At 48.1% G+C, this 70,761-nt stretch overlaps 2 protein-coding genes and 1 long non-coding RNA gene across 4 annotated transcripts; 1 reads left to right on the top strand and 2 right to left on the bottom strand.

Moving 5' to 3' along the window:
- Positions 1-15,283: 15,283 nt before the first annotated feature.
- Positions 15,284-42,879, bottom strand: NSUN2 (NOP2/Sun RNA methyltransferase 2). Of its 2 annotated transcripts, XM_072807371.1 has the most exons (19): positions 42,729-42,879; positions 42,460-42,617; positions 41,742-41,846; positions 36,971-37,076; positions 34,602-34,673; positions 33,752-33,836; positions 32,023-32,215; positions 29,962-30,036; positions 28,499-28,629; positions 25,892-25,965; positions 25,164-25,294; positions 24,492-24,588; positions 21,777-21,961; positions 21,484-21,576; positions 20,596-20,731; positions 20,179-20,259; positions 19,784-19,922; positions 18,408-18,447; positions 15,284-16,251 (listed from the first exon to the last, which is right to left on the bottom strand). In XM_072807371.1, exons 1-19 carry the CDS (start codon positions 42,828-42,830, stop codon positions 15,912-15,914), a joined length of 2,343 nt encoding a protein of 780 aa, XP_072663472.1. In that variant the 5' UTR covers positions 42,831-42,879; the 3' UTR covers positions 15,284-15,911. The 2 variants fall into 2 exon arrangements, with proteins under 2 accessions (XP_072663472.1, XP_072663473.1); XM_072807372.1 differs by lacking the exons at positions 32,023-32,215; positions 33,752-33,836; positions 34,602-34,673; positions 36,971-37,076.
- A 509-nt stretch (positions 42,880-43,388) lies between these two features.
- On the top strand, positions 43,389-69,149 carry SRD5A1 (steroid 5 alpha-reductase 1). Its single transcript, XM_072807373.1, has 5 exons — positions 43,389-43,684; positions 55,861-56,027; positions 59,285-59,386; positions 61,401-61,551; positions 67,390-69,149. Exons 1-5 carry the CDS (start codon positions 43,404-43,406, stop codon positions 67,454-67,456), a joined length of 768 nt encoding a protein of 255 aa, XP_072663474.1. The 5' UTR covers positions 43,389-43,403; the 3' UTR covers positions 67,457-69,149.
- LOC140621943 (uncharacterized) lies at positions 46,359-49,822 on the bottom strand. The gene is made up of 4 exons (XR_012021686.1): positions 49,598-49,822; positions 49,329-49,483; positions 47,952-48,066; positions 46,359-46,610 (listed from the first exon to the last, which is right to left on the bottom strand). It is a non-coding gene; the product is annotated as an uncharacterized lncRNA (long non-coding RNA).
- Positions 69,150-70,761: the final 1,612 nt, after the last annotated feature.

The following is a 70,761-nucleotide window of genomic DNA, read 5'->3' as shown; positions in this document are numbered from 1 at the left end:
AGGGCCCGGGGACCCCACATGCCCACACAGCGAAGCAGGTGGACGGGCCCCACCCCGGCTGTGGGCAGAGGAGGTCTCAGAGCTCCTGGAAGCAAAGCTGTGCTGTCCCTCAAACGCGCTGGTCAAGGTGAAGAGCCCGACGGTGTTCCCAGACAGCGCTGGGTTTTCACAGATCTCAGGCATCCGACGTTAGGAAACAGCGTCTTCTCAAGCCAATCTCTTTCGCCCTGTTGGCCTTTCTCGAGGCTCCTGTGCCACCTTTCTCTCCAGTCTCTGTCCTCGGTGGGCTTCGGATTCACAGAACCATGAGGAGGAGCACAGTCCCCTCCCCGGGCGTCTCACCTCCTAAGTGATTCCAAAAAGCATCCGGAGGGGAAACACACAGCAGAAATACACACGCTGACCACGGGTTGCTAACGCGGTCTGCAGGCTCGTGGTCTGGGAGGGCTCTACAACCCGGTTCCGGCAGAGAAGCCGGGGAAGAAAACCAGCGGGAGACCCACAGAGGCGCAGAGGGAGGGGAGGCGGGCAGGAGAGAGACTTAAGCGACAGCTTCTGCGGTCGTGGGGCTGACACGCGTAGAACCCATAGGGCAGGCCAGCAGGGAGGGCAGGCCAGAGGGGCAGGGGCTGAGGTCGCCGTCTTGAGGCAGAAGCTCTTCTTTCTCAGGGAATCCTCAGTTTGGCTCCTAAGGCCTTCAACTGATTGGACGAGGCCCACCCACACCATGCCGGGTAACCCCCTTGACTACAAACAGCTGCACAGAATACTAGATGTTGGGGGGACAGCTCAAGCCAGGGCATCGCATGGGACTGACCGTTGCGAACACAATAGCGTTAACCTTCCCAGCAGAGCAGGCATTGGTCCCGCCTTCGTGAGCTGCCCGTCATCAGGAGCGCTGGTGTGCGAGCTGCCCCCAGGCCACAGGATACTCACAACGGCCCCTCAGCCATCCTTTGAATTGTGGGGACAAGAGCCCTGTCCTCCAGCCTCCCACCCATAGTGAGGGAGCACCAGGTAAGAACGCACGAGAAGCTTCCAGGTCTCAGCCCCTCTAGCCTCTTGCCAGCCCTGCTGTTACAGAGGAGAAACTGAGGCTGGGAGCAGCCCCTACCACTGCCCGAGGAATGCGGATGCAGGACTGGACAGCAGCCTACAGAATGAATAATGGGTATGGGACCTCACGTGCGACACGTTGTCACTTCCCCTTTACTCTGGATGATGTCCAAGAGACAGGGGCGCCCAGGTCACTCCCCGCCTCCCCCACACAGATCCCTCCTACACCGAGGGTAAGAAAGGACAGCCCCAAATAAAAACAAACACATGCCTGCATCGGGAATACAGGCCCGTCTTACTGTCAGCAACTGGGACCTCTCACTCTACGGTGGACACACGATGGGCTTCCCAACCAATGCCCGACTGGCTGCCGGTTTGCGATCCTTGCCTCCTCCTTCGCCAGGGGGTGAAACCCTACATAGACACCCTTGCACTCACCGACACAGCTGCTGGATGGGTTCCCAGAAGCAGAATTCCCAAGGCGAAGGGCACGGGGCATTTTAAATTCAGCAGCGACTGTCCAGCTGCCATGCAGAGCTCCAGTCGGCAGCGGGAGCCATGTGTGAGGGCGCCTGGCCAATACCGCGTTGCAGACAAAAAGGCAAAAACGCACCCCATCGCCTCAGTTTGCAGTCCCCCACGAGACTGAGCCTACTCCACGTGCTTATTGGCCATGACTATGTATATTTTTTGCCTATTTCTTTTTCTTTTTGACTTGAGGCCCTCTATTTATTAAAGAAATGGGTCCTCTGATTTGGAACACGCCTTTCTTTCCATTTGTCTTCCTGACTATCTTACACAGGGTTGTGTGCTTTTTGTTTTTGTTTTTTCCATAGAGGAGTTGGTTTTTTTTTAAGATTTTGTTTATTCATGAAAGACAGAGATGCAGAGGCACAGGCAGAGGGAGAAGCAGGCTCCCTCCGGGGAGCCTGAGGAAGGACTCGATCCCAGGACCCTGGGGTCACACCCTGAGCCAAAGGCAGATGCTCGACCACTGAGCCCATAGAGGAGTGTCCCATAAAGGAGTTTTTTTTTTTTTTTTCATAGAGGAGATTTTTATGTGGTTGAATTCATGAAGTTTTTTTCACGTTTCTAGGTTCAGAGTAATATTTTGAAAAGCCTCCCCCAGTCCAATGTTGCAAAACACAGCTGACCTGAAATTCCCATCTGCACATACACAAACTGCACTCGATGTAGTGTCTAGTGCACTTGCACTGCTCACCATCTATCCGTGGACTACCCATCTTCCAAGCCGGGACGGAGGTCAGAGATCAGTGTGTCCGGGCCCCTGTGTTCACAGCAACAGAACCGAGGGGACACTACTGTCACCTGCAGCCACACAGCCAGCTGGCCACATGGCCCAGTGAGCACAGCAAACCCATCTCAGGGCCCCCAATTCCACCCACGCCCAGCCTCACTGAGGAACCCAGCGGAAGTGCAGCAGAGTGGCTCCCACAGTCAGTTTCTGGGCAAAATTCGATGGAATGGACAATACTGCAAGGCCTTGGATTGTGGGCTTTGGCCGGAGTTCGGAGGCACAAATACAACAGCAGGGAGGAAAGAGGCGAAACGCTTTTCCCGCTGATCCTTTCAGGGGAATAGGAAGAGGCTCGTCCTGGCTGTGGCTCTGCCTAGAAGAACGACACTCGTGACAACACGGGATTGAGAGCTCGGGAAGGTGGGGGGCACTGTGCCCACCCAGTGACGCCCTTGGGGAAAACACAGAGGGGGACACCTGCGGGCCTGACAGCCGCAGCGGGCGGTGCGAAGGGACAGTGGCTGCGCAGAATGGCGACACTGCAGCTTTTTTTTGATCCTGAGGATAAATGATTGCTTGCTTGCAGCTCCGTGGAATCTGGCCACCCACCACCTACTTTACTTTGGTCTAAGAGAGGCTCCGGGACCAGGGGGTGGTTGTGGCTGATTTTCTGGCATGTTTCTCTTTCCTTGTCTATAAAATAGTCTTTTGTTATCCACCCCAAGAGACGATTCACTTCCCAGTGTCTCTAGGTCAGAGTACTGCTGTCTAACCACCTGGTACATGATCTCAAATAGATCCATGTGACCTTCGGCTCCCCCGTGACTCACAGGGGCCCAGGACTCCAACGGTGGGGCCCGGGCCCCGCTGTGGTTAAGGCAGGGCAAAACCACCCCCACATGCAGAGCTGGGTGCTATGAGCCAGGTCAGGGGACTTCAGGCCTCGGAGGGAAGCCTGTTCAGTGCTGGTCAGAGCTGAAACCGGGTTGGGAGGCTGGAGGTGAGCGAGTGGGGGTCCGTGGGGAAGGGAGATTGTCCAGAGGGCATCATAACCTCCTGTTGGTCTGACCTTTGCATTCATGTACATCAGGGGCCCCGTGGCCTGCAGCTTGTCCCCACCCGGCAGGCCTGAGCCCCACATGAAAACATTGGAAAGGCCCTTACCTGTGTGACCTCCTACCACCCCACCCATGCCCCGTGCCCAGGCCTTCCCCAGGGCGCCCCCACGAGCAGAAAGAGCTCACCTCCCCGGGCTCCAGAGGCTCACCCTCCCTGGTCATGGGGAAGAAGCCACAGCATACACCATACCCACCTTCCCAGCACGGACCCAGCTGGCTCCTGCCACCCCCTCTCCTGGGCCAGCTGGAGGCTGCTGGGCACACGGGGCCCTCCTCCAGAGCAGCCCACCTGGACTGAAGATCCGAGCTGCCCCGTCGTCCTCTCACTGACCCTCTGGGGACGGGCGAGGCCGCCTTAACCAGCAGGGCCTCAGCACAGGTCTCAGCACAGGGTTGGGGAGCACAGGGGCCACTGGCAGGCAGGTCTCCATGGTCTGAGGTCTGCACTTCCTCCTGCAGCTGTTGGTAGTCGTGGGTTTGTTCTGGAGACTGGGGACCCTGGTCCCTCTGCACCTGTGCCCTTACCCAAGGCAGCTCAGTTAGGGTGGCAGCTCCCACAGCGGGCCAGACAGCTCCACTCCAGAGCCCCTCCATACCCCTCCAGAGCCCGAAGTGTGTGATGGGTGTGGGCATGGGGCACCCGAGCCCACCCGAGCCCACCAGGCCTGCATGCTCACCAGCCCTGCTCCCCTTCTTGTTCCACAGCTCCGGGTGGCTCTGGACCCTCAGCATCCCTTTCGGATGAAGCCCTAGCCTGTGTCCCCTACCCCGGGCCCCAGGCTTTAGTCCCACTCCGTGCACAGGTGGGCTGCGGCCTGGGGAGGGGAGTCTTCTAACACAGCTCCATGGGCCAAGATGATTCTAATGAGCTTCACTTCCTGCAATTGTTTCTTTTAAATGTTTTTAGTGTCCTCTTCCATGTTCATAAGCTGAATGTGTTTTAAACCACATCCCCGCAAGGCTCCAAAAGGAGTGTCTGCTCCTAGTGCAGGGGACAACCCCCCCTCCACCCCCTGAGCATCCTCCTGCTTCCTTAGCCTAAACGGGCCAGGTGGTGAGCCCCACCTCGGAGCAGGTTTCTCTGCTGAAAAGAGGCGATGGGCGCTCAGCACTTGCTGGCCCAGGAGACAAGTGGGGGATGCAGGTGACCACCCACCAGGTAGGCGCTTCTCCAGCCCTGCTCAGGCAGGGCCAGCTCCTCCCAGTGAGCAGGGGCTGGTGGCCCTGGGGGGGCTTGTCTGAGGCCCCTCCCTGCATCCTGTGACCAGCTGCAGGCAAAGCAGTGACTCCTCCACTTGCTTCCTTCCCAACTGTAGCCCTGAGGCTGAGACACCTCACAAGGCCAGGACGGAAAATCCAGGGGCCCCCTCGAGAGGCTGCCATCACACAGGACACCTGCTGCTGGGGATATGCTCAGCAGCACCCACTCAACAGATGCTGGCAGGTGCCCACGGGGCACCGGGCATGGGTCACTTGCCAGGCCTCATGGAACTTGCCGTCCAGAGGGCGGGAGGCTGACAGGAAGCGAATGAAGCCAGCCGATGCAGAGCGTGCCAGAGGACAGGTCCCCACGCCGCTTCACGGGTTTATGGTGAGCTGACGTGAGCACGGGAGCCCTACCCAGAACTGGAGCCGGGGGAAGAGCCGGGGAACCCCTCAGCTCTCAGACTTTTGGGTGACACCTGAGAACATCATGACGGCCTCTGTGTGGATTCTCTGTGGATCTCACGCTAGTGAAGAGCTCCACGGCGATTGTCACCTCTAGAGGTGTCACAGCCAGCAGGACGGAAACTAGAGCCTCCCTACAGTCGGCTGCTGTTCAGCACCCCAAGAGGATGAGGCTGCTCAGAGGAAAGTCCTCATCCATCTAACCCCCGGCTATTTGCAGCTCCTGGGACCCAAGTCCCAGCGCAACCGTGACCCACGTGCTGACATTCACTTGACCCGAGGGCGCGACTGGTGGTGTCAGTGACACGGTCTCCCCTGAAATCAAACCAGAAGCACAGGGACGGCCCACCTTCCAAAGAGATAGCACTAAACAGAAAGTGCCCATTTCCCCACCATCATCATCACTGGATGTTATTACACCTCAAACTTTTGTCACTTGGATGAGTGAAAAATGGAATTTTTTGATACCATTATTCATTTTTTAGTAGGAGTGGGGCTATCTACTCTATGTCTTCTTCTGCAAATTATCTGTTTATATCCTTTGGCTACTTGTAAACTGCTCATCTGTTTTCTTATTGATTTGTGGGAGCTATTTACATATGGTATGGACACGATGTGGTACCTACTATATAGATATAAATATATGGTGAATATTCTCTCCCAATGTGCTGCTCTGTCAAAATCTTTATATCTTTCATCTTTATCAAATTACTGAACTATTATGAGTTTTTATATGTTCCCTATTTAGTCTTTTGGATTTTCATGCATGGATAGTTGTCCGACCTGCAAGTAATGGCCGGATTAGTCTCAACCTTCTTCCTATTAAACCTGATTTCTTCTCTTGGTCTCCTCACACTGAGGAGGATTTTCAGTGTGGACGAGCTGGTTCCTGTTTCTAGTATTTTACTGTCCAGTATAGGTTGTTTGACATAGGATTTCTGATAAATATCCTTTGTCAAGTTAAATATGTTCCCATCCATTCTTAGCTTGTTGCTATTTTTTAAAATAAGGAATGAGTCACGAATTTTAGTAAATCGAGATTTCAGTTCTTCTCCTTGACCTCTTACTACTCTTTATGATTCCTACGTAATTATATACAATATAGAAATTCATAGATCATGTATTTTGTAACGCAGGTATGTAATGAGTACTATCTACAACACATGGAATAGACTGTGCAGTTCTATAAAGTGTTTAATTCCTCTTACTCTATGAAAACATCACGCTGAACCTGTTCTGCCCATCTGTTCTGTTTCACGAATGCTCAGGTATTCTCACCTGAGCGGTGGTGACTGTTGGCAGACGGCCTTCCCTGCGTGGCATCCGTGTCCGTGCAGGGCCCTGGGTGTGCCCACCTGGAATAACGGGAGAAACGTTCTGTTTCTATCAAATGAATTTAACCCATGAAGACACCCATGTGCAGCAAAGCTGGCCTGAAGACTTCCTGGGCCCTGGGCCTGCTTTGGGGGGACAGGGGGCTGGAGGTGGGGACACCTCCAATGGACTGTGTCTCCCTCCCACCCAGGTTTTTCTCCTGCCCTTAAAAGAAGGCTGATAATGTATGCTCTCCCGGGGAATTTTCATTTCAGCTAGGTTTTCAAGTCGCTGGCATGAACGGCAATGCGGCATTCTCACAAGCATGGGTCCTTCGGTAGTTGGAGTGGCCTTCTCCCTCCCTGTCTTTGTCTTCCCTGATTGGTACCAAAGATCTATTTCATTGGTTTTTCCAGAAGCTTTTGTTTTTGTTTTTTTTAATTTATGATAGTCACACACACAGAGAGAGAGAGAGGCAGAGACACAGGCAGAGGGAGAAGCAGGCTCCATGCACCGGGAGCCCGACGCGGAACTCAATCCCGGGACTCCAGGATCGCGCCCTGGGCCAAAGGCAGGCGCTAAACCGCTGAGCCACCCAGGGATCCCGGTTTTTCCAGAAGCTTTTGAATTATTGATCACCCTGAAGATGTGTTGTTCTCTGACTCTGTGCTTACACGCACTTGCTCATTGACAACTTAGACCCTTTTATCCTATTTTGTCAATTTCTGATGGAAGCTGTTATTAAAATTTCTTGATATATGGGGATCCCTGGGTGGCGCAGTGGTTTGGCGCCTGCCTTTGGCCCAGGGCGCGATCCTGGAGACCCGGGATCGAATCCCACGTCAGGCTCCCGGTGCATGGAGCCTGCTTCTCCCTCTGCCTGTGTCTCTGCCTCTCTCTCTCTCTCTCTCTGTGACTATCCTAAATAAATAAATAAAATATTTTAAAAAAAAAAATAATAAAATTTCTTGATATAATTGTAGGTCTTTTCATTTCTTCTACTGATAATATTTTCTCCTTTTTCGATATTTTGTTGTAAAATGCTTTAAGGTTAAAAGTTGCATATTCTTTTTTTTTTTTTTTTAATTTTTTTTTAATTTTTATTTATTTATGATAGTCACACAGAGAGAGAGAGAGAGAGAGAGAGAGAGAGAGAGAGGCAGAGGGAGAAGCAGGTTCCATGCACCGGGAGCCTGATGTGGGATTCGATCCCGGGTCTCCAGGATCACGCCCTGGGCCAAAGGCAGGCGCCAAACCACTGCGCCACCCAGGGATCCCAAAAGTTGCATATTCTTACAAAACATGTTCTACATGTTAGAACTATAAAATCTATAAAGTATATTTTTCCCACTTAATGTGTCTTATCATGAATTTCATTTTATTTGCTGTTAATACGGACACACCTAATACCATAATTTAAGATGCACATATTCCTTGACCAGAAAGTAGTACTTCTAGGAATTCATTAATTTTTTTTATTTAAATTCAATTTGCCAACATATAGTATAACACCCAGTGCTCATCCCATCAAGTGCTCCCCTCAGTGCCCGTCATCCAGTCACCCCATCCCCCCGCCCACCTCCCCTTCCACAGCCCTTTGTTCGTTTCCGAGTTAGGAGTCTCTCATGGTTTGTCTCCCTCTCTAATTTATTCTCATCCACGTGCCTGGGCAATACTTGAAATGAAAGGCACAGTTTATTCACTACAGGCTTTGGGTAGCAGGAAAAGCCTGGAATCGAGCCCAGCACCCATTCCCGGGGTCTGGCTTAAGGGCTCCTCTGCATCTCATGGAAGAAGGCAGCTCTGGATGTAGTGATGGGAAGTGGTCTCTAAGCTGTCGTATCACATGAAAACAACCGCTGGAAGCTGAACGTTCAGCATACACGTCAGCATTTGTGTGATAGGGGAGCTAACAGTTCCTGTACCTGCGTGGGATACCTGGAAGGACAGACAAACTGCTCGCTGGCGGCCTGGTGGAGGAGGAGGAGGCCTGGAGGCAGCTCGCCGACTGGAACCTCAAATACTGAACTCTCTGCATATTGAACTCTTCAAAACACAATTAAAATTTAAAACAACAACAAAAAGCAAAAACCCCACCTGCATCTCCCATGAGCATCATCAGTCCCGTTTCCATGTTTTTGAGCTATTTGTGTTTATTATGTTTCCTCATTTCTGTCTTTTCCCTTTCCTCCCTTTTCCTTAGTTGGACAGATATAATTTTGGGGATGCTTCCCCTGTAGCGGTTAGGAAGGCGTGGGGCCTCTGCCTTCCTGCCGTGCTGATAAGCATCTCACTGGCAGGCAGATGCCAGCGCTTGCCTCCGTGTGTGGACCCAACCCCAAAGGACTGAGCCAAATTTCCCACGTGCAAATCTCCAGCCTAGAGTCTGTCTCCAGGGGAACCTACAAAAAGAAACATTGCTTCACGGGCATCAGGAAAACTGTGGCCTCCCTCCCACACAGGCCAGTCCCTCACCCACCCGGACCTGATTCCTGCACTCCCCATGGGACAAGACCCTGCACTATTATGATTTACACTTTAGGTATCTGCTTCTACAAAGATTGGTTTGTTTAATAAGTTCAAAGAGCCCCACAAAAATGTTAAATGGGTCCAGTGCGATCAGTGAGAGATGATGGGTTATTAAGTGTATCCGGGGGCACCTGGGTGGCTCAGGGGTTGAGCGTCTCCCTTCGGTTCAGGTCGTGATCCTGGGGTCCTGGGATCGAGTCCCACATCGGCCTGCTTCTCCCTCTGCCTGTGTCTCTGCCTTTCTCTCTGTGTCTATAATGATAAATAAATAAAATCTTTAGGAAAAAAAAGATAAAGCGTATCCGCACGCCGGTACTGGACAGGTCCCTTTAGTATGGGCTCCCTTTAGTACTGCCTTGGTTGTCACTGTTTAAAACTGGTTGAGCTACTTAGAAATTCCGTTATTGGGAAATGCTATTTTTCGCAACTGAAGTCCACCTGGAAAATCAAACCATGGGTATTTATTTTTATTTTTAAGAAGTACAGTCCTCCTCCAGACACCGACAATGAATCTTATAAAAAAAAAAATCACATCAGAACACAAATTTGCACTACTTCCCAGGTGCTTGGATACTTTGAATGCTGGGCCAATGTGTTGCAGTTTTTATTAGGTTTTCATCCACTCATTGAAAATAATTGTTGATGCTAACATTTGGCGTTGAGGATGGGAGGCATGGTTGAAAGCCAGGAGTTGGGTGGGGTGCGTGATGCCCTATTTGCTGCTGCGGCCAGCGGCTGGGCTGTGTGCCCCTGACAGCTTAGGGAAAGCGTCCCGAATACCCTGCACCGATGCTTGGTTGTAAGGGCCTCACTTCGGCGACTGGCTGCACTGCCACGGTGAGGACCTCAGCAGCAGACATGCGAGCAAAACCCACAGCTTAAGCCGATACACACTTCACCCACATGATCTGTCTCCCCTCATCAAAAGGTTTTATCCAATTCCAGAAAGAACCGAGTGCCTTCTCTCCGCCTGAGCCTGAAAACCCCGCCTCTGCTTTGAAACCCGGGCTGCTAGGTGCTGTTCTGGGTGCCCCACACAGCCCCGGATTCAGTTCCTGGCAGCCCCCATTGTTGTGCCCATTTCACAGATGAGGAAATGGAGGCCCCAGTGATGTTAAAAACGTGCCCCGGGTCACACAGTCAGTATGACCATAAGCCTGTCCTCTATGGCCGCACCACAAATCACTGGAGAATTTAGCAGCTGACACATCTCTTGTCTCAGCTTCTGTGGGGACAGGAATCTAGGTGTGACTTAGGTGGGTCTTTGGCTGGCGTCTTGTTAAGACTCAACTACGGGCACAGATGGTGGCTACACGTGTGGTGAACACAGCACAACCTTTAACCTCATCCAGTCACACTGTTGCACACCTGATACTAGTGTAAAATTGTGTCAGCTCTTCTACAAAAACAATAACTAAAAAACCCCAACCTTACAAAAAACAAAGACTCCATTAGGGAAGGACCCACTTCTGAGCTCATGTACGCAGCTGCTGGTGGGGTTCTGAGGCACAGTAGTTGTGGGACCCAGGGGCCCCGCTAGCACAGCGCTCGCTTCACCAGTGCCTGGGCCAGGGTGACAGATACACCGGGAAAGGTTACTGCAGCCGAGCTGAGACCACCATCCGCGGGGAGGCACCCGAATGAGGCTGGTTGTCGGCTGGCATCTAGGAATTTGGATTTGGGGAGTGTCCCCCCCAGCTGATAAGGAGGGTTCACTGTGCCCTAACCGAACACCGGCTTCCCCTGTGGTCTAGACCTTTGGATGAACCTGTGTGGCCTGGGCGCAGAGTCTCCTGGGAGCCTCCCTGGCAGACGACGTGTCACTCATGCTGTCCCATCCTGCTGATGAAGCAGGTGCATGCTACACCACACCCCCCAGGAGAGGGCTCTTGCATCTTCGAGCCTGGTTCCCTCTGGACGTCACCCTGTGCACCCTTCCCTCTGTGAGTATGAGCTCCCTCCCTGTAATAATCAGGGCTGTGAGTCCAACTACAATCTCAATCCTCACAGGAACCATCGACTTAGGGATGGTCCTGGGACTCCCGACTCAGCGAGAGAAAGTTCTAGAGAGACAGAAGTCGCCATCTCTAGAAACATATCTTCAACTCTCTGCCTTGGGAGCCACCCCGTAGGTCCAGCCGCAGCCACAGAGAGACACCAGGGGAGGGATCAGTGGGGGGCAGTTCTGGAAGCTGCTACCATAGGGGGTGGGCAGCCGAGCCAGGATTCGATGTGATCGTTGCCTCCAGGGGCCAGGAGCCAGGAGCCTACCCTCCATGCCCAGCTGCTCACCATGTGCCAAGATGCCCTGAGCAGGAGGGCAGCTGGAGCTCTGTCTCCTGAGAAGACAGAGGATGGACTTGCATTTACTAACGTGAAGCATGAGCCGTGGGTCATGGACGCCTATCAAGGGATGGACGCCCATCAAGAATCCTGCCCTCTGGCCTCAGGTGTGCACACACACTTCCTGTATCACTTGCATTCATTTTTTGAATGGGTCCAACGTTCAGAAGCTCCATGTTAACCTTGGCCTTGGCCACCTAGATCCTGTCACCCTCTTCTGTGCCCTTCCCCGGTTAGTCTACACGCTTTCCAAAGTACAGGTGGACATACGTGTTTCTCTGTTTACACAAATGGCAGCGGGATAAACACGCTTCTCTGCACCCTGCCTCTGTCGCTGTTCTCAGTGGTCCCTAGACCCCGGGACACGGGAGGCTCCACCGGGGGGCTACGGCTCACTCGGCTCACCGCAGCTCCTCCAGGCGTGGACCAGGACCCTTCTGGTTTTCTGCCGTTGTACTGGGCCAAGGTGACACACATTTGCTATTCTTTTCAGGAAATTTATTTTATTCGTCTCAATAGGCGTTTCAAAGTTCAAAGGGCACAGAGGGTCTCAAGTGGGTCCACTCCAGAGGTGGCCCAGGCACATACGGGCTTGTGGCTCTATGGACGAGAACCTTCAGCAGCCAGATCTGCCATCGGCAGTGCCTGCTTTCTGGGGGAGCCCCTTCCCAAAATGTCAATTAAAATTGGAGGGAAAAAAAATTGGTTCATGTTAGCAGCACTCTTTTTTTGTTTTTAAACAGTCCCATCAGGCTTTGCCTAGCTCATTTTTCAGTAACGGGGACTTTTTAAAAACTTTGCGGCTCCCTTTGTAGTCTCTGCAGCTTCCTAGCTGCCTTTCCCTGTTTGCTTTGCTCTGTCCTCGAGGCCAGCAGCCGTTGTCAGATGTCGCGGATCCTGGTGGTGGTCTGCTTCTGGTCAGGTGCTGGGCTGCGCGGCATGCGGGATGGGAAGCAGCGTGCTGAACGTCTTGTTCTCTTGGAGAAGGATGCAACAGGCCCTACCTTGAGAGCTGCAAGAGGGAGGCCACGGTTTTGAAGTCTCTTCTCTAGAGCTGGGCAGGTTCCAGAAGAGCGTCTTCTAATGATCCCCGGCTGGGACACCGCGGTCTGGCTGCCCTGAGGATTCTGGGAGCAGAGGGAAGGGGGTGGGGGTGTGCAGATAGCCATGCAGATGAGGGACACCTGGAGCACTGCTTCGCGAGCCCCGCCAGTGAGAATTCTGTGGGGCACAGGACAGCGTCTCAGCTATTCTCATGGCAGATGGGGTTTTGCTCTCTTCCTTCTCCGTGATCCCCTTTCCTCCTGCTTGCCCGCTGTCTCCACTCCCCTTCTGTTGGTGTTAAAATCTCTTTACTGTAGTTTTATTCAAGTTTGGGAGGCAGTGAAATTATATGTGTGGATTCAATTCATACCTCAACTCAGACCCTAATTATTCCCTGCTTCGATAAAAGTTCAAGTTCACATTTGACAAAGAAGCTTAAGAGACTTTAAACAGCCTTAATAATAACTTAAAAAGACATATACTCAAATACAACCTCTGTTCCTCTGTAGCCATTGTGAGAAGCTGCTAAAATCTCGACTAGAGGATGAGGAAGTGGCTGCTGTCATGTACCCGCCCATTAAAGGGGGCGCATCCCGGGGCAGGGACCCCACATCCAACTGAACTGGCTCTGCTCCTGTTAGCCAAGACTTTTTTCAGAACTGGGACTCCTGGCTTTATCACCCTCTGTGACCATCATTGCTTTAATTTTCTTATCTGTAAGCAGGGTGAGGAATAGCAACCCCCTCCGCGGGTCAGGTTGCTGGAGCGAGTCACAGGTGAGTCTAAGCCTGACCACTAGAGGGTCTCAGGCCTCCACATGCACCACCAGTCATTACCCTCCATCTGCAGGGCTCTGTGCCCCTAAGCACTCCTGCCAGCTGGCGCTGTGTGGCCCTGTCTGTAGGGGCACCAGATACTCTGTAGGAAGCAGGCCTTTGTTGCTTGGCTGTGGTGCCCAGGGCCCCAGGCTACTCCACAGCACAGTGGCCAGCGGCACACCCCAGCCAGCACCCTTGTCTTTGTAGCACAGCGCCGCTGTGTGAAGGGATTCCCCCTGGCAGCCTTGAAGGGCACATTTCTAGCAAGGTCAGCTAATACAAATGGCAGCAACTGGTGTGCTATCCTGTGAGTGGCAGTCACAGCCCTCTCGACAGAGCCGGGGCGGGGGGGGGGGGGGGGCAGGCGCCTCTGGACGTGCTGTCTCCCTGGGGCTGTTCCGGTCACTCCTATATTCCTTAGCAGCTCTTCTTACTGGCCAGCCCCTCATCGCTCCAACCCCATTCAAGAACAATGCTATTAAACTTTCCCTGTGAAGTTACTGTGTGGCTTCTCTTGAAAACTAAATCACTTATGTTGCACCTGCGATGGCCAGGCACCATCCTGTCGGACGTCTGCTACTATTTAGGCCTCGGTTTTCTTACATGTCGAAATGGGAAGAGATCTGCCCAAATACACAGGGTGTTTATTGTCCCAATGAGGCCAAAGTAATTAGGATGCAGTGTGGACGGCCCTGGGGCATCTGGTCCCAGCCACCTAACCACGCCCGCGGATTACAATGGCACTAAATGTTTGTATAGCACCTGGACTACACAAACGTTGGCCATGTTCACTGCAGAGAAAACACCAATGGTGGTCACTTGCCGTAGGGCATCACACTGTTTTCTGGGCTAGTTATTTAAACCAGGTCCCTCGACCTGGCCGCACATTAGAACGGTGTGGGGCTGAGAGTCCACACCAACCGTACGCAGTCGAATCTCTGCAACGTAGGGCCAGAGATCCCTATTCTGAGGAGGCTCTGGAGGAGATCCTCCAGGAGAACTAAGGGTTTCCCTTCCCCTTTAGCCGGTGTGAAGGTCATACTGGCCTTGATCAGTGACGGTCCTCAGGAAGTGGGTAGAAGGAGGGTGATACAGACGGACAGGTGACAGAGGAACCCAGGGCGGTGCTGGAATCAGATGTATTGGTGGGACAGGTTTAAACCATTCACAGGTAACACGCACGTGTTTGCATGCACAATGTGTGTGTCCAGAGACACATTTGATTCCTAGTTCTGTCTGGTGAGACATGACTCCTCCACAGCAATGCACACCCCTAATTCCAGATCCTACTTTCTAACCCTCCGTGCTCCGTTCAAGGGAGCTGGGGCTCCAGGAGTGACTCTAGGACTGGCATGTCTCACTGCACCAGAATGTCGGCGATGGGTGCACATGGAAGGACACGAGGTCTGAGCAGAAGCAGCTGCCATCAGCTGTGTCTGGACAATGTGGGCAAGAGCATGGATAACAGACTGAAATGGGAGTCCTGGAGTCCACAGGACATGAACGAGCATGCAGAAAACAGAAGAGGGAGGAGCAGTAACATGGGGTACCATTTACCAAGGCGGCGGCGGCAGCGAGACATGAGTGCGGCTACCGTGGTGGAAACCAGTTCAAGGAAGAACCGCCAAGAGATGCTCACGCTGGTCAAGTGTGATAAGAACAGGTGTAGTGGAGTCCTGAAGAAACACTGACCTTTTCAGCAGAGAAACAAGGCAGGCAGACCCCGTGCTGATGACATGAAACTCACGCCGAGGAGGCAGAACACATGCACGGGGCCGTGGCCTACGTTCTAGCGACAGCAACGGAGTAGCACCTCTCACGTATTCTCATCACACCCGTGTCGATCACGAGGACACAAAGCAGTCCACAAAGTCACCAACCTGCACCCCCCAGAAGCGACATGATCTCAGAAGCCTGACTAAGGACCGTTCGTCACCCATCCGAGCAGACACAGAGGGCCTGGCTGCTGACCACACGCGCCGCTGCTTCAGGTCCTGTGGCCCCCAAACCACTACTTGACCACCCTCCGCGTCAAAGATTCTTTTTGCTAGCTGAGAATGCTGGAACTCCAACATGTCCCTTTACCCAAAACTAAGTTTGTTCCTTCCGCCTCACAAAGAGTAAAACAAGTCCTACACATTGTCATTAATAATTTATTTATCCGTTCCAGGGACCCCAACCTCATTTAAAAACCAGAATTGCAAAGCACTCCATCAGCAAAAGCACATAAAACCCCAATTAGTATCATAAGACAGCTCTTACTCTGAGAAAAAGTTTATTTCACCTTTTGTTACAAAGGCACAGAAGTCATCTGAGACCACAGTACCGTGCACTGTGAATGTGCAACTCCATAGTCCTCGCAGTCTACGAGACCCATGAGTTATAGATTCTTTCTATAAATAATAATTAAAAGAAACATGGGACCATAAAACCAACATAGCCATAATAAAAGGGACCTGAAACTTCCCGCCAGGGCAGCTGTGTGTCTTGACAGGAATAAGACTGTAACAGTGACGGTCTATCACCAGCCACAGGCACAAGGGACCCAGCTTTGCCAAAGAAACAGGAAAATGAGCAACTTCTAACAAGCTAAAAAATATATATAAAAGCAGTACTGATATCATTCTATCCTCTCCAGTCTTCAAAAATCTGTACTTCACACAGATGAGAAGTTCTGGGTCTGGCTTTGGACACTGAGGTGGAGGCCCCTGCAGCCTGTGTGCATAGGTGCTGCCGGGGCATCCTTGTCGGCGCAGGATGGCCTCACCGGGGCAGGGAGGTCTCCGTCGGGGCAGGGCCTGAGGAACCCGTGCTGGCGTCCAAAGGGGCGTCCGAGGGGGTGTCCACGGTGGCATCTGCGCTGGCGTCCACACTGGCTGCTGGGTCTGCTCCGGGTTCAGCACTCACCTCGTCCTCTGGCGGCCCAGAGCTGCCCGTACTCTCCTGTGCCAGAGAAGTCCCCTCCTTCTTCTTTTCTGCCAACACCTCCAGCCCCATCATCCTGAGATAATGAAGCCGTTCGTTCTTGGGCACAAAAGTCCGAATGGAGGCCTTTCCCCGCCATCCACATAGCACAATGGGGCACTGGAGGGTGTCTGGTTTCCTACAAATGAAGTGGCCGAGCGTGAGTATCAAGCATCCTCTTGACACACCAAAGCAGGTATTAACAGGCAACCTTTCCAAAAACAATATGCCCCGAGCCCTTGGAGCCATTCTAGCCTGCGATCCTGCGGAGGGTTTTCTCAAAGGAAGATCAGCCCCTGTTTCACATCCTAAACACTCTCAACATGTTCATGTTGGCCAGTTTTTCCTTCTCAAAGCTCTAAAGGAATAACCCCCAAATCCAGAATTCACACACACTTTCAACATCAGAATTTCCAAATACTTCCATCTCCACAGGAGACCAACCTGTGAGGCCTCATGTCTGCAGAGCCAGACGGGGAGCCAGACCGCCCCTGCTGTCGCCACTCAGTGCTTTCCCTCCTGCCAGCTGGGTGACCCCAACTCTTCTCAGTTAACCCCCCACCACATCACACATCACAGGACAGGCCCCAGGACCCCATGCCTCCCGTTTCCAGCGTGCAGTGTTCTCAGGGCCCAAAGCACCCCCGCCTCCATGAGCCTGCTCCATCCTGCCACAGATGTGCCCACCTGCTTGCCAGGCGGCAGCAAGCCCCCTTTCTTGGCTGAGATGGCCGGCAGTTACCATGTGACTCATGTGCCCCTTACCAAGGGCCTTGCAAATCATTGTTTCCTTCCAGGTCTGCCACTGGTCTATCATTTTGGCTCCGAGAGCCCTGTTCAATGAACCCTACATCCCACACTCCGTGATGTGTAGGAGCGTTCCAATTATACTTAAAAATGCACACACCAGGAAAGAGAAGGGGCTGAACCAGGGAGAGAAATAAGCCATGACAAGGAGAGGGAAAGTCCTCAGCACCCTTCCACTTTCCCTGCGGAAAGCCTGGACAGCACGCGGAGAAAACACGTTAAGGGGAAAAGATAAGAGTCCCGACTCCCACCTTCAGTCTCTACCTAAGGGCTCCGCAGCCACCTCTGCACCAGGTGCCGGCGTCAGTTTGTTCGTCAGTTTGTGGAAGAGCACGTGGTTCCATACCTCTCAAACCCGTTTCTGGGTCCTGGTCTTAACGGTTCTGACACTGCCCCTTGTTCCCGGCACACCCAGAGCCCGTTTTCCTTTTCTTGGGTTTTCCTCCACGAGTAGAGAAGTGGGCTGAAGCCTCCTTGACTTACACCTTCTCCAACCCAGCCACTTGCACTCGATGCCCCGTTCACTGTTGCGTGCCGCAGACACCTGGCAAGCACGGTCTACACCTTTACAGCGCGGCTCGCACGCAGGACATCTGTCTCTCCTACTCCTGCCCCCTCCCCTTGCTGCTCCCATCTCATGGACCTGGACCCCCCAATACTGCCAGGAGAGCCTGCAAGTCCTGGTTCCCTTCTACACTGCCCTTCGGAGCTCCAAACATTAAGCCCGTGGTGACGCACCAACGTCAGCCCAAAGAACCACACCTGGAACTGCCTTTCAACTCCTGAAACTTCTGCACGGCAGCCTGCCCAGGTCTCCTGCGGCCTATCCCAGCATTTCCAAATTCAGCATGTCTGTTCTCCCGTCCTTCCCCTTGACTGGATGACACCTACACAGCTCAAGCCCAGAAGCCATCCCCGAGCACTCCTGCGCCTTTGCCACCCACAGCTCACCCCATCTGCCCTACCTCCAGACGCAGCCCTGTGGGAGCCCACGCCACCTGAGCTTTTCACCCTGCTTCTGGGCAGCGCGGACCATCGGGGCTAACTCTCAACAGACTCCCAAGGGCTGCGTGATCCTTGTGAACACCACGGGACAGTGGTCAGGCAGTGGCGCACCCCCACACCTGCCCTAGATTATACTGCCCGGTGCCTAACAGGGAACCCACAGATCCGGGCTGAACCCTCGGCAGAGACGGAAAGACCCCACCTGTCTTGACTATTTCCCCTTTATATTCCTTCTGTTCAGGATGGAAATCAGAACCAGATTTCTCAAGCACAGAAAGGTAGTACTAGACATTTTATTCTCTAAATGAAAATTTGTTTGGTCTGAGCTGAATGCTCCTGTAATAAAGTACTTTCACGGTGATACACAGTAACATTTGTCCTAGCGCTTCTCCGTTGCCTTTAGGAGAAGGCTCCCACATAGAAGCATAGAAGGCTCCCACGACCACCCACAGCGCCCCCACCAGCAGGAGCGCCCACACTTACGTAGGGTCCGGCTCGTACTTCAGGACGATGCTCCCCTTAGCTGGAAGAGAAACAGACATGTGTTGGCGAAGTCTGCCAGTTGTCCACACCGTTTATGTGTCCAGGTTGCAGAGAGAGCAGCAAATAATCTGCACTCTCAATCTCAAGGATCCCAGTGGAGAAAAAAGGACTTTCTAGAAACACAGAACCACCAGCAAGCCGAGCACCAAGTGGGACCATCCAGACAATCTGGCAGACGACGGAGTCAGACCACTCAGGGATTTAGGTAAAACTACTCATACAGTCTCTCTCAGCAGCAGGGAGATAGGGATTAACTACTGGTTAATGCTCACATTCAAGATTAGGCAAATAATTGCTCCAACTTCCAGAAACAGCACAGCACACACATAAAAATTATCAAAAAGTACACCATGATCATCTAAATGTGGGATTAAGGAGAAGAAGAAAACAAGTACAAACAGTCCCTTTATCCTTTAAAATAATCTCCACTTTAAATGCAGTTCCTGCTCGGGACACCAGGAGACAGATTCCACCCAGCAAATGATTTATATCCTTCAGTTGCAAACATAGAATACATAACCGCAGTAACTTGATTTGCTCAATTTCTGTGCAAACTGAGCCAGAAGCTGTGGGCAAAGTTATAATAAATAACCAAGAAGACGGGTGTCTGGGGGGCCCATCAGTTAAGCGTCTGCCTTCAATTCGGGTCATGACCCCGGGGTCCTGGGGGATCGAGCCCCACATCAGGCTGGCTCCCTGCTTAGCGGGGAGCCTACATCTCCCTCTCTCTGTGTCAAATAACTGAATATAATCTCATTAAAGAAATAACAAAGAACAAAAAAATCAAAATTAGAATACTTGGTGAATTTTTTTTTTTTTTTAGGTGAAAATACCACCAGAACACCCTGAAGTGGAAGTTCATAAAATACCAAAACAATGATGTGACCAAGGATCTATTTTAGTGGACTGGTCAAGCCACGGGAGAAGCTGGCAATGCCTGCATCCTGCTGCAACCCACCTGCTGAAATGCCAAACAGCCCATGCTGGTTAGCATCCTGCCCTCGTGATGGATGAGGACAAGCCGGAGCACCAGGATATGCCCTCCTTCCCTGGTGGCAGGTGCTCGGGGCTCAGGCTCAAGGGACAGCCAGGGCCCCACACCTGTCGGCTGGTGCAACAAGGGCCCTCACCATGGCCTGCGGGAGCAGGACAACCTGAGGGGGGCCTCAAGCCCCAGGTATGCTGAGATTGGACGCTGTCTCCACAAAGCCCTCTGGAAGCTGACAGTAGTAGAAAAAAAGCTCTAACGAGCTTGAACAGCTCCGTCTTGTCTTTATGAGGACAAGCCAGGCCTCTATGCGAGTCCAACTGCTTACCCAAGTCCTTGGCTTGGCTGTATGTCTCACTGCTAAGTTTTCTAAAAAACGGATTTTCCTGGGTTAACAGAATTTTAACATCTTCCATCGACACAGTGATAATTCTTGAATTGATAAATGGATACAACGTGTATATTCCCTGAGGGAAGAGAGGCCACCATGATGAGTGTGAACAAGGCCCGCTGCCCCTGGGGCCCTTCCAACCCTCCCCTCCCGGCAGGCCCGCGAAGGGGGGCACCCCTGCAGGGGTGTGAAAGCAGACACACTCCTGCTCAGAGTCCGGAGGCTGGCAGGCACCAGCCCAGTCTCGCAGCAACTGCACCTGTGGGGTTACCACCACTGGCTGCTTCACGTAAACTCGAGGCTGGTGCTACCAACTCCATGTTCCCAATTACCTCCTGTGCCAGACGAAAAGCACAATCGAACTCTTCACCGCTGTTATTCCGACACCACACTTTTATCCCAGTGTTTATAACCTACAGGTGGAACACATAAACGAAGGCCAAAAAACTAAAATAATCCCCTTCTACCACAGGAGGCAGAGCTGTAAGCAGGTGCTGAAGGGAAGAACTGGAGACACTTTAGAAGTTGTCTGACTTAAAGTAGGGGTGCTGGCGGCCTCACTGATGCTCTGATGGCACTGGTTTCATGTGGCTGATGTCCACCAATCATCACCACAACATAAACCAAGAGAATCTGGGCCCCGCCACCACAACCGCCTGCTGTGTGCATGCAGAGCCAACACCAGAGCCAGCCCATGCACGAGCTAGGCCAGACCCCCACCCCAGCAGCCTGGGCTGCACTGTGCGCACCTTCATCCGCTCGCTGTTGTTTACCAGCACGTTCCTCAGCTCCTTAGACACCATGTACAGCTGCCTTTTCTTCCCTTCTGTAGTTCTAGTTAACAAATTCATCTTTGGGAATGAAGGATCCAACGCATAAAACTTCCTACAGATAAGACCAAGCTGCTTACAAGTCTGGTTCAAGCGTGACAAGGTGGCCTCAGGCATGGGCCCCGCCCCCAACAGAGTATGGTGTCTCATCTGTGGCTCAGGGGGCCCTGCTCACCCACCACCCACACTCAACAGAGTTTGCCCAAAACCCTGGGCCAGTTTTTCTTGCAGTACAACTAGATCTGGGACCTTCACTTTTAAGTACAACTTCTTGCTCTCACCTGCAACTCCAATGACCTGAGGACACCTAAGCCAAGTGACAAAGGTTCTAACGGAATCTTACAAACCTCTGTGGGGGACTCATCATCCACAAGGCAGCCAGGTGCCCATTGTGGTCAACGTGAACTGAGATTAACTAAGCAGGAAGAGCTGCATTGGAGCCCATAATCCTAAGCACCTCTCCTCTGTTTCACGGAGTTCTAGTTAGGGTACCTCCCACCCAGACCAGGTCTCCACTTCCCACAGGATCTGGGCAGGGCGGCTCCAGCCACTGATTTGGAAGCTCCGCTGGGTACCTGACATTCAGGGCCACAGCGCAGCCCCCGACCCCACCCCGGGCACTTTATTGCCTCTGGCTGCTCACCGAACACCAAAGCGCTTGGTGAACACGCTCTCTAAAGTGTCACCGGCTCTTCCAAACAGTTATAAGAGAAAAAACATGCCATAGGGAACTAAATAAAAATATGTGGCCAAATGTGACCAATTGCACATGTGTATCAAGAATTACAAGGTTGAATTAGTCCTTACTGGATAGGTGGAAATAACGGGTCATCTTCAGGAATAAACACAAACGGATCTTCTTTAAATCCAAACAACTTCATTTTCTTAGATGGAGGCGGCCTGAGGAGGGACTCAGACAAGCAGCACTCAGTCATCAGTCCTCGGGCTACCCGCCCACAGAAGCTCTCCCCTCCCGCCAGTCCTCTGCACGCACCCAACCCCCGTCCACAAACAGCAGCACCCCTGCAGTGGGGACGGCCCTGCAGCCCCTACGGGTGAACGCGAGGACTCGGAGGTGCAGACGGAACCCCTTCTCTTACCCACACACTCCGTCTCTCTTACTTCCGCTGTCGTCTACATTCTCAGGCCTTTCCATCGTGTCTGTGTCCTCCATCCCACCGACGGCTTTACTTCCCGGCTCAGTGGGGTCCGCAGCTGCTCCTCCTGTGGGATGCGCAGGGCTGGCCCGCACAGGCTCTCTGGGCTCCGCCGACTCCACCTGCAGCTGTACCGGGAGATGAGCACGTTTTCACTCCAAGCACGACCCACTTTACGCCACCCCAAGAAAACCAGCACTCACGACACAAAAACCATCCTACTTCTCTAGTGTTTCATATACAGAAGGCAGAGTTGTTGGGAAATATCTTAATCCATTTGCCGTTATAAGCAGAAGTCATGGGTGCCTTTTCTTCTGAAGTTAAAAAAGATTCTATCTTAATCCCGTAAAGAGCACGTACACGTAATTTCCCAGTAAAGGCCGACAACACAGCCAGCTCATCTTCGTTCAAAAATGCTACCGTGCACCTGCTCTGTGTCAGGCAGGCTGACGGCTATAAACGGGCCAAACACCATCCCTGGAACAGCAGGCAGGGTCAGGACACGTGTGTAAGTAACTGCAGCCCGGGAAGGCCGGTGCAATCGTCCTGGGGCACCTGGATACAAGCCCTCAGGCACGGGATACGGTGTGCCTCCAGGGACATGGAAACAACTGCGGCATAACAAAGGAACTGCGGAGCTGGGGCAACCCGTATCAACCTGGCTTTGAGAACGAGCCAAATGGCTGACTTACCAAAACTGCTTAATGTGCATTTTATACAAAATATTTATAAACAATTATTTAAAGTGTATCCTAACAAGTCGCACCATCGGTGACAGTGGTGATTTCCAGTCCCTATGAAGTAAGCTTACAAATTAGGACACCCGAACACAGGAAAGTGAAACACGCTCCCCAAGGAGCTCTGAAGTAGATGAGCTGGCGGGACTCTAAAGCAATCCGTGCTAGGCAACACTGCCTCCCAGAAAATACATTTCATTCAAAATTAAAAAACGAAAAGAGAAAAAAGAAAAAAGAGAAAACAGCCACCCAAAGGCCCTGCCCACCCCCCTCCAGCTCCTGGAAATGCCTCCTTGTCCTTCCCAGGCATCTCAAGTGTCCTTTTCCCACCACCCCTCAGTGGAAGGAATAAGGACCCAGGATAATAAAAGAAAAGGGGAGGAGGCTCACTATAGGAGCAAGTGAAGCCCCGCCATCCTACACAGTCCCACACTGCACGGAGCGGCAGGACTCAAGGGAAAGCCTGACACTTGTCTCTGGACATGGTCCCAGGACAGAAACGTCCACAAGGCCTGAGGCCGCTATAGTGAGCGGTGAGGGCACAACACGCTCTACCCAGAGCCGTGTGTGCTTTCTCACTGCGTCCACAGAGACCAGCACAAGGAAGAGGAATCTCAGATTGAATTCACACGATTCTAAAACCTTAGTATGAAAGCACAAATAACAACTTGTTAATAGCTTCTTATGTGATTACAACAAAATAAAATTATAAGTACACTTAACTCAATAGAAAATCATTAAAATGAATTTTATTTTTCTTTGTACTTCTATTTTTGTTATTTAAAGCTTTTATTTATTTATTTGCGCTAACACAAGTGAGCAAACATGAGCAGTGGGAGGAGAGGGAGAAGGCGACTCCTCCCTGGGTAGGGAGCCTGATGCAGGACTCAATCCCAGGACCCCAAGATCATGACCTGAGCTGAAAGCCAATGCTTAACCAACTGAGCCCCCCAGGCACCCTTGTGTGCACTTTTTAAAGGGACTGCTAGACCATGGAAGTTACACATGTAGTTCGTGCTCCCTGTCTGGGACAGCACTGCTCAGAGCTCCTGACTCTGGAGTCTGGGACCCAGGAGATTTGAGAACATCAGGAGTGAAACACTCTCTGGCCTCATGCAAGCAGCACGGCACCTGTCGGAAGCCCTGATGTGAGGCTGGCCACTCAAACATTAACATGCACTAGGCATATCCCAGGAACTTTTCCTTTCTGCCCCTCCAAAGTCTAAGCATTATTTGTCCTCCTTTGTAAGCATTCATGTGAAACACTGACCTTCAGAGTGTGATTTCAGCCATGTTCCGACATTATAGAAGGCTGAGATAGGAACTAGTGAAATAAATGTCATGTTGATAAAGAGGACAGCAGACATTACAGGGCAAGACTCAAAAGGCTGCCCTTTTACTCAACCTGTTTCAGGGCCTCCAACAACAACGCAGGAGGCAGCTGATTCCTTAGGACAGCTCAGGCCTTCTCGGTCTCCTTTCCAGCCTGGCCTGGACAGTCTCTATCACTGCCCCCCACAGCCGGCGGGGAGACAGGCTGGCTTGAGGCTGGCAGAGTCCTGTCACTCTGCAATGGGCTCAACTGAACCAACCCCCAGGGAACAGAGCATAGCAGCCAGCTTGGGACTATGACCCTGAGTCGCACAAGAGTCATTATGTCTTCTCAATGTTTAACAACTGGATTTAAGAGGCAAAAAGAACATAATCCCCCAATCCTGCCTTTTCCATAGATCTATCCTTTTAAGACATTGCTGCTTTTTGGAAAACTCAAAATTTAAATGAATCCCTGCCCCTGCCACACACACGCTTATGCTCTGCAGCTTTCCACGTACAAAAAATGCTCCACTGACCACTGTCAACGTCTGCCCAGAATGCACAGAAAGCTCACATAATAAGCCACATTATTTCAGAAGACACTTACCTTTGGTGGACGTTTATTCCATGGCATTGAAGACTTTTTCACTAATACTGCCACAAAGAACCCTCCAGTATTCTGATGATGTGGTAATATCCTAAGACTGCAACAAAAACAAAAACAGGGATCCCTGGGTGGCGCAGCGGTTTGGCGCCTGCCTTTGGCCCAGGGCGCGATCCTGGAGACCCGGGATCGAATCCCACATCGGGCTCTCGGTGCATGGAGCCTGCTTCTCCCTCTGCCTGTGTCTCTGCCTCTCTCTCTCTCTCTCTGTGTGACTATCATAAATAAATAAAAATTAAAAAAAAAAAAAAAAAAAAAACAAACCACAATGCATACTTTTTTACCTGATTCAAAATATAATCTTTTCAGAAAAAAAACTGCAAAGATGATCTGTGACAGAAAAGTCACGTCTTCTGGTCAGTGTTCACACAACCCTTACTGGCAGACAGCCAGCGTCAGCTGTGTACACGTTTAAGGTAGCATCCTAAGTACAAGCGTTTAGGTCCTCACCACTTGCAGTGCTTACAAATGCTTAATGCCAGCAGCTAACAGGAAACGAGAACTTCTTTCTTGCTGGCAAATTCACATATCTAAAGTATGGCCCAGGCCTTGCAGGAACGCCACAGGGCCCGAACTCCCCACCTTCCCAAACCTCTGCAAGCCCCACAAACTCACCAACGTTCAAGGTGCATCGCCTGTAACTTTTCTGGGTCCTTTGGTGGGAACATGGTGGGCCGGATCTGGGTGTGTCTGCTGTGAGGAACATCTTCCCACTCTGCAAACCACTGTCCATCTTTCGTCATTACCTGCAAAAGGAGACAGCAGAACTCCAAATCACCGCACTACCTAATAAAAAGATCAGAGTGCTAACATAAATGTTCTCAAACATGATAAATGGCAACTCTCATTGCTCTTCAAAGCTGAGACTATGTGGGAAGAGAAAAATGAGGTAGATGCTCTTGTATTGCATTAGATAGAATAATCATTTTGTAAAAGTATTTTCCATGCAGGTTTGTTTTTGTTTTTGTTTTTTAACAAGCCTCAGATTGTTTCTGGTTTAAAATTGAGAAGTGAATTGTTTATACTGGAAACGAAGCTTGAATCCCAGCCAGTAATAAAAACACAACAGAGCTAGACTTATGGGGATGAGAATACACAAAGCTGATTTCTAATTACAGAATAAAGGTAGGGAAACGTTTCTGTTGCCAGAGAAAAATATTTGTATAATCATACCATTTGTCATTCAGTATTATTCTGAAATTAACTCTCACCCAAAACTCACAGTACAACCAAAAGTAGTATTTACTGAAGTTACTCCAATGTAGACACATTAAAATGCATGATTCAGACCTGCCTGACAAGATGTACCTGCTCTTATCAGTCAGTCCTCATAGCAAGATTACCTTCCAATGGGTGATTCCGGGCATCCACTTCAGCCCTGGCAACTCAGAAGACACATCAGCAAGTTCCAAAGCACCTATGTACAACAACAACAAAAAAATCCCCCCATGTTGTGCCCAGTGAATGAAAGCAGATGCAAAGGATCACATAGCATGTGGTTTTATTTACATGGCATGCCCAGGAAGGGCAAGTCCATACAGAAAGGACGGGAGTGGTTTCTGGGGCAGGGGCGGTGGGGAGGGGAGGACAGAAATGGCCTAAGCCTGGCTGGGAGAACAGCTGTGATCATAAACTCACTGTAAGTTACTTAGAGCGAGTGACAGTGCAGCACGTGACTTAAAACACCCCCTTATCCCCCCACGGAAATGTGCCCCAAGGCTAGGACTCTGAGCATTCGGCCAGCGCCGGACTTCTAGACACACACATCAGTCAGACAACATGGGTCTTCATGCCTGTAAGCAAACACCCCAGAGCCTAAAAGTAACATTTAAAGCAAACTGTGAAAATTTTAAATCTTTGTTTCAGGCCTGAGTTAGTCTCCTAACTAAGCCCAACAGGGCAATGGTCCAGCTTTAATAACATCCTGTCTACAGTAACAACATCGTAAGAAGCTGTAAGATGGGGCCATCACGGAAACCCCTTGTGGCTACAGATCACGGACACAGACTGGACAGCCTCTAAGAAGAGGGAAAGCCAACAAAGCTCCACGGAAGCTATGAAACACGTGGACGATTATAAAACAAAGCAAAAGTCCTCATGGCAGAGGTGTTATCGTAAGAAACCTCTGATTAAAGCACTGTCCTGACTCCTACTAGTCTACCTGAACATTCTTATTTTTAAAAGCAAACAGGGATAACAGCGCAGGTGGGCAGAACCTGGCTCTGTCCTCCAAACCCTGGCCAGGCAGGGCTCAGCAGTGACTCCCGACCAGCATGCGGGTCAGGAGATGCCGACGCTGGCCTAGTGTGTGCAGACCCAATGCCTGTCGGCCGCCCTGTCTACAGCCAAGTCTCAGCTCCCTCAGGGGGGGCCGCACCCCTCCCAAATCCTCAGTCACTGTCAAGTGCAAGGCTCAGCGAAGGACAACTCTTCCATGCAGCCCCATCTACACACGGTGCCTCTGACAGACCAAGGAGATGGGAGTCTACCCTGCAGTCTGAAACCACCACATGCAAAGAGATGGCTGCCCCACAAAACTGAGAATGGAAGGCCACCTGTCCCAGCAGAGGGACACCCACGATCACATCACTACTACCTGCCATGGAGACTATGTCCCTGCAAAGAACGTCATTCAGAATTCACAGGTAAGTACAGCCAAACAAAATAAACACAACATACTGAATTCGGATCTCAAGGACTCCGAAGGGGAGAACTACAGGGTAGACTACATAGCACAGGCCAGTCAGCCACTGCCACTGAGAGAACTGGAAGCTGAGGCAGCTGTGGATACCTGTCTCAGTATTTATGCTCCAACTTCCTTCATACACACATGTGGAGGCAATTTGGAAACAGTCTATTCTAGGAATCACAGTTTAAAATCCCTCTTTATTAGCTTTAAGACAAATATGAGGGGAAAAAGTAAAGTACCAGTAAGAACTTATAGAAGAAGTATTTTACATCAAACCATTATGGAAATTGTTGTTCAAAAACATTTCATACCATCTGTCTGCCCAGTTTCTCGTATATAAGAGTGTACTGAGACCTCACTTCCATTCGGATGGCTACTATCGAAAAGCAGAAAGGAACAAGAGCTGAGCCAGCCAGGATGTGGAGAAGTCAGAACCCTTAGGCACTGCTGCCAGGAATGTCTGCTGTGAAAAACAGTGTGGTCCAACCTCAAAAACGAACCACAGAATTCTATCATCCAGCAAGATCGACAAGATCCACAGCCTAGAAACTGGAGAGCAGGGTGTTGAGGAGCTAGCTGCACAGCCACATCAGAGCAGCACTTTCCGCAACAGCTAAAGTGGCGAATAAGCCCAGAGGCCCTGGACAGAATGTGGTATGCACACAGGGGGACGTCCTTAGCCTTTCCGGCAGAAAGAATGAGAACCCCACACGGGCTACGAAACTAATGAACCTTGAGGACGGTGTGCAGTGACACCAGCCAGTCAAGAAGACAAGAAGACAATCCTACCTGATTCCACCCACAAGATCCCTAGAGTGATCACACTCACAGAAGAGGACCATGGGGTCGGGAAACGCAGAGTTGGGTAAGAGGCCCGTAACCGCAGTTCTGCAAGACGGGGAGCTCTGCAGATTGGCTATACAACCGTGTGAGTGTTCTTAACACGACCAAAATGCAGAGTTAGGAACAGTTACAATGGTCAACTTCAAGTGTTTTACCACAGCTAAGATTTTTGCAAAAAAACATGATGAGGACTGACCTAATCTTTCAAACTTAAGAGACACAAAACAGGCAATCCTCATAATTCCTTAAGTGTGACAAATCCGTTATAAAGGCATGTTTTTAAGTCAGGGTATCTCACTTCAGGGTTTATAGGCTTATCACACAAGCAAAGGCCCGGGAAGAGGTCTGGGTGAACATACGCTATAGCAATAAACAAGGTCTTTGAAAATCACATACTTAATGCACCCCACATGCTTACCTTCACTCTTTTCCAGCAAAGATGCTATAACTGCTTCATCTTCGATGGGGTTTAGTGAACAAGTAGAATACACCATCCTGCCGCCCTCCACCAGCTGCTCGGCACCCCGCGTTGCGATCCGCAGCTGTAAGCTGAGAGGCAGACGCTAGGTCACCCTGAGACCAAACCTACTCACACAGCACACACCGCACAGGCACTCCTCGCATCACATATTCATCATGTTTTTATGACAGACATCAAATACAAAATAAACTATTCCCATAAAAAGAACTCTTTAAAGCTCCACACGAAGTTAGCACAAACCCACATAAGGTGTTCTGTGTTAACCAAAATAGTGTCTATCTACATAAACAATCTGTTTACTCTTCCCAACATGCCAACGACCAGAGCACAAAGCTGACTGATGACTCAAATCGGTATATTATGTGAGTCCCACCAGTAAGAACCCTCCATCCCTGCACAAATATCTGACTTTTGTATGAACAGCTTATGTGCCTTAGTACCTTCTAATCCTAACATCTATTTCACACACACACACACAAAGCTAAAACGTATTTAACAGAGAAACAAAATCTGCTGGAGTTATTTATGGTGAATATTCATTAGTATACTATAGACCACCCACAGTTCTACAATTGGGAGTGTGTAATTCTAACATTAAATGAAGAAAAGAATACACAGCTCTGTAGAGCATACAGAGACTGGCACGTTAACATCCATATGCACAGAGAAATGCTACAGTGTACTAAACATCACAGAAGTTATCTTTGAGTTATGAGACCTTCCTTTCCTTCTACTTTTAAGAATTTTCCAAATTGGGGCAGCCCTGGTGGCTCAGCGGTTTAGTGCCGCCTTCAGGCCAGGGTGTGATCCTGGAGACCCAGGATCAAGTCACACGTCAGGCTCCCTGCATAGAGGCTGCTTCTTCCTCTGCCTGTGTCTCTGCCTCTCTCTCTCTCTCTGCATCTCTCATAAATAAATAAATAAATAGATAGATAGATAGATAGATAGATAGGTAGATAGATAGATAAATAAAATCTTAAAAAGAATTTTCCAAATTGTCTTTAAAGACAATCAGTATCTTTACTGATTAATCAGTTTTGATTAACATCAAAATGTTAAGCAAAATAACACAGAAAAACAGAGCAGAGAGAAGAAAGCTGAGTAGGACAGTAAAAGGTAAGTGGTCATTTCATGGAAAACAGAGGTCTTGAAATGTTATAGGAAATTGTCATAAAGACATTTTTAATAAATGTGTACCTGAAATGCAATCAGTCTTCAGTTTACCCACTCTTGAAGAAGTTCTGAAAACTACTACCTCTGATTCATATGCAAACTCTCTCGAAGGCGACCATTTACTGGTGCTTATGGTCAGTCAACTCACACTCCGGACACTGTCACCACACTCAGGGTAACCCTGCCCTGATGTGGTGGGACTGCCTGCCAGGTGTAACCAAACTCACCCATGCAGCTGCAAGCTATTCAAGGTTGTCCACTTCTTCCAGACATCGATGTTTTTTCTCATAGTGCCATCTCCGCTAGAAAGGAAGATATTTAAGAACTTAAAACTCTGTTCAGGGAGACCAATCACAGTTTAACAAATACGTAATATCCAAGCTAAATTACAAAATGGGTATTTTTTATTATTATAAATGCCAATTAGAACCCCATCTAAAGGGACGCCTGGGTGGCTCGGTGGTTGAGCATCCACTTTTCGCTCAGGTCGTGATCCCGGGGTCCTGGGATTCAGTCCCACATCGGGCTCCCCACATGGAGCCTGCTTCTCCCTCTGCTGAGGTCTCTCTGCATCTCTTATAAATAAAATCTTAAAAAAAAAAAAAAAAAGAACCCCCATCTAAATTCTCACAAACCACAGTCAACTTTCTATTTCTGCTTTAGAGACATTAATGACACTAAACTTTATAAATTATACTTTAGGTTTCAATTAGGTAAGAAAAAACGGATTTGAACAGATATTCTCATTCAAGACTTAAGGAAATATCAGTTTGCTTTCATTTGAGAGAAATACTAGCAAAACTAATTTTCAGACCCAGGACACACAACCATCAAGACACTTGGATTCTCTTACATAACAACTTGGTTAATCAACAATCGTATTTTAATCAGATTTATGTGAATAATGACAAACTTACACTCATAAGGGATTTTCCACAGCAAATTCAATTAAGCCAATTTAATTTCATCAAGACTTTTCTATGCATCAAACACTTTTGATTTTCTACCTTTAATACAAATTGTTTCCATGTAAATGTTGTAATACAGACTTGATTGATTCATCTTTCTTCCACACCTAACTTTATCTACCCACTTTTTCCTGGGTGATTTCTGGATCTGGCTTTCTCGGTGTTTAGTCTCCCTTGGTGGTCTAGTTATCTGTCTTGAGGGGAAGGGGCTTGCAGGATGAAAATGTTCTAAGAGATATAATGGTTTTCAAATGACATCCCTTGCCAGTACAGCAGTGGCTTGAAATTCTACCACGATGCTTAGGATTTCCTCAGCTTACAACTCGGTGCTCAAACATCCCTGCATTCTCCAGGATGACACGAGAAGTGAGTTCTGGCTTTTGGATCAAAAGAACACAGGAATGGAAAACATCTGATCCAAAGGAAAAATCACATAACTGTGGCTCATGGCCCATTTTCAGTATTTCACAGGGCCTTCTTGCAGGAATTTTAAAGTGAAATCCGATTCATTCTTCCGACTTACAGCTCTCATAATGCATCCTGCCACAGGCAGGCAATCTGCTATGGTTTAAACAAGGTGGAGCATGTTAGTGGCCACCTTATGTAACCATCACATTCCGAGCCAATAGAGTTTTGTGATGGTTTCCATGCTCCAGCATCGACAAATTCATGTGCTCACAAGGTGATCACGGCCTACGCTGCTGCCTCTGAGAACTTAAGAGAGGAGAGATCTGCAGTTTTATCCTTTTCTTTTTGGAAAAACTCAGTTATTCAGTTATGCCATAAAATTCTTTTATGGGTAAACTCTAAAAATCTAACAATACATAAAATTTGAAGAAATGTATGTACAAAAACAATAAATACAGGCACGAGTCTCTCAAAGGTCTGAACTCCTACACTGCACTGCACTGAATAATAGAAGACTTGTCAGGAAAACCAAATAGGATCACATATCACTCCGTGACAAGTGAAGTTGGGAGTGGGCTCGCTCTGGATGAACAGATCAATCCTCATGATCAGCTCCTGAGACCGACCACAGCAGAGCTTACAATGCTATTACCCTCGCTGGGATTTTCTTTACCTTTGTGAAGACTACAAAGCCTGCCCAGCTTGTGCCTGCTCTACTGCACTGGGTGGCACTGACACTCTGAGCGTCCGTCTGCTAACTTAGGGTCACAAGGTCTCTGTCTTGATACCAGCTGCCAGGAGAAGGACGTGTACATATCTGGGTGTGTTCATGTGCAAGGTCCTTCTAGTCTATATTTGATTTGACTTCCTTGGTGGATTTTAGGTTCTCTGGCCTCTTAATTGCATAAATACCTGCAAGGGACGTCACATAAGATGCGATCATAGAAGAGAATCTCTTTTCTCCCATTCACATCTATTTGGAGTCTAGGTATGCTGGATGCATCGTGGTTGACCACCATGATGCAGGGGCTGCTCAGCCTTTTGGCCTGATGAACGAGCAGATAGCAACGCTTGTTGTCCACATCATTTGCGATGACAAACCCCTCTGAGAACATAAGGTTATAGCGTCAGGTGAAATGTAGCATAAGTAGAATAATTTCCTGAAATATATAAGCTCCTGGTTGGCAGGTAAGAAGCAGCAATCCACCAAACTCAAGACCCAAGCATAAGATTTGCCAGAGAGGCTAAGTAGTCCAAAAAGGTGGCTCAGCACAGATTTTTATGATCACAAAAAACAAAACGGCAAGATTTTTCCAATCATTGAATTATTCACTTTATAACAATTAAGCCAAAAACATCTTTTCTATTATTTTTAATAACAAAATAGAGAATGAGGGGGGCACCTGGGTGGCTCAGGTGGTTAAGCATCTCCCTTTGGCTCAGGTCATGATCTCAGGGTCCTGGGATCAAGCCCCACATTGGGCTCCTGGTTCAGGGGGGAGTCTGCTTCTCCCTCTCCTTCTACCTCACTCCCCTGCTCATGCTGTATCTCAAATGAATAAATTTTTTTAAAAATCTTTTTAAAAAATGGCAATAGGGGAGGAAAAAGTGTGGAAAACAATAGAATCCACTTACAAGTGTTTAAAAGACTGCATGTGTGTGCTGGGCCTCCTATTCTAAACCCCGCGAATCCGGTTTCTAGGGTGGGGCCCAGGTTCCTGAAGGTTGCCTGGCAGTCTGGTCTGAACCCCTGGCTGAGACCCGGGTGCCACCTCTTCTCATTTCTGGTTCCACCACTAGCAAAAAGGCACATGTGCTTCATAACACTATAGAATCAAGATTGTTCTAAAAATAGGAAGTGTAAAACACTGATAATAGAAAGAGGCTCTTTACTACTAATTTGTAGAAAATAATTAAAAACAGAAAAGAATAAAGAAGCCTTTTTAATAGTTATGTCACAGGAAAGAACACTTTGAACAAACAAAGCTGAACTCATACAGGAAGAGGTCAGGTGGCTTAACAAGGAAGGAGGAGAGAGAAGCAGATAAAATGCTGAAAGAGTAACACCACAGACAGGATTCTTCGAAGGAGCACTAGTGACACTGTGATCGCTGCCATGGTCTGAGCACTTTACCAGCTCAGAACACCCCCAAGTCCAGGGCTGACGGCCATTTCACACAGACATCCAATACCGTCACCTACCGTGCTGGGATTTGAAGCTGATGAGCCTAACAGCAGCTCATAATTACACTCTACTGCCTCTCACATGGGCAGTGAGGAATCAGAAAACAAACCAACACAAAAACCCACTATGACAATGTTACCACTCAAGATTCAAACAGAAACTTACCTACTTATGGCTAAACAGCAAGAAAAAAACAAGAAACACTACTTGCTTTCACAGAACACACACTTAATTCTAAAGTGAAGCCACCCTCCCCCCACCCCTACCCTCAGGTACAAACCTGTGGGTTTGGGAACTAGTCACAGTGGTATGTGAAATATCCAGTCCTACTCAGAGACCAATCTGCTTGTCACAGAAGGCTCTGAGACCCAACCGACAGGCAAGGTTACCCTCTCTCCCTCATCTACACTCCACAAAGTGGCATTCTGACCCTCCACAAGGCAGTCCAATGCCTACCTGGGAAAGGCACATTCATGTCGGCATGTAACATTTCAATTAACTGTGTGGTCTTTGATCCAGGTGCTGCACACATATCTAAGATCTATTAAAAAGCAAGAAATGTTTGATGTTTTTGAGAAATCAAACATTCTACACTTAATTTAAAACAACTATAGGAGTCATTCTAGTATTTTGATTTCTAAGACTTAAATACATTGCTTTATGGAATGAATCCTCAACGTTATCTATTTAGCTGCCAGGGATCTCAGGAGGAAGATACTCTGCAGAGGAACAGAATGGCACTGGAGTCCAATGGGAGCCATACGCTCAGGGGATGGACGGGCAAGGACACTCACTGCAGGCAGCCCTGTAAGCAGCCTGCTAAGGGACAGAACCATGAGGACTCAAATCTCAGCCCAGCCACTTGCTGGCCCTGGAATGCTAAGCTGATGGTTCCAATTTTTCTTTGCCTCCTTTTCCCCATCTGGAAAAATGAGACAGTGACAGCATCTACCCTCACAGGGACATGTGGATAACAAAATGAATGAATTCAGGAGAAGAGCACAAAGCAATGCTCGTCATGTAACAAGTTCTCAGGATGCGTTCATCATGATTTTCAATCTGAGTGGCAAGACCACTGCAGTTCATCTGTGTACTAAATACATTTAGTGAGTGAACTTTAAAGAAGAAAATAATTATGGGTTGTAAAATTTAAGACAAAAATAAATAATAAATAAATAAACCTAAAATAAAATATATAGCATTCTCTATCAAAAATAAACAGAAGAAAAAAAGGGCAAAAAACAAGAATTATATTAAGAAAAAAGTTGTCAGCAAACAAAGCCACTTTCTTTTTAACACACAATACCTTATGGTGAGGGTGAGCATTGAGTAACAGTGGTGGAATCATGCTAACAGCTTCTTGACGACTGATATTTCCCTTAGAAGATAAAATTTAAAAAAAAAAGGAATATTTAAAAAGGCAGAAAATTTCAATACTAGGCATTATTTCATATGCAACTGAAAAAGACCACATAATCATCACACATGCCATCAGTTAATACTATCACATAGAACGGTATGTAAATGGGACAGGTTTTTACACTAGTGAGTTAACGGCTGCTATCTAAAAGCTAAGGAAAAATGACCATTAATGGCAAAACTTACTGCTAGAACACTAGAAATGCATGTTTAATAATACTGAACTTTACAAAAGAAAGGGGAATGTAAGCTTCCGCAGTCCCAACTTGCCCTCTTGAGAAAGAACGAAAGGTGGATGAGCAGTCTCGGAGGTGGACGCTGCCAGTGACACCCCCTCGGCAGCAGGAAGCAAATCCCCGCAGGCACAGAACAGAAAGCCGCTGCCAGCAAGGCTCTCCCTCTCTGCTTGAACAGTAAGCTCTCTCTTAGTCCTCGTCTGTTGCAGGAAAAGCCACTGTCTGCTTTCTACTCACAAGAGCTGCCCTGCACAGGGGTGAGAATCCCAAGCACCCCTCTGTCTCCCCCAACTCCCACTTGGCCAGCAGCCCCCCTAGGTCCCTGCCAGCAGGGCGGGGGCCCCTATGGACACGTATGACTGCTCACACATGTGGATGGAGCTAGCACTGGCCTCACTCACTCCTCTGGTTCAAGCCCCCAGACTGAATGCCTCCGAAATCATCAGTTAAAAAGCAGCAGGACGTCGGCTGCCAGGAGACTTCGGCCCCATGACAGCATGGCTCCCCTGAGCCTGAACGGCCAGCCAGGCAGCCGCTGCGCACCTCATCCTCGCGCAGCTGTCCAAACCTGAACACAGACTCCCAGACAAACCTGCGGAGTTGCACCTCAGGGCTGTCTGGCCCACAAGGAGTCTGTGCACTTCCATCAACTCACAAGGCACACGTATTCCACCAAGCAGGTTACTTATATGATCCTCCACCCCAAGTTTTCAATTAAAGCATCTGAGTGGTACGAGGACAGAGCACCTGGCTAGACAAGCTGGCAGTCAGTCATTCGCTTCATACACAAGTACTGAAGGGGCTCTGCAGCTCTCAGAGGGCATCTAACCCTGCCGACGTTCCATCAAAACCCTGCACTGGCTCCCTGTGGCCCAGGCTACCAACCCAACCCTCCCCGCCCTTCCCTCCACCTGACCCCAGTTCTGCAGAGGCTACCCACAAACCCTCTGCTCCTCCAGAGTAAACCTGAGTTGCCCTTACTTTGCCCCTCTCACCTGACCTTCCATTTGGACGGGAATTGGAGCCAGAGAATCCCCTCTTATACTGACCCAGGGACAGAATCAGGAATGCAGCAGCACCTAGCTGGGTTTTTCCTTCCAGGCCGGGAGTGGAGTGGGCTGGGGTGGGAGGGATGGAAAGCCTGGCCAGCAGAAGCCCTGTTTACCAAGTCACCAAAGTGGCAAGAGCCCCACCGCGGCCCTGGTAGGAGAGCTGTGGGTGCAGCAGAGGTCAGGTGGGGTTGGGGCAGAGGGCCTCCAGGGGAGCTGTGGGGGAAGTACGGGGATCCTGAGAGCACCCCTGGAAACTCAGAATGAAAAGAAATAAAATAAGCATCACTTGGGGAAACACAAAGCTTTCCACGACTGGTAAAAGAAGACTCAAGAACAGAAAGGGAGGATCTCGGATTTTGAATATGCGAGTGACAATTCCAGAAGACCAAAAAGAAGACCAAGAAATGCACAGGTGTCCACTTAATCACAGGGAGCAGGAGGGAACCACTACTTTAAAGGAAAGGTTTGAGCCTAAAGTAGCAAGTTCAGTGCCTGAGCCAAACCAAGGAATTTGGGATGGCAAAGAGACAGCCGGGAGGATGCGGTGCCATGGAAAACCAAAGTTGTTAAATTCAGGCTTCATGGGTTTTTCGCAACAAAGGTGAAGCAGAGACAGGAGCGAGGGAAGAACAGAAATGATGAGAAGAGAGCAGACCAAGTGGCCATCTCCTGAACGACACCCTAGCACTGCAGCCACCAAACCCAGGAGGAGCAAGGAAACAAGACATCAAGGGCACAAGAGAGTCTGAGATCCTCCCCAAATCCCATAATGGATGCACCAAAGAAGAGCTGTAGGAGTCATCAGAAATAAGAGTGACAAACACTTTTCTGTACACCCTATCTACCAAATCGCTTCCAGTGACACTTATGGACAAAATAAAACCATAATACTAAATAGCTTAAATTAACCACCATGTGTTTAAATGAGAGCTTTAGGAGAACCAACAAGTCTAAAAAAATCTACTCACAGACTCGGTTTCGCTAACCAGAAACTGGTGAAACTTCTCCAGTTGTGGAGACTTTCTCAAGATTTTTCGACTCAAATTTGTGTGCCAGGCAAGTTCTTCAGGATACCTGACCAAAAAGAAGGTAAAGCATCAATGGATTATATACATAAAAGTACTCTTGACAACTTCTGGCTTTTACAGATCGTATACCAATGAGTGTCAATGAGACACTCAGTTCTGTTCTACTTCCCCACATGCACGATCCTCTTATGTACAGACGGCCAGCACCACATGACGTCACTGGGACATAAGCATCACGGTTCTAACTGCATCATGGCCCGGGCAAAAACACGAGAGCCAGGCAGCTCAAAGAGATCTAGTATGATTATTACTATGAAATTGCAATGATGATGTTCAAGAACAGATGAGAAAGTGGAGACTCCTCTGGTCTTCACCATGTATGCTAATGATGGTACAGAGGCCATCAGAAAAGAAGAAGTCCGTTAAGCAGCCAACTCTTGATTTCAGCTCGGGTTATGATCTCAGGGTCCTGGGATCAAGCCCCATGTTGGGCTCTGTGCTCAGCGAGGAGTCTACTTGAGATTCTCTCTCCCTCTGCCCCTCTCCCCATGTTGTGTATGTGTCTCAAAAAAATAAATCTTAAAAACAAAAAAAGACCTAAGAAATTTAAAAACTGCAGATCACAATCAAAATTACAGCTGAAGAACTACCAGAACGTTTGACATTTAATTGCAACCTTTTTTACAATATTTTTCACTACATCTAAAACAAAATAGCCCAATGACGTACTGAAACATTTTACACATCAAAAAAAACCCTAGGATCACTGCCGCACTGACTTGCACTCCTATATCATTATTTATATGGACCTAAGAATGAAGAAGCATCTCCTGCCATTTCTGTACTTAAACTTTCTGTAATGATGACACCACTGATTAGGAAACCTGGCTCACACATGATCCCTGAGCTCTAACTGCTCCAGTCAGCACACTGCTATGCCAGAGCCATGCTCACCCAACCTGGCACCAAGCTAGCACTACTTCCAACTCAGTGGTAAGTCTCACTGCAGTTTTAATACTTACTACTTAGTCTCAGGTGAATAACCAGCTCAACTTAACAATGCAGGATCACAGTATTTCCAAGTGTCAAATTGTAGCTAAGGCCACAGCCTTGAAAATGCAATCAGAACAGTTGCAAAACAATACATTTGACTGCTTTGAAACAGAGTAACTATTTGAAAGAAACAAACTCAGGCCTTAAGATTTTAAGACACTACTTGCCCATCAATGATATTAAGAGAGAAATCTGGGAAGTACTTTCCACCAAATAATGAAGATGAAACTGCCTAAAACTGTTCCTGACCACCCTCCAGCTATCCCAGCACTCTGCTCTATTCCCTATGCCTGGTTCCTTCTACAATATTTAACGTGCTTCAAAAATCTAAAACCAAAACACAATCACACTTAGCAAGCAATTAAAAAAGTTTAGTTTTCAAATATTCCCTTTGGCCTCCTCAGAGGTAAAATTGTAGGAATACACTCAGATTTGCCTTTTCCTATAGTCTTGTGGAAAATCTGCTATTTCAGTGCAAACTTTGCAAGACTGGGGAGACAAACACCTACTTCTATGAAATTTCTTGCAACCTTGAACTGTATGTGATCAATGACTTTCACATAATTTCTTGTAACCCTGAACTGTATGGGATTAATGACCGTGAATTATGCAAGTTACCACCTTACCAGATCACCAAAACATCTGAATGCCACATGCATTCAACCAAGAATTTGTTCAATTCAGTTATTAATCATTAATAGCTGAATTTTCATTTTCAAATAAAGATAAGCAGTCTAAATACAACCTGCGCAAATATTTCCTCATGTACTTTTTAGATTAAATTTTGGTTAAAAAAATAGAAATTTATTAAGATGAAAATTCCACTGCACGTAATTAAATTGTGAAAGCTATTAATCTTTCAAAAAAAAATACTTAACCTTCAAATAATTAAATACAAAAACTAATGATTAAAATGAAAAAGTATACATCTCGTACAGCTTTAGGAACCATGGTTTTGGAACAACAAACATCTTTGTAGCTTTTAACATCAAATAAGATACCTTAAAGAATTAAATTTGAATTTCTAGGTGTATAATTCAAATTTAGCTCCTGAGTCTTTAAAGTCCTACTTGGAAACTTAGCATGTCTTCTCAGGATGAGTTAAAAAAAAAAACTAGTGTCATCTTTATACCTCAAAAATTCTTACAGAGAAAAAATTATCTGTAAAAATATACAATATTCATTATAAGTCATCTTTCAACCCATACATAAAAAGAATAACAATCAAGTTATTCTCAACAACTGATCATCAAAATAATACTTTTATAAGAACGCTTTGGTATAATACCTTACAGGTCTGAGTCCACAAAAAGGAACAAAATCTGCCAAAGCTATGAGTCCTGCACTTAATATTCCTTCTAGAAAACATGGTTTTCAAAGACACTTTCCTAAATTTAATTCCACTACATACCAAAATGTAGAGAATATCATTCGATTTATTTACAGAAAACCACCAGAAGTCTTGGTAAGTTTCTTCTCTGCTTGCTTGCCAAGAGACTCATGGGCAGCTCACACAGACAAGCAAATCTGACTGAATGTTTGTACAGTAAAATTTGTCATGCAATGGTCCCGGATAACGGAAAAGCTGGTTATCAGGAACACAAATAACACAGTATGTTGTTCACACCCTTCAGCTGTGTGCTCAGATTATAGCTAACAAAACGTGAAAAGCATCACCAGTGGTTATCAGAGAGTGATTCCTGGTGGTTATCAGAGAGTGATTCCCATTTGTTCTTCAACCAGACAACCCCTGGGATGTTTCTCAGGTGTTGAAGAATTGTCTATTCCTGGACCCACTGCTACTGTTCAATAATCAAGATGGAAACCATCTATTAAATGTTGCAAGGCTAGAGTTTAACTGCAGTTTGCAGAGAGGGAGAAAAATGGCAAGCCTAACTGTCATGGATCTGTTGGAACCTGCACAATGACCCACCCAGACGCACCTCTTTAAGCCTACAGGATGCATGCTTTTCAGCTCCTCCTACTGCCCACCAGACTTCCTCATCTGAAAAGCTACATTTCTATGCATGTTTAAGGACCAAAGGCTTTCAGTAATTATACGTAGCAGCCAACACACGCAAGACTATTAGAAATGTGCACAAAGGCAACCTAAAACCCACTTCTTTTCAAAGTGTCAGGTGGCCTCTGCTTCAAACACCAGTACCATCGGTTAAATCTCCAAACCAAGGCACTAGAGAGGAGGTAAGTATAGAACGTGGCTACTGGGAGAGAGGAAGACGCTTGGTAATGTGCAGGTTAGCTCGATCAGCAATGTCACACCTACAGCAGCTAGAAAAACATTTTCCTTTCCTAACGACTTCAGGATAGTGGGCATGCAGTGATCACCAGAGTCATTTTCCTGTATCAGAACCTGCAAGCTGTTAAAATCTGACCAGAACGTTTGACTTTAAAAAAAAAAAAAAAAAAAGATGACATGTTTTTGACTTAAAATTGTAGGTTTATTCTTGTATCCCCGAAGTGCTGCTTTACAATGGTGACATCTGCTTTTGAGCTCAGCTGAATACTGATTTTAGCTTTTGGCCCTCCAGCATTTACTCAAAATGTCTATGCCAAGCACATCAGGGATATGGCCACGGAAAATCCAAATGACCAATGGAAAAAAGCATTAAAAAAAAGCATATCTATAACCCTCGTTTGGAAAAACCTGATCTTGCTTTGGGACCTCATACACTTGGATGACCAAAACCTCAGAAGTTGTCAGAAGTGCTGGTTAAATTCACCTTTTTACAGGGATCATTTAAAATCCTTATCTGCGAGAACTCTCAATGCCTCAAAGTTGATCATCTGAAATGTGGAAGGGTAGAAACTACTTTAAAGACTTTAAGATTCCTAAATTGACCCAGGGCTTGTTGCTGCTATAGTTTGTGCGTGAGGACTCCAGGTGTTTTAGAAGCTGGAACTGCATTGACTGGAATGATACTTGAGCTGAGCCACGAGAAGCAAAGAACCCAAAGGACAAGTAGAGAGAGGGTTAGCATGGAGGGCAAGAGTCTGCTCGAGTGCCAAGGACACTGGAGATAGGGTCAGGGGCGCCTAGGTGTCTCTGTTGCTTCAGTGTCTGCGTCTTGGTTCTGGCTCAGGTCATGATCTCAGGGTTGTGGGATCGGGCCCCGTGTTGGGCTCCCTGCTCAGCGTTGTTTCTTTCCCTGTCCCTCTTCTTCCCACTCCACTCCGTGTGCACACACGTGCTCTCTTACTCTCAAAAAGAAATAAAACCTTAAAAAAAAAAAAAAAGGCAACAGAGAATCAGCTGGAACCTGTCTGTGGCAACCTTTGTGAGGTTGAGCCTCCTTTTGCTGATCATAGGAGAGCCACAGGGCAAGAGTTTGGACGAGAGGAAACAAGGGGTTTAAATGGAAATGGACACAAGTGGTACCATCATGGAAGACAACGGGCTGATGGACTTGGAAACACTGAGAGAACCAACTGACCCTTAGGGAGCCACAAATCATGCATGAAAAGCTGCACACTGATGTAAAATAATACAGGGGAAAAGCACTGAGTAAAAGAATGCATGGATGTCCGTAAAGTCGATTCAGATTCTCTCACACTAGCAGCAAACAGGTTGCCAAGAAAACAGGTTGTCATTTGACAAAGATTAAAATCCTCCCACAGGACGAAGGCTTGTCTGACCTACCAACTCAGGGGCTGTGGAACTTCAACTTTCTGACCATCCACCTCCAGGTCCTCCAATTCCTTGAAATACTTGTTCTTCAGGCAGTGAAGAATCTCCTTTGCGTGGCTATTAAAAAACAAGTAAGTTTTGATCCAATCTGGATGGCTAATACGATATGTTTCATCCTTTGTTGAACCCAAGGTGACAAGTGTCTTAAAACAAAACCCCCTTTGCACTGAAAGCTGCCTCTTTCATCCCTGTTTTCTTCCTCTACCCCTTCCAAGTTTAAATGACCGTCATGGCTTCACGTTAAGGGAGTATTGCATTCCTTCCCTCCCAAGTATTCCCACAGCTCATATTTACTTGCAACTCACCTGGGAAAGATGGTACCACAAAGACTTGAAGGGACAGAGAACTGGGGTTTCGCACAAACCGTGTGAGGACATCAATTCTCAGGTGTCCCCGGGGGAGGGGCACCCTCGGCTCTCGGATGCCCAGGGACCATCCTTGCCCGGACGGCACGCTCCCGGGTCGCGGTCTCGCGCCCTGCACGCCCCGGCCTACTGCGTGCGACCCCTGCGCTCCGCCCTCACCGCTTCCGGACCCTGGGGTCCACTGCGCCGGGGGGCGGCGGTCGGGGGCAGGGCGGGGGCAGGGCGGGGGCGGGGGCGGGAGCGCCCTGGCCCGGACCCACGGCGGCTCGACGGGCAGCCAAGCCTGGGCACGACCCCGTCCCTACCTTTTGTAGCCAGTGATCCGCAAAGTGGCCGGGAGGGGCTCCCTGAGCGCTCCCATGAACTGCTCCCACTCGCCCTCGGGCACGATCTTGAGCTCCCGGTAGTAGTGCTCGAAGAGCTTGTTCTCCTTGACGATCTCGGGATAGCCGCCTTCCCAGGCCTGCGGAACCAGACGCGGGTCCACCCAGGGCCGCGGGGCCGCCTCGCCCACGGGGCCGCCTCGCCCACCGGGCCCCCGCCCCCGCCCGCCCGCGCGCGCCCCGGCTCCTACCCCCTCCGGGCGCTTGCCGCCGCCCTCGGCGCCGTCCTCCGCGCGCTGCGGCCGCTGCTGCTGCTGCTGCTGGAGCCGCCGGCCCCGCGCCCGCCGCCCCATGGCCCACGCGGCCGCGCACGCCGCCCGCACCCAGCTCCCCGCCACGGCCCGCGCAGAGGACTTCCGGGCTGGCGCGAGGACCCCGGCTCCGCGCCTGCGCCGTTCCGGGGCCCGCGGGCGCCGCGGGGAAGACGCCCAAGGCGCCGCGGCCCGTGCTCCCGGGGAGCAGCGAGCGAGGGGAAGCGCGGGCGGCGCCCGAGAGGGACGGGGGCCCCGGAGAGCAGCCCCGAGGTCGCCCGCGCGGACTCCGGCAGCTCCGCGGACAGCCCGCGGCCGCGCGTGCGCAGAGCGGCGAGGGGGCGGGGCTCCGGCCGCGGGGACTGGGCCCGCCCCCGCCCCGCCCCGCCCCGCCCCCGCCCCCTCGGCGCCCGCCCGCGTCCAATCCGACCGGCGGGAGCGCAGCGCACGCGCGCAGGGGCGTCCGGGGAGGGCCGGGTGCGACCGGCGCCGGGACGCCCGCGCCCGCGCCCGCGCCGCCTCAGGTAACCGCGCCCCCCGCGCGCCGGCCGCCGCCGCCCTATAAGTGGCCCGCCGCGGCCGCGGGGCCATGGGGCGTGCCCGCGCGTCCCCGCCATGGAGCCGGCCGAGGTCTCCCGGCTGCACGCGCTCGCCTACCTGCAGTGCGCGCTGGGCTTCCTGGGCTCCCTGCTGCTCCGCCAGGCGGCCTCGTCCTACGGGCGCTACGCGTCGCCGGGCGCCGCCTTCGGGGTGCCGGCGCGGGCCGCCTGGGCGCTGCAGGAGCTGCCCTCGCTGGCCGTGCCGCTGTGGGTGTGCGCCCGCACCGCCGCCGAGCGCCTCCGCCGCGCGCCCAACCGCATCCTCCTGGCCATGTTCCTCCTGCACTACGCGCAACGGTAACGGCCCGCGCCCCCCGCCCCCGCCGAGGCGCCGCCCCCACCGCCCCCACCGCCCCCTCCTTCCTCGCCCCGCGCCCGCCCTCCCTCCCTGGCGCCCTGTCCTAATGACCTCTCCGCCCGTGCCGCCCTTGCCCTGTAACGGGCACCGTCGCCTTCCTCCCCTGGGGCAGACGGCTTAATACGCTTAGTTTGGGAAAGTGGGGCTGGGGGTGAGGACAGCGACGGGTGGTGAGAGAGGGCTGGAAAGGGACTGACCTGGCCACTGGGAGGGAGGAGGACGCTTGAGGATGTGCAGGTTAGCTCGCTCAGGAGTGTCACGCCTACAGCAGCTAGAAAAGCATTTTCCTTTGCTAAGGACAGTGGGCGTGCAGTGATCACCAGAGTCATTTTCCTGTATCAGAACCTGCAAGCTGTTAAAATCTGACCAGAATGTTTGACTTAAAAAAAAATGATGACATGTTTTTGACTTAAAATTGTAGGTTTATTCTTGTATCCCTGAAATGCTGCTTTACAATGGTGACATTTGCTTTTGAGCTCAGCTGAATACTGATTTTAGCTTTTGGCCCTCCAGTATTTACTCAAAATGTCTATGCCAAGCACATCAGGGATATGGCCACGGAAAATCCAAATGACCAATGGAAGGAAGAAAAGCATATCTATAACCCTCGTTTGGTAAAAACCTGATTTTGCTTTGGGACCACTGAAGGGTATCCAAAAAGGAAAGAGAACATCATACACTTGGATGACCAAAACCTCAGAAGTTGTCAGAAGTGCTGGTTAAATTCACCTTTTTACAGGGATCATTTAAAATCCTTGTCTGCGAGAACTCTCAATGCCTCAAAGTTGATCATCTGAAATGTGGAAGGGTAGAATCTACTTTAAAGACTTTAAGATTCCTAAATTGACCCAGGGCTTGTTGCCGCTATAGTTTGTGCGTGAGGACTCCAGGTGTTTTAGAAGCTGGAACTGCATTGACTGGAATGAAACTTGAGCTGAGCCACGAGAAGCAAAGAACCCAAAGGACAAGTAGAGAGAGGGTTAGCATGGAGAGCAAGAGTCTCCTCGAGTGCCAAGGACACTGGAGATAGGGTCAGGGGCGCCTAGGTGTCTCTGTTGCTTCAGTGTCTGCGTCTTGGTTCTGGCTCAGGTCATGATCTCAGAGTCATGGGATCGAGCCCTGAGTCAGGCTCCCTGCTCAGTGTTGATTCTTCCCTCTCCACTCCTGAGTCTACCTGCACTCTCTCTCTAAAATAAATCTTTAAAAAAAAAAGAGGGATACAGAATCAGCTGGAGCAGTTTGTAGGCACTTTAAACAGGAACAGATGTTCAACAAAGGTTTTCCACGTCCTATGTTCCTGACTCTTCAAGATTATTCCAGTGAGCAAAATTGTTGGCAGGCTGCTTGTTTTTTTGTAATGTGGTTTAGCGTTACTGCAATTTGAATGTCAGAATTTTCATATTGGTGTTCATGTCTCCAAAAATGTGCTGGAACCTGTTTCTCTCTGTTTCTCTAATGGCCACAAGTAAGCTCTGGAGTCAGACTACTGGGTGTTACCACAACTTTATCACTAGGGGCATGGGATATATTATTAAGCAGGTTTCCCCGTCAATGGAAGAGGTGCCGTGATGGTGCCAGCCCATGCTATTGGCATGCATTTAAATAAAGGCAACTCCGTATAATGTGCGCACCATGCTGGCAAATGCAAATGCTTCATAGACAATTAACAAGACAGTTCCGTATTGTCATGCATGTGGGCATAGTCACATATGTACCCCATGTATTGCTCAGGCACACTGCTGCCAGTCTCAAGTGCCTTTAAGATACTTCTGAAGATGTGGCATTGGAAATTTGTAAAGGGAAAGGTTTACAGAACTTTGAAAGCCTGAGTTGAGCTTTTTAACTTACAACATTGTGTTTAATTGTATCCACTTACTGTAGTGTGAGGCTGGATGAATGCAGCATCCTGTGAGGCCACAGACACCTGTCGAGTACTGGAACCTGACTGTATCAGGCCACTGAGACACAGAATTCAGGTATTTTACCCAAGGCTATCAGACAAGAGGATGTTGGGACTGAAACCTCTGATTCCTAGAGCAGTGGCTTTAGAAACTACTCCAGAGGATTTGCTAGGTCAGGTGTAGCTTTTCAACTTGCTGGGCTATTCTGTTTCAAGTTGTACATGTGACAGCACATTTAGCCTGTGTGGTTTGGGACATTTACATTTTCCAAATAGAAAAGATAAACATTTTCCATTCTACCCAAGCAGCTAATTTATTAAACCGTCATTGGAGCCCTTTGGGGAGAACAGAAGCTCAAGCAGCATGTTAGCATCCAGCCAGCCCAGTCAGCATTTGTGCAGCCTTACCATTTGTCCAGGGTCCTGCAGGTGACACAGGAGACTATGTGAATGCAAGCCTGAGTCGGGCTGGTGGCAGGACAGACTCAGACCAGGGGATGTGCTAGGGAGATGCTGACAAGGCCAAGGGCATGGTTCTTTACAGAACCAGGACATGTCTGCAGGGGCCCTATGATAAGCTTCGAGGTTACCCAGGAGTGAGGCAGGGCCGTGCCCTAGGGGAGTTCTAGCTGTCTGAAGTGGTGAGGACCAAAGCCAGGTAAGGGTGCTTCACAGTCAATGGGAAGGGGTTTTTGCTTACAAAAGAGGGACAATCTGTGCATTTTTATGTCTCATTCGGCACACATTTCTGAAGATTGATTTGCATACCTGGCACTGTACTCATTATTGGAGATGTAGAGACAAGCACTCCCAGGATACCTAGGTAGCACAGTCAGTTAAGCATCCAACTTTTGGGTTTTGGCTCAGGTCATGATCTCAGGGTCGTGGGATCAAGCCCTGTATTGGGATCCTAGCTTAACACAGAGTCAGCTTGAGTTTCTCTCTTCCTCTCCATTTGACCCTCCCTGCAGAAATAAAGAAAAATCTTTAAAAAATAAAGATACTCCTTTAAGGAGTGCTGAATGCAGGACAAAAAATTACAGGAATTTTTTTTTTTTTTTTTTTTTTTTTTTTGCAGAAGAGTCAGAAATATAGGAAGTCCCTCCTGGAAGGGAAGAGGGAGTAGCTATAGGAAAGAACATCCTAGGGCCCCATGGGTGGCGAAGGACATTTATAGGAACATTTTTAATCCCTGACAGACAACATAATCTTCCCACAGCCTTTATTAGTTACAGTGTTTGCCTGAATCCTTTCTGTACTTTGAATTTTTTTTTTAATTTTTATTTATTTATGATAGTCACACAGAGAGAGAGAGAGAGAGAGGCAGAGACACAGGCAGAGGGAGAAGCAGGCTCCATGCACCGAGAGCCCGATGTGGGATTCGATCCCGGGTCTCCAGGATCGCGCCCTGGGCCAAAGGCAGGCGCCAAACCGCTGCGCCACCCAGGGATCCCCCTTTCTGTACTTTGATCTCATGCTGATTACAGGGCTTGTTGAGGGCTCGGGTGGTGTCTTCTCCCGCCGCCTTTTGTATTACAGTGCGTGGAGCAGATCTGAACTCCAGCAGGCAAGTGCATGCTAGCTGTTGGCAGCGGTTTCCTGTGGTCCCCAGTATCAGTGCAGAGTGGCTCTGCATTTGTCAGAGTCCCTCCAAATGGGCCTCTAGACTCAGACCTGAGTCTGCTTTTTCTCCTGCCAAGCAGGTTTTTTCAGTATTCTCTGAGCTTGGGCTGCCTTTGCTCATGAATTTTTCTCTTCCCACTTGGCAAATTAGGGAATGAGTGGCTGGGTTTATTCGTTTGCTTATCCATTTAACAATGTTACAAAGTCCCACTTGAGTGCAGGACGAGGATTTCCACCCTAGCCCCAGTGACCACTTTACCCTGAGGCAGAGGGGGAGTGCTGCGTGGCCCCCAGAGTGCAGACTTTCAAATGCCCACAAAGCCTCCTCTTCCTAACACCCTCCTCCCAAACTTCGTACTTGGCTGGATCCTTGAGCCTGCAGGATCTCAATTCTGTTGCTCCTGATTATGATCCTCAAAGGATCACACCCACAATTCATGACGACTCCTGCTCTGTTCTCCTGGTGGCCCCGTGGGGAGAGCCTGACCCTAGCCCAGCCTCACTTTTAAATGTGGCATATGGCATGTGTAATATTAAAACACACCAGGGAGCTAGAGAAGGTGAAGTATACACTAAACCCTTGGCCCTTGCCTTGTGTATTCAAATAATTTGGGGGAAAAAAAACTTTATGCAGAAGTATAGAATGACAGATAGTGAAATATTCATTGGGTTCATAACCTCACCTTAAAAGCGCACAGAACGTAAGTGTATGGCTCTACAGGGATCTGTGGCATTCGTTGCAGAAGTGTGTTACAGAGGGAAGAAACAAAACAGGAACTGATCCACATCTTGGAAGTGCTGTAGATTTCAAAGATGTCAAAATGTTGAAAAGTCATATAGTTATTAAAATGATATCAACCACTTTCAGTTTTAAGCATTTAAAAATAATTAAGCCTACTGTTAGATTTGCTGCCAAATCACCAAATTGGATGTTTCATTGTACCTGGGACACAATGTCCAGTTGCTTTCATTTTGGGAGTCAAATCATTTGCTGAATGAACACGCAGTTTCTCATTGCGAAATAACTGGATGTTATCATTCCAGTTTGTTGGGAAAACATCTTAAGGGGTCATTCTTGTAGTTCAGTTTGTTAATTATACAGGTGTGGAATCTGTGCCTGGGGATTCCAAAACCTGAAAATCATACTTTAAATGTTTTAAAGATCATTATTCCAAGGTGTTGCCCAAGTGTGCGTGTCTGTTAGGGATGCTTTCACTCAGGTCTTTCTCCGTTGGAGCAGACCACATCCAGCAGATGGGCATGAAAGTTATTGACCAATTAGTAGGGTTTCATACAACATCAACCTCTCTGGCTTGAATAGTCCAAGAAAGCACTCCCAATACACTGCTCAGGAAGGTGAGAAGCCCGGAGCCCTGGCCACCGCTTTGCAGCAAGGACAGTCACATAGGGCTAGCTTTGGCGACCTTTGTTCATTTTGGCAATCCACGCCCCTCCCAAGGTGATTGTACTTGGGATCCTGCAAGAAAATACTTTTGTTTTTCCTTAAAACTCAAACTTCCCTGTGAATACTCTGTGTATTCGCTTGTTTATTAATTTTGCCTGATTCTCTCTGAGCCCTTCCAACAACGATTGCCCATCTTCAGCCTAGGAAACTGAATTTCTCTCTTTCATTCATCTGGTCTGTTCCAAATGTATCAGGGATCATCAGGGCTTACCATACACGCAGGGTATTGCATGCAAATGATCCTGTAGTTGAAGTATATGCTCCTTGTAGAAAACTTTGAAAATGCAGAGGAATTCAAGGAAGAAATTAAAACTACTTATAATTGCATCACTTAGAATGCTGACAGTATTTTGATAGATCTTTTCCCCATGCCTTTCATTGTTTTTAGTAGGTTTTGAATAATTTTTTCTAAGCAATGTGGATACACACATATATAAACACATAAAATCTTGTTATCCCACTTTATTACTCAGTATAATAACCAAAGTATCATTCTGGCTCACTAGAAACACTTAACAAAAATGTCATCTAGAGACTATTTCATGTGCCACAGAGTGACCAGGCAAGGTCAGCCCAGGTGCAGTCCTGGTTCTACCTGCATCCTCATGATGTGGTCAATGGGACAGCTGGGAAGGTGATGTCTTAGAGCTGCCACTTCTGAGTATCTACATCAGTCGCCCAAGTCACCATGTTCCTCTGAGCCTCTGGTTCCAATCTGTTAAATAGGTTAATAGTAACAGTTGTGAAGTCCTTAAAAAAAAAAAAAAAAAAACACGTTGCATAGGATTAGGAATTCCTAGAAACATTTCATCAGGAACTGTGAGAAACACTTGTGTTTTGCTCTGCTCAAGCTTGTAAACTCACCCAGGCAGGAGGCAGCCAGCTGCTGCCCGGCCATCGAAGCTCCACAGAGATTCAATTCTGAAAGCTCTGAGGTCAGCCCCTCATCAAAGGTGTCCCACAGCCACAGAGATGTGCAAGTTTCCATGGGTAATAACAATTTGGTGAAAAGTAAGTACTGTTTCTTTATGCAGATCAGAAGGAAAATAAATGGGATATTGTAACATGGTCAAGAACAAAGTGTCAAATTCAATCCCACACTCCCTCTGTTGGGATAGAAAACAGAATCTCTTTGTAGCTCCCTGGGACCTGACTGTTTTCATGTCCTTTAGCTCATTACAGGAACAGAACATAGAGTTATATAACGTATTACCTAAATAAAGTACAGTTCCTATGGGGAAGGATGCTCCTCAGGGTAGATGAGACACCATGTGCAAAAGGCTTTTGAATACTCATGCGTGCGTCAGAACTGAGATGGCCTGGGTCCCTGAGCTTGGTCGGGGCAAGCACTGTGTAGGTTCAGCAGGTGTGTCTACCTTCCTCACAGAGCCTGGCCCCACATCCTGAAGTGGATCCTTTACTCTGATAAGCTGCCTGTGGTCCACTACAATCCTTGGGTTGCCCTTAGCCTGAGCTTATCTGAAGGCTCAGATAAAAGTCATGCCTAGAAGCCTCTCTCCCCTCCCATTTTGGTTCCTAATTGGCCCAATTCAAAGGAAACCCCTTCTAACAAATGCTGCATGGATTTCCAAGGAAAAGAAGTAAAGATAACCTAAAAGGAGAAAGACAAACTAAAAAATAGCAAGAGGGAGCAGAGTGTTCCCCTCTGGGAGGTGTGTCACATCTGGCCATTTGGTTTGAAGACGCCAGAGCCAGGATTGTTGGTCCCAGTCCTCGCAGAGGCTGGAGGAAGAAGATGTTATCTCCCTCCTCAAGGTCTGCAGGCATAGGCGGCATTGCCTGAGGCAGCTTACTCTCCTGACCTCAGTGGTTTTATGGCCAGGCCTGTGGACGTCAAGGTCACTGCTGTCCCTTCAAGGGCAGAGATAAGAGAGGAACAGAAGAGGTGTGCACCAGCTTTTATAAGCTTTTATATTTCCAGTCCTTCCCCCTTTCTGACGTTCATGTGAGACCAGAGAGAAGTGATCCTTCTCCCGGGTCCTCTCTACATGTCTTTTCCAGGCTCCCCCAGGGCACACAATGGAGTGGAACAGTAGGACCCTCTATCCATTTGGCAGCTGAGTCCCCACCTCACAGTCCCCACCTCACAGACTGTGACCAAAGAGGCTGTCTGCAATCCAAGTACTGGGGCCTTGAGCAAAAGCATTTTCTAAGAAAGTCAGAGCAAGGTTTCCAGAGTGTGACTCCTATCTTAATCTAGGTCAAGGGTCAAAACTGTTTTTGGAAAGGGCCAGATAGTGCTTTTCCTAAGTGTTGTGGGCCAAGGGACAAAATACAGGATGTTGTGAAAGAGATATTTCATAAGATTTCTATTGAGAAGATTCAAAGCCTAATAACCTTAGAGTAGTTTCTGTAACAGGTGTTAACAAGAAGAGTAGAATTCTTTCTTTGGTGAGGAATAACATTCCCTTAATTGGACTTCAGTATTAGCATTCCCCATGATCAACATCCACAGTAAATGTTCACCCCTTAATGCTTGATGGGCAATCAGATGTTTTGGGTTTTTTTTATTATTATTATTTTTAAAGATTTTATTTGGGAGAGAGTGAGCACAAGCGAGAGGGAAAGGGAGAAGCAGCCTCCCCACTGAGTAGGGAGCCCCACATGGGGCTTGATCCCAAGACCTGAGATTATCAGGACCTGAGCCGAAGGCAGACGCTTTACTGACTGAGCCACCCAGGTGGCCTGAGATTTTCTCCTTGAAAATGTCTTTTCACTTGCATTGGTACTGCCAAATTTTGATTTCAATCCACAAATTTCTGATTGTAATTTAACATATTCATTGCTTGGAAGGCATTTATGGAATTCTATTCAACTCTTCCGTTGATACTTTAGTCTGTCACGACAATGTAGATGAATGTCTTCCAGTTGCCAGGTGGCAGCTCCTCAATGACAGTTAAATAGGTTTTGAAATGTTCAAAAACCACTGGTGGAACTCCACTTGGAGCTCAGACATCGTATCTGTTGCAGATTTATGTGAGAATGGAGATCTCACTGCTGCTTTTAATTTTAACAGTATGGAAAGCCCGGGAAGCAGTTTGCCATGACTTGTGGTTCAGACGACATCAGTTGGTGACTCATGCAAGTGTATGTTTTGCACACAGGTGATACTTTGCCTTATAATTTTAGGTTGAATTCACTGAGAAACCTAGTCTTCAGCAAATGCTAATTTTAAGAGCCCTTCAAAATTCAATAATAGTGGTTGAGGGCAGTTTTTCTCATAAAGAAAAATGTCAGTCTTGGCTCTGAACTCAAAATCGTGATTAAGTCTATGGAAGAAACGTCAAGTTCACTGTTGAAACTATTGGTTCAGTCACATGCGATAGATTGGTTTTGGTTTCATTTGGTTTGGCATTTTTGGCAAAGTATCTGCTGAATAGCTTTAAGTACCTTACATTTTCACAAGCTTTGTAAATCTGCCATGTGTTTGTTTTTACTGCCAGTGGTTACAACATCTTAACAGATCCCACTTCAGGTTGTTTGAACTAGTGTTTCCTCAATGTCCATGGAAATGCTGTCACCATTGGTTGTTGCATGGGGACCACTTAGAGCCAGATCCCTTGGTCACTTCAGACTCGGCCTTGGCTTCCGCAACTGAGTAGTGTCAGCAACATCCAAGACTCCCCAGGAACCACAAAGACTGCTCACTTAAACTTCGGCCTTGCTTTTTAACTGTTCACTGACCTCGCTTCTGGCATCCCGACTCCTCAAGCAGCCTGTCCTCACCAAATGTCAATCGTGTTAAACAAGTTCTATCATCTGGATGTGTTTCTTTGCTTCAGTGAGCTTAGCATTGGGCTGTGGCTTTCCTCGCTTGGTAACAGAAGGTGCCACTTGTTAACTTCCAGCGGCTCTAGCCTTGTTCTCACTTCGTTTGTAAAATTCTGTAACTAGATTCTGTTTTAAATTCCCAATTTCTTCTGACCATCGCTTTCCTGTGAGTCAGGGACGATGTCACAGTGACCGTTTAGTCTGGTAATGCCAACCTCTAGTGTAGTCTTCCGGCCAAGCCAAGGTGTCACTCCATGCCAGGACAGCTTTGCCATCTGACATGGTAACTCAATTAGCCACACTCCACTGTTTCTCCAGAGCATGAAGAGCCCACTATCCTTGTCTTCATGGAACAGGTGTGCACTGATAAGAGAATAAAGATGAATAGTTGAGTGACATGCACTCAGAATGCTGCTTCCCAGTGATGTGCAGCGCTCCGCGCAGGGACACAGACCCGTGAGACCACCACACCACGCATCGTGTCGCACCTGCCTGGTCTGGAGCCATAGCTCATGAGTAGCCACAGAACGTACACAAACAGATGACCATGGCCGTGTTACAAAACTCTGTTAATGGACACTGAAATTTGCATTTCATGTAATTTTCATGTGTCCTGAAATGAAATTCTTACCCCTCCCATTTGAAAATGTAAACACCGTTCTCCATTTACAGGTTGTATGCAAACAGGTGGTGAACTGGACTTGGCTCAGGGGCTGTATTTGCTGACACCTGATCCTGACTCCTGTTGCTATCATAGGCATGGAACATTTGTGACAGATGAGGAGGGGGATGTGAATACAACACAAGACAGGTTTGGGTTTCACATCTGTAAGGTGCCAGCCACTATTTGCCAGATGTTCACAATCCAACCCTGAACCCAAAACAGAATTGGGAAAAATGAATCAGAAGTTTGCCATGCATGATTCTCATTTGGAAAGCCTACAGCTTTTTTGCATATGCTGGAGGGAAATGCCTACCACATTTGCAGACTGTTCGCTCAGAGTTGCTTCTGTGACACTTCATTCATCTATCATGTAGACATTTGTGACATCTCACCCAGAAGCCTTCCCACACCTTTATCTTTCAGTATAGATTCTATATGTAAGCTTCCACACTTTGTTCTTTCCCCTTTGTAACCCTGCATCCCTAATACCTGGTGCTGAATTTTACATGGGTTTTGTTCAGGTCACCAGTTTCAGGCTCTCGGGAGCTGAGCACTCGGGAGCTGAGATGCTTTCACAGGCATCTTTCTAACCAAGTCCAGCTTTTTTTTTTTTTTTTTAAGATTTTACATATTTTAGAAAGAGCAAGAGTGAGAGAGATCACAGAGGGGAAAGGGAGAGGGAGAAGCAGACTCCCCAGGAAGCCGGATGTGGAACTCGATCCCAGGACCCTGGGATCCTGACCTCAGCTGAAGGCAGATGCTTCACCGATGGAGCCACCCAGACACCCCTGATCGTGTCCAGCCTTGGCATCTCTCATGGTTCTTACTTCCTGATCTTTTTTCCATAGTTCTTCATGCTCATAATTCTAACCCTCTGTTGGCTTTGTCCTATACCTTGCCCCCCGCCCCAGAAAATCCCCTGAGACCATAAACCATCAGGAAATATTTCTCTAAATCTTTCATCCTTTGGCCTTTTTCTGCCTTCCCCTGGCCAGAGAATCAGTCTGCTAAGCCACCTTCAGCAACAAGGCTGCTTCCTCGACTTTCAGGGATACAATGAGAACTGTTCTGTCTTCTGCATCCTTCTGGCTCTCCTGGCCAAGGAACAGGGTGAGGAAAAAAGCACTGTAACCACAGTAGTGGATCGCAGTGAATCAGAATCTCCACCTGTTTTTAAAAGCAGCCACACTGGTCCAACACACACACACACACACACACACACACACACTTATCCTAGTCAGAACCACACCTGCCTCCTGTGGCATAGGCGTTTGCCATGTATCCCTGATGGCAGCTGACTGTCCCGACTCTGTCAGGTGTGAACCGTGCTTTCACGATGCAGGGAGAAATCTGAACAAGATGAGAACCTCGAAGACTGCCCTTGATCGCCAGAATGTTCTGTCCAGGACCTGAGTGGGCATGTTGCAGGAGAATGCCTTGAGGATGCATAGCCAGGACGCCTTATGCTCTCAGGCTCTTACTATGACTGCTAAGAATCAGCTCTGTTTTCGCCCTGGAGTAGACGGTCAGAATGGAAACAAACAATAAGCTTTTATGTTTTCCTCGTTTTAAGATATAATTCACATAGGATAGAAGTCACTCGTTTTAAGTCTGTGCTTTGGTCAGTTCTGATGATTATGTACAGGGTGTACCCGTCACCATAATCAGGATGCAGAACGCTGGCGTCCCCTTAAATGTCCCTGTGCCTCTGTGCAGCTAGTCCCCTCTATGGCACTAGCCGAGTTTGTGCCCTGTGGTGACTAGCTGCACAGAGTCCCCTGACTCTCGTTGTGGCTGCTTCAGAATGTCACAAGTCGCACAAGTTCTTTCATTAGTAAAGGGCTATTCAAGTTGTCAGTTTCTTCCTGCGCTGTTTTTGGTGACCTGTGTCTTTTAAGGCTTTTGCATGTGATGTCCAGACAGTCACATTTATGGGCAGGAATCTGTAGATGGTAGCTCCTTACCATCCTCTTAAAGTCCAGGGATTTGTAGTGATAGCCCTCTCGCAGTGTGTTACACACTGACCTTACAGAGGAAATTCAGACTACAGTATTGCATCCTCCTTTCTTCCTAAGGAGTCACTTTCTTGTCCTTATATGTTCTTGCCCTAAACTTTCACTGGTGTGCTGGAACAGAAGAATGTGACCTTGACCTCCCCGAGTTTACACCGAAGCTCAGCCACTCACTTGCTCTGTGACCATGAACAGATTGCTTACCCACCCTGCACCCGTCTTGTGTTGCGTCCAGCATGTGTCATGGTGTCCCCCAGGTAGGTGTCCCTAGGTGCCACCAGTGGGGTGGCGAGTGCACAGTGAATATAGCCACTGTGCTGTCAATGACAGGATGGTGTCCCCCATGTCGTGTAGCTCAGATGAGAGTGAGGGAAGATAACACAAATGTTGAGAGCCTCTTGAAGCCTTCGGTTTTCTCTCTGTGTGTCTGTCTCATGATCCGTATAATTACAATCCTGAGTTTGTGCCCCGTGGTGAACATTACTGAAACATGGTTAATTCCTTATCTAGAAATTCTACTTTGAACAGATGTGCATTGCTGAGAATGGTTTCTGCACCAGGAAACAAGACAAAAAACTCAGGACTTCGAATTGCTGAAATGACATTCCTTATCGTTGGCCTGTTTTATTGAAATCTGTTTCTGTTTCATGTTTCCTAAGGTCCTTGATTTTCCCATTTCTGATTCGAGGAGGAAAGCCGATGCCCCTGTACACGTGTGTATTGGCGTTCACGTTCTGTGTCTACAATGGCTACTTGCAGAGCAGATACTTGAGCCAGTACGCCGTGTATGCTGACGACTGGGTCACAGATCCCCGGTTTCTAGTGGGTGAGTGGCCCCCCAGGGAAGCACTCTGTCATTCTGATCAGAACTTGGGTTTTTGTGTTCCATCGGTTTCTTGGTAAAAAGCCCACACTTCTTGAGAGAAAGGAATCTGCAATGATCCTTGACCTAGCAGTGGGGAGGCTGAGTGTGGCCCCAGCAGCCACAGAGGATGCAGGTGCCCGGCATTCATGCCAGCTTGGCATGGAAAGCACAAATACCTGTTCCTAAAGCAAACCTAAAAATAGCCACAGGCTCCAGCAGAGTGAGCAGCAGATGAAGATTGAGGAGCTCCAGCGCTAATTGGCCATGTAATCTAGACCGTCATTAAGCCTCCCACAGTGCCTTCTGGAACGTGAGAAACAGTCAAACTGGGTCACCTTCCAACAAGGCAGTTAGAGTTTTCTGATTATGTTAACTTGAACAAACTTTTAGGTGTGTCAGGTGTTTAATTTTTTCAACTTTCTTACCGAGTTCTGATTATAGCCTTGTAAGTTCTGAGCAAAATGAAAATAAAACATCAGCAGTCAAAAACATATGCGAGAGTGTTAAAAAATACATCATCTTGAGGCTCTTGTTGATGAGCAAGTTTCTTCTAAGTTTCCGAATGTCCTGTGGCTCTTGGCTTTAGCGCTGTAACATGGCCTCCCGTGTCATTCAATGTCACTCTGTGCCCGAAGGTGTGATCATGGAGGGCCTAGCGCTGGAGGAGAATTTTGTTGTTGGCAAGGCATGTTCACATTTCTTGGTTGTATTTTTGTCCATGAATTAAAATTCTGTTCCCAGGGCAATGTCCTTGCTCATCATACGTGGGCATCGTAGCAGTGGGCCACATGCCCCCTCAGCCACCAGGTGGGGGATGATGAGAGTCCCAGGAGCCATGGTGGCTCCCCCAAGCCTGTGCCTCCCCACCAAATGCCAGACCCAAGTTATTTTGTTGGTGCCGTGCCCCCAAATACCTTCTTGACTTACCCACTTTTTTTTTTTAAGATTTTATTTATTTATTCATGAGAGACACACAGAGGGAGAGAGGCAAAGACACAGGCAGAGGGAGAAGCAGGCTCCAGGCAGGGAGCCTGATACGGAACTCGATCCCAGGACCCTGGGATGACACCCTGAGCCGAAGGCAGATGCTCAACCACTAAGCCACCCAGGTGTCCCCTTACCTGCTTTTTGGCTACCTGATTTTCTTCCACCCCAACCAGCAGGAGAAGGAGAAAGAGCAGGCTGTGTTGGCCCTGTGGAGAAGGCCACATCCTCTGCTGGGAGCCGTACACATGCCTTCTGGCACTCCAAGTTCCTGACAGGGCAGAAATTAGGAACCCTACACATGAGCAAGGGAGGCCTGATGGCTAAACACCCAGTCCCAGGTCTGACCTGAGTAAATAGCAGAGCCAGGGCTGCAACCATTGCACCCATGCTGGCTCCCCAAGAGGAGGCAGCTGAGGGCAAGGGGAATCAATTTTTAACTAAAGGACATAGGCATCACATGTTTGAGTCTCTCCCACAAATCATTTCTATGGTGAATTGTTTGGATACTTTTGATGAACAACAACAAAACAAAGAATCCTTTTGGTATATGGATTTAAATGTCCTTTGAAGCAGCTCTGCAGGTAGACCCCATCCCCTGCAGATGTCTTCGAAGCTGGTCTAAAATTATAGGCAGCACTAAATTGTATACAGACCTCTCATCTTCTCTACAAGTAAGCAGATGGAATCAAAAGTGGGAAAAAATGCCAACAGGGAAACACCGAGGTTACTTTTTTGGTGTTGTACTTATATTTCATAGAATTTATAGTTTTTGTAAGGAGACAAACACTAAATAACTTGAATAATTAATTACATTTATGCTACTTACCGAGAAGAGCTAAGCAAGTAGTAATAATAACATCCTAACAAAAAGTTTTCCAGAGCAGTAACAGTGATTAATCTAAAAGATTTTATACAAAGACTTTAAGATCCCAAAACCAGAATTAAATGTTTAGCTTAGATGAGCACAAATACTAGTTTTCTTACCAATCTGGTGCTTGTATCCTAGAAGAGAAATAAGGAAAACAATGGCATTTCAAGAACCTGATTCTTTCTGGAACTTCACATCAGGGGCCAAATTAGCTAGAGGTGACCTACCGAAATACAAAACAGGTCTTGCATCAACTGTACATTTATGGATCTAGTAAGTGACTTAAAAACACATATTACTAGCTTTGGTAGGAACTATTTAGAAAGAAAACTGTCTATGGTGGTGAAGGAAGAAGGAAGAAGTCTTGAAACCCTTGCTATGGGCCAGAATGCATCCTATGTCCCCGTTGTAGCCGGAAGAGGATTCCCTGCCACTGGGTGACTGAGGAATCAGTGGTGACAGCATTACTCCATGTATGTGTTTCTTTGATAGTGAATCAAGTCCCACCAATAAGCAGCATCTGCTAATTTTCTAATATCAGACTGCTAATTTTCTAATATTTTCTAATATCACAGGATGATCAAATTGTTGGCAATTTGATCAAATCAAGTTAGTCCTTTTATAAAACACTATTTGGGCATTTTACCTTTTCTTGTTGAAATTAATTCCTGTAGTAAATCTCCCTTTAAGTGTTAAAAAAACTTCCAAAGACTTATAAGTACGGGAGAGGAAACATCTGGGATGTTACAGGATATCTAGGGAAAGACATAGCCAGCAGTAGGAAATTCTGTTGGGAGCCGAAACAGAGGAGCAGACCCAGGAATGCAAATGGGGAGAGAGCAGGAAAGGAGTGGTGGGTGAAGCTGTGGGTGTGGTGAACTTGTGCCAAAGGGGCTTAAAAGAAAGAAGGGAAAAGTGCCAGGATGAGCCCCCAAGAGCTACCACCGCTGGGGCCTGTGCACTGCTAGCCCGACGTGGTGCAGCACCACCAGGGCTTCACCTCCTCCCGTGGGCCGACCCACAGATGGTGGTGCTGCCTCTTCCTGAAAGGGAGCCCGTGCCACGGTCCTAAGTAGTATTTGCAAGCATGCCAGTCATCAGGTCAGAGTATTCTGAACAGACCGAATGATTTATTGGTCTTATTAGAAAAACAAAGCCCTATTTAGCAGACCTGAGGGTAGCACTTAACTTTCTAAATGAAGCATAATATTTATTATAATGATTTCTACTGTCAACTGTGGCCAACACGGCTTACTAATAATGATAATAGGACAGATTACAGTAATGCCTGTTCATCAGGCTTGGGTTTGTGGATTTCATAGTTTAGTGACCATAATACTCCTATGGATTGTCTTTCCTTTAGGTTTCTGCTTGTGGTTAATCGGTATGCTGATAAACATCCATTCAGACCATATTCTGAGGAATCTCCGAAAACCGGGGGAGACTGGATATAAGATTCCCAGGGGTATGTACTGAAAAATGGAGACTTGATTCCAAATTGCTTCACATGAGGCCTGGATGTTTTGCCGAATCCAGTAACTAGCTTGTAGTATTAGGCTCAAGTTTTCCATGTGAGTCACAAGTTACTGATAGCAATCACTAGGATTATTGTTTTAACAGAATGATAAAAGAGCCGATGCTGGCTAATGGAATGCTTATTAAGTGAAAAAGAAACTAGTTGTATCTGTGTTTGGAAAGAGAATAGGAGGAGGAATTTATAGTTTATCAGGGGTGCCCAATACCTCATTTTGAGCAGTAGCAAGAACAGACAACTGGTCCTCTGTCTGAAAACAGTTTAAAATGTTGGGTAATTTTTTTTTTTAATCTTTAAAAATGCATCCTTGTGGTCTCAAGGAAGGAAGCCATAACATCCTGGTTGAGTGCTTGAATCTAGGGCCCAACTCTTGAGAGTCTGTAACCACTAGCTGCCTGCATGCAGGTCTCTAGCCCGAATGTGCACCAAATGTGGATGGTCCAAAAACCTCAAGCCACAAGTTAGGATCCATGTGGTCCTGGGGAGGTGGTGCCCTCACACATCCAGCCTACACAAGCCCAGATCCCCAAGAGGACCTGCCTTCAACTCAGGCCTCAGAGAGCCCAACAGAAAGTAGAGCCACAAAACCTTTGAGGACATAAGGTGCCTCGAGTAAGAGCTAATTACACTGGAGAGATTCCAGATCTTGGAGTTAATAGAAGCAGATCATGAAGTGAATAGCTAATTGTGTAAATAATTAAAAGGGATTTAAAATATAAGAAAAGGAGTAATATGCTATAGAAAGAACTAAATAGGGGATCCCTGGGTTGCTCAGCGATTTAGCACCTGCTTTCGGCCCAGGGAGTGACCCTGGAGTCCTGGGATCGAGTCCCACATTGGGCTCCCTGCATGGAGCCTGCTTCTCCCTCTGCCTGTGAGTCTGCCTCTCTCTCTTTCTCTGTGTCTCTCATGAATAAATAAATAAAATATTTTTAAAAAAAAGAAAAGAAAAAAAAGAACTAAATAGCTATAAGATAGAAAGCAAGACAGCTTCTGAAACTAAAACAACAACAACAACAACAAAATGTAAACTCAGTAGGTAAAACTAAAACATCAATGGAACTGGAAATCACATGGCCTGGCCTGGTTTGGAATCTCTATCTTCCTGGAAACCATACAAGGTGGAAAAGAACACAACAAACAAATGATGGAAAAACCCTACAGATCTCAAGTTACTTAAACTATAGACATCAGGCGGTGCTTGGAGCCTGCCACTCTGCTCTCTGGCCTAAACCTTTGCTGCCTAGAGCGCCCCAGTCCCCCACTGCAACCCCAAACCTCACCTGTCAGGGAGGCCCCTTCCCAGCCACAGGCCACAACCAGACCTCCCTCTGCCCCTAGCCTGACTCTTGGGCCCCTCTCACCGCGCTGCCCCGCAGCACTCCCCACCATATGCCGTGCTCTGTGCCTTCCCCTTGTGTTACACTGGGGTTTAGTGTCCCAGGAGGGAGTGTGGTCTATCCACGGCACACCCCCAGTGTGTAGGGCAGGGCCTGGCCTGAAATGCACACTTGGAAAGATCTGTGAAAATGGATGGCTGAAGGAATGAATCTATCCTCGAAAACAATTATTTTCTTCCGTTTTGGGTCCAGGGCTCTAGTATGGGTCCATTCAATTAGGCCGGTGCCTTAATTGTTACTCTTTGTTCTCTGTCTTTACTTAGGTTCCATCAGTGTGATTCCCTGAGTAGTAAAATGACCTACTTTAAGTACATGAAGACTGTAGTATTTTATATTCAGATGAACAGTCTAGGTATTGAGGTAGGGGTGTAGTTACTACCAGAAATTGTGATGAGAGATGGTAACACTAGTAATGGTGGGTGTGTCTCCTTGCTTACAATTCTGTAATGGTTTTCCAGGTAAGCACGCATGGCCATGTTGGGGGTCAGTGTTTTGCAGGGCATCATTCTGTAGGAAATGCACCACTTGCCTGTGTTTTCTTGCAGGAGGCTTATTTGAATATGTAACAGCAGCCAACTACTTTGGGGAGGTGGTTGAGTGGTGTGGCTACGGCCTGGCCAGCTGGTCCATTCAAGGCGGGGCCTTCGCTCTCTTCACCTTCTGCATTTTACTCACCCGGGCACAGCAGCATCACCGGTAAGTTCTCAAACACTTCTAGCAAGTTGAATTTGTCCTCTGGTCTTATTATAACAATTTTCAGGTGTGATATTTGAAACGTTCACATTCGTCCAAGCTGCTGAATCCCAGGGTATACCTTGCTTCAGCTAACCAAGTCCAAAACCATGTGAACGCCCAAAGGATAACCTGCTTTTAAGAATTGTCAGGTACAAAAAAATAAAAAATAAAAAGTAAAAAAAACATTAAAAAAATAAAAGAATTGTCAGGTACATGTCTGCATCATCATTTGCTCAGTATGACTGAGCCCCTTTGAACATGCTGCTGAAGCTGATGATCAAGTGAAATGTCCGGCAGGGGACTCGTGGTCTGAGCAGGAACACATGGTCTGCAGCACGGAATGCCGACCGCCAGCCACTGGGTCTGGAGGAGCACTGCACGTGGAGGAGCCCGGCTCAGCCACAGCCCCTGCATGCAGGTGCCCTGCAACCTGCAACCCTGCACTTGCTGTCAGGCTCTGGGCTCTGTACACCCTCGAAATTACATTGTTTTCCAAAGTGCAGGGCCTCAGCCTTTATCAGATCCCCAAAAGGGCCTGTGATCCACCTGACCGACATACACTCATTAAAAGCAATCCCAGGCTGTCAAAGCTGCAGAGAGCCCGGGGAGCCCTTCCCAGCCCAACACATGAAGGGACTGAGGTGCAGGGAACCAAATCTCAGGCTTCTGAGGAGGGGGCAATCTCAGGTGTCCCCCGATGCCACAACGATGATGGAAACGGCGCAGGCAGTTCTTGCTGGAGGCCACATTGATTGCTTGTGTCCCTGCGCTGGGAAGGGTGCTGCCCTGCTTCCCTGGCTTCATTCCCCCAAACACATTTCATGAAGATCTCTGATGCCACTGACATGGTAGGAGGCATGTGCAGATGTGGAACATTGTCGGACTCTCCAACGTCTGCTATCTCTTGGGAAGCGGGCAGAGGGAAGAAGCCCACAGAAGAACTGATTGATGTCGTGGCATAGTGGGAAGATACAGACTCTTCAGAGGCAAGGTTCCTTCTTTCCAGGCTCACCACATATTTAAAGATGCAGAGGATTATAACCAGAGACAACAAAGAGAATGGGCCGAGCTGGAATGTCTGTCTAGCTAATGTTTGTAGATGTTATGCCAAAAGCCTGAGAGTTACTGAGATCTTAGGAGAAGCACCCTCCAGCCCTCCACATTTTGAGGTGCCAGGCAGCAGGGGATCTTAGGGCCAGGACCTTGCTGCTGAGGACAGACATAGGGAAAGGCACATGCCAGGGAAGGCTCAGGAAAGGGGTTACGGCACCAACACTGGCAGGAAATGGGACAGTTTGCAATGATGGGCTCACTTGTGTCCCCCACCCCATGCCCGCCCAGAGACTATGCTGCAGTCCTAACCCCGAGAATGTGACCTTATTTGCCATAGGGGTCATCACAGATGTCATTTGCAGGGTCAGGTCATGATGGAGGAGGGCAGGCCCCTGAGCCAGGAGGACTGGTGACTTTATAAGTAGGGAAATGGCCCACATGCACAGGGAAGAGGCCATGTGAACACACACACGCGCGCGTGCATGCACACACACACACGCGCGCGCGCATGCACACACATGCGCGCGCACACGCACACACACACACAAGACGGCCGTGTGAGGACATAGGCAGAGCCCGCAGCAACGTGCCACACACCCAGGGCTTGCCACAGCTGCCAGAAGCTGCAAGAGGCAGATGAGGATCCTCCTTGAGAACTTGGGAGGGAGCATGGTCCTGCCGGCACCTCGTCAGACCTTTGGCCCTCAGAGCTGGGAGGGAATAAACTCCTGCTGTTGGAAGTGCTCTGGCGTGTGGTCCTGTGTTCCAGAAGCCCCAGTCTTTTAGCCTTTCAGAATGGCCTGGGCCTTAATTCACGAGAAAGGCCATGTATGTGAGTCCTGAAGCCCTCCGTTTTCCTCCTTGGCCAGGTGATGCCACACCAGGACGTCCCCACATCCCATGCTGTTCTAGGATGCATCTTTTTGGGTGTGAACAAAGCACTTTGTAGGAAAATAATAGTGATGATGACAACTTAGTGAATCTTGGCACAGCCTAATATGCTGTGTTCCCTGAGGACCCCTCCTCCCCTCTGTCCTCCTCCCTCCCAGCCTCTCCCCTCTGCCTCCTCCTCTTTTTTCTCCTCCTCTCCCTCCATCGCCCCTCCACCCCTTCCTCCTCTGCTCCCCTCCCCCCTCCTCCCCTCCCTTCTATCCTCCTCTCCTTCCCCATCCCTTCCCTCCTTTCTTCCTCCCCATCTTCCCCTCCCTCCTCCCCCTCCCTCCTCCTCTCCGCCTCCTCCATTCCTCCCTCCCCCCTCCCTCCTCTCCAGGCAGGGGCCCTCCCACCCCACCCCCCCAGACCACCTTCTCATGGCTGACATCGCCCCTGGAGAACATACCATTCTTCTACATTAGTTACATTAGATAGTAAAAAGCGAACATTGGCTGGTTTCTAATAATAGGAAAAATGAGATGTTACTGATACTCTAAGAAGTTATATCAGAGGAAGATTGAACCAGAGCCTGCCATGTCAGTGGTAAATATGTTTTCTCAAATGAAAACGGGAAAATCTCTCTCAACATTTGAATAGGAAATATATAGAAATAGAAATAAATAATTTCATTTTTCAAATGAAAAATCTCTGTTAATGAAAACCCAAAGGTATTCTTTGTGGAAAGCTTCACAAGGTGGAAGGATTCTTTTGCATTCATTTGCTATTTATATTGATATCAGTACAAAACCAATTTTAATTGCTGAAAAACTAATCAATTCAGTTTAGTGGAAGTATGCTCAGAAATGTTGGATTTACAAGCTGAGGACAAAAGCTGTCCTTTTTTTTTTTTTTTTTAAATAATCAAGTGAGCCCAGCTAATTAAAAGAAAACAATCCAGGGGGCTGTTCCAATCCCTGTATTTATTAAGAGGTTCTCAAAGCAATATCTGATTACACTGAGTTTATAATTGGATGTGAAATATTTAAATTCATAGAGAGTTATACTGATAATTAAGCACTAGGTTGGAGACATTGGGTCAGCTGTGCCAAGTTGCTAACAGATTCTGTGGTTTGAGGGCAAAATGTCAAGGAATGGGAAAGAAGAATGTTTCCGTACTCCTCTCCCCCACTGCCAGCCTTGAGCAGCTGCGCTTGCGTGGCTGGGACATGCTCCCACAGTGCCTGGTGACGTGGTGCTCTGAGGGCAGGTGCCTGCTTGTTCACAGCAAAAGCCTGCAGGTGGAAGGCCAGCCACTGAGGAGAGCCTGGGGCAGGGGGCTCTGTGGAAATCAATTATTGCAGCATTTACCTAGTAAGTGTAATGTCACTTAGAAAAATGAAGTCTGTACGTCTTCAGGACACAATGACAGACGGCGTAATGACCTACACAGATAAGGTCGCAGCAGAGCATGTTTGTGAAGGACTTCCTTGTTCTCATGGCCCCCATCCCCAGACTTAGCCACGGAGAGCACGGTCCCGGAGCGCTCGGAATGGGTTTTCTGTGTCCACCAGAGGAAGGCTTCCAGGACAGGAGCATGGGGTACTTAGGCTGCTGGCGAGCCAGAAAGAGGATTGATGCTTTAAAGAATATGAAGAATTCTCTTCAGTGTAGTGTAAGCCGATGCCCCGAAGTGGGCATCCCTCAGTGAGGGATTATCTTACTCTCAAGCTTTGCTCGGGCTCCATAGTAATAAAATCAGGACAAAAAATTTGTATCCAGCTCTGGTCAGTATCACGGAAGTGACAGCTTTGGTTCTAGGGTTAGAATAGTAAGAAAAATCATACACTGCTCGCCTTTTTAAAAATATTTACAAACATATATATACACACATATTTATAAATTTTAAGGTGTGATTTCTTGAGCTGGATTTACAAATCTCAGTGGTGTAAAAGAATGTGAAAAGTCGAATCATGTTAACAAAGCAAATTTTATTCCTATAGAATAGCTTCTTTGAAATGAATTTAACGTATTTGACAAACCTCCCTTTATTGAGTGAGCAGAGTCCAAGCTAAGAACGGTTCCTTTTTTTTTTTTTTCCAATTTTTATTTATTTGAGAGAGAGAGCACAAGCTGAGGGAGAGGGGAAAGCAGGCTCCCCTGCCGAGTGAGTGGGGAGCCTGACATGGGGCTCACTCCCAGGACCCCGGGATCATGACCCAAGCTAACAGCAGACGTTCAACCATCTGAGCCACCCAGGCACCCTAATAACGGTTCTGACATCACAGTTCTTCCAGCCATGCTGCCCAGCCCTCCCTCTGACTGTCTCATAGGCGAGCATGGGCATTGCTGTCCTGTTTTTACTGACTAGAAGCTGTCATCTCCTTCCGTGTGCAGTGCCTGGTTCTCTGAGAAGCCTGCTCACTGTCCAGGTCCTACGTCCTAGCCGGCTGAGTCCGTTCAGGCGGCTGTAAGAAAAACACCATAGATTGGGGGACGGGGGTGCTTAGAGCCAATAGACATTTATTCCTCGCAGGTGGAGAGGCCAGAAGTCCAAGGTCAGGGTGCCAGTCTGGTCGAGCTCTGGTGAAGGCCCCCTCTGGGCTGCGGATGGGACCCTCCTGCTGGTGCCTGCACATGATGAAGGGCCACAGAGCTCTCGGGAACTTCCCTCATCAGGACACTGATCCCATTCCTGAAGGCTCCGCCCTGATGACCTAATCACCTCCCAGAGCCCTGGCCTCCTAATCCACCACTGGCATTAGGTTTTTAGCCCATGAATTGGGGTGGGGGGGGGAGTACCCAGGCAGAGGGTAATGCAGGCCTTCGAGAACCTTCTGGAACCAGAGAGGAATTGTGTATCACATCCTCTCCCGTAGTTCGTGCTCCTCTTGTGGCAGCCACCTTCTGACATGGGCGCTCGTGTCACAGTCTGGAAGAGAAGAGCTATCACTGGTGGCCTCATGTCACAAGTGATGCTTGATGCAGAGGTCCACAGAGCAACTTCTCAATGCGTGCCTTTGTGGGTGTACAGGACCGTGCGTGCACACGCACCTGGTGGTCTGATAGGCCTAGTTACCTGTTCACAGGTAACTCACCATGGTGTGAGTCTTAGTGGAAACCATCAGATTTTGCTGACTCCCTGTCACTTTGCTTTTGTCACACATTCTTGCACAGAGTCATGTTCTAGCATGATTTTTCTCCTGGGTATCCTTTGTGCTAACAGAAATTCCTTTTTTTCTGCCTATTTCTCCATCTCATCAAGTTCTTTTTTAAGTTTTCACTCTATCTACCTAGCTGCCGCCCTCCCAACCAGGCACCACCCCAAAATGAATGAGGTGCCTCATTGATGTCATCAATATCAAAACCGAAAGTGCCTGTCATTCTGAGCGCAGGGCCCCACTGTGTCTTCCCAGATCTGAGAGCGCCCTGTACGCAGCTGGGTGCCTATTCCACAGACCCTGGGGCTGGGCCGCAGCTCTCTCTGGGAGGCTGCTGAAAACCGTCAAGAGTCACCAGAAGGAGAAGATGCTCAAGACTCACCTCCTGAGCTCCCCCCTGGGGGCTGGAGAGATGGCTCTCCGCTGTGCCCATCAGCTTCACCACATGTCCCTAACTTTCCTTGCCAACATCAAGGTGAATTACGTGGGTTGCTTTTTATGAATCATGCTTTAGAATCAGACATATTTAATGATTCATGATAGAGACAAAATCCAACTACAGGTGTCCGAAATGCCAAAGTTTTTAGTATTACTTTTTAAGAAGTCTCCGTATTCCTGCACAATGAAATGTGTTTTCCCTTTTGTCATTATCTGTTAAATGTTTAGGCAACAAAATTATTTTTTTTCTTAGTGTTCTTTTTTTGTCTTCTTTTAGGTGGTACCTTGAGAAATTTGAAGATTACCCAAAATTCAGAAAAATTATAATCCCATTTTTGTTTTAAGTTCATTGTTAGTGGAATGATGTTGGACTTGAAACATTCCATGCTATTTCTCTAAGGATTATGGAAATGAATCCTGTCTCTGTCGTTTTCCTGCTACTTCACCTTTTTCAAGATTTGCCATAGGAATTTTTTTCTTAGTGAATTTGTAAGCTACTGAATAATACACTAATCAGACTCAAATGCAAGTTGATATATCAGGCTGCATACTAGGTCGAGAATCTGGAACTCTGGGGCATTCCAGCTGACCATTTCTCTGATTTTGGAGTCTCCTCTTTTGACTGCTTGCAGCTAAGTGTGCAAGACCAGGATTACAAGCCATCTCTGGTGGCTTCTGCGGACTGAAACATCTCACTGCCCCTCGTACAACCTGTTCTAGCCACGAGTTCAAGGCCAAAGGCGATATTGCTCCCTCCCCTGATAAAGCCAGGACCCCGCTGGGCCAGGGGCACCCACAGTGTGGTCACAGCCCCAGGAAAGTGCCCAGGTTCTCGCTGTGGGGCAGAGAACTCGGGGCGAGGAAGGAGAGACCCAGGAGGCCCAGCCAAGTCCTGGAGAAAAGGCATCTGGAACTTTGAAAGTCACCTGGCTCCCCAGGTGACTCCACTGCAGGGTGGGGTGCTGGGTGCACTCATAAGGGGTAAGCTGCTCTGTCCCCCACTGAAAGATTTCTTAGAGGTCCCCAGTGCAGTGGGGAGCCCCATTATTGCTGATTGCCATGGACATCAGTAGTCTCTGGTTTAAGATGATTATTCTTCCTTCTAGGTGGAACTAGGATGTCATAAGGCATTTTTTTTTAAGTACCCTCAATATTGCAAAAACAATATTTTGGAACAATTTCTTACTCTAGATGCGCTTGAAAGGTCCACAGAGATGAATGGCAGTAATAACAATGTACCATGTATTGCCAGATATTTAAAAGGAATCTCCATCCAGGAGGCTGTTAAATCTTGGCCACTCAATGAAGCTCTGATGGACGCACAGCGGAGGTCCCCTCCTGTCCTGGGACAGTGCTGCCTGGGTGGCCACCACCTCCGCAAAGTGGGGGGACCGCAGGAGCAGGCAAAGGAGCAGACTGGTCACCCTGGCCCCCAGACGCTGCTCAGTGGGTGGTGGGGGGCATCTAGAGCACCCCAGGAGCTCCCTTCCTCACAAGGTTTTACGTAGAAGCCGTGTTCTCGGTGTTAGTGATCTTTAGAGTCTCCTGTGATTTCGGAAATCACAGAAAACTTGTCCGATACAGCTATGCTTCATTTTACCTGGACACACCATGTTTTTGAAGAGAAATTTTGTTATTGAATGACCCTTTTTCAACTGCTTGAAAACACAAAGCAATAAATATTCTGGATCTCCTCAGGAATACTCAGAATGCCGAGCACGTCACGATCGATCAGGGCTGCTGTGCTCTCTGGAAGGTGCACGGGTGGGAGCAGGATGTTGGGCTGAGAGCCGGGATCGCTTGCCTGGAATGTTCCTTCTGTGTGTGAGCAGCACAGGCCCCGGCCCTTTGCGTTCCCCCGGGCTTTGCTGCGCCCTTCCTGCTTTGCCGGCCACGCTGCGTGCACAGTTGATAGGAAGACCCCCTGTTCTATCTTGTCTTCCTGCCCTCTGTTTCCTAAAACCTGTAGCTTAGCAAACTGCCACCAATTACTGCGTTAATTACTATACGGAGATTAATAAACTTACATAAAGTCCATTTGTTTTGTCCTCCGCTTGAGACTCCCCTCTCCACATCCTCCCTCAGGAAGTCCAGGCAGGAGCATGGTCTTGAGCCCCCACACCTGCTTCCCTCCAGTGTTAGCAGTCTCGCAGTGTCCTGTCCTGTCGGGTTCTCAGCAGGGCTGCGCAACGAACACTCTCCATGTGGATCTCGTGCATTTCTGTTATTCCTAGATGTTTGACGTTTTGTTCATCATGACTGACACTGCGTCCCCAAATGCATTTTATAACTAGGATAAATCAGAACTATTGATGTTTGCGTGTTTGGCCCATCTAGCCATGCTGCTGGAAGTTATTCTGTGAATTCCTACCATTTTCTTTGGTGGTTCTCCAGTTTCCTAGCTTCGTGGTCCTACCATTTGCAAACATGTCGAGTTCTTGTTTGGCAATATTTGAAGCTGTTGCTTTCGTTTTTGTTTGCTTCTTATGTTAGCAAGAAATTCGAGAACAATACTGAAAAAAGAGATGACTGTCAGGATTCTTGTGTGATTTTAACAGGAATGCCTCTCTTTGAGATTGCTGTTTGGAGTTTTTTTTCTTTTGTTTTGTTTTGTTTTTTTCTGGGCATACTTATTGGTCTGTTTTCTACTTTGGCCAATGGGATTGGTTGTTTTGTTTTGTTTTGTTTTTGTTTTTGTTTTTGTTTTTGTTTTGCCTTAAAAGCTATGGTATTTCTTTTGAGATTTACACAGGTACTCCATACAGATCAGAAATGAGAAGAGGGTTTGACAGCAGGTGCAGAGAGGGTGGCAACCTGAGAACACACCACCTGGACACTTTGATCTTATGGGTTGTTTTCTTCATTAGATAGTCTCAGTTTATCTTGTTTTACTCTAATTTTTGTTAGGGTGATTTCCTCTGTATCTTCTAACTTCATATCTGCTTTTATCTTATTTTCGCTCTTCTCATTTAGGGGAGATCTTTTCATTGTACTCCTAACTGCTTAGGAGGAGTGCCTCATTCAGCTGCTTTCTTAACAGGTATATTTTCAGCTTTTAAGGTTGTATGCTTTGCTAAGGGACACTGACTGCATTTCCTGGAGTTTAATGACCTTCCTCAAATTATGATCCTAAGCGGTCTCTAGCTGTTCTTCCCAGGTTTGCTTTGATCTCAGTGTTCTAGGATATTAATTTTTACTTGGGTGCTTTTTACTTTTCAACCATTTGGGGGATTTCATTGAAAAGCTTTTTAGTTCTTTTTCACACCTGTGAATATAGTAGAGCCTGTCTGCTGTGAAGTCTCTCCTCCATGGATTTGCAGTTTCCTTCTGTAGCCTCAAGCCTTTTATGATGATGACAAGGCCATTTTCTAAAGTTGCTGCTGTTTGTTCTGTGGTTTGTTAGTTCAGGGATAGTGATCATATTGTTAAAACTCTCTGCAACCTTATTTTTCTTCCATGTCAAATTTTCCTTGTATTTCTAAGAGTTTCTGCTTTGTGTTTTGAGGCTGGCATTCTGCAAAACTTTCTATGTATCCCTTACCAATATAAGATCATCTTCCTGCTGAATGCTGCTCGCCTGGGCTCCGAATTTGATGAGAATACCACCACACTGCTGCTATCATTGGCAAATCCATCCAGCATTTCCCAG

This window comes from Canis lupus, chromosome 31 (assembly GCF_048164855.1).
Source record: "Canis lupus baileyi chromosome 31, mCanLup2.hap1, whole genome shotgun sequence".
Taxonomy (NCBI): Eukaryota; Metazoa; Chordata; class Mammalia; order Carnivora; family Canidae; genus Canis; species Canis lupus.
Note: the sequence above shows the minus strand (reverse complement) of the source record. Positions and strands in the feature narration are given on the sequence as shown.

Excerpts from the sequence above, each read along its gene's own strand:
- NSUN2 (XM_072807371.1), bottom strand. The coding sequence starts at position 42,830 with ATGGGGCGGCGGGCGCGGGGCCGGCGGCTCCAGCAGCAGCAGCAGCAG. Across the intron at positions 25,966-28,498 it reads TTTGCTGGAAAAGAGTGAAG|GTGCTTTGGAACTTGCTGAT; the intron begins GTAAGCATGTGG and ends TGTTGTACATAG. Across the intron at positions 16,252-18,407 it reads AAGTACGAGCCGGACCCTAC|GAAACCAGACACCCTCCAGT; the intron begins GTAAGTGTGGGC and ends CTTCATTTGTAG.
- SRD5A1 (XM_072807373.1), top strand. The coding sequence starts at position 43,404 with ATGGAGCCGGCCGAGGTCTCCCGGCTGCACGCGCTCGCCTACCTGCAG. Across the intron at positions 43,685-55,860 it reads CTCCTGCACTACGCGCAACG|GTCCTTGATTTTCCCATTTC; the intron begins GTAACGGCCCGC and ends ATGTTTCCTAAG. Across the intron at positions 61,552-67,389 it reads CGGGCACAGCAGCATCACCG|GTGGTACCTTGAGAAATTTG; the intron begins GTAAGTTCTCAA and ends GTCTTCTTTTAG.